This window comes from Myotis myotis, unplaced genomic scaffold (genome assembly GCF_014108235.1).
Source record: "Myotis myotis isolate mMyoMyo1 unplaced genomic scaffold, mMyoMyo1.p scaffold_m19_p_4, whole genome shotgun sequence".
Lineage (NCBI taxonomy): Eukaryota > Metazoa > Chordata > Mammalia > Chiroptera > Vespertilionidae > Myotis > Myotis myotis.
Genome location: NW_023416346.1, coordinates 55,181,127 through 55,253,215, shown reverse-complemented (window position 1 = coordinate 55,253,215; position 72,089 = coordinate 55,181,127). Strand labels below are relative to the sequence as shown.

Below are 72,089 nucleotides of genomic sequence, written 5' to 3'. Positions count from 1 at the left end.
GACCGAACAGCGGAACAACTGATCGCTATGATGCACACTGGCCACCAGGGAGCAGATGCTCAATGCAGGAGCTGCCGCCTGGTGGTCAGTGTGCTCCCACAGGGGGAGTGCTGTTCAGCCAGAAGCCCTGAGCCAGGCTCACGGCTGGTGAGTGCAGTGCTAATGATGTCCCACTGACATCCCCTAAGGCAGGAGTCCTCAAACTTTTTAAACAGGGGTCCAGTTCACTGTCCCTCAGACCGTTGGAGGGCCGGACTATAAAAGAAACTATGAACAAATTCCTATGCACACTGCACATATCTTATTTTGAAGTAAAAAAACAAAACGGGAACAAATACAATATTTGTATTTGCATGTGGCCTGTGGGCCGTAGTTTGAGGACCCCTGCCCTAAGGGCTCCCGGACTGTGAGAGGGTGTAGGCCAGGCTGAAGGACTTCCCCCTTGCCTGAGTGCATGGATTTCGTGCACTGGGTCTCTAGTATTTACATAAATGTTTTAAGAGTGTTGCTACACATACATACTGACTAAGGCCTGACTTGATAACTTTTTTGGAAGATTATGAAAAGATCCAAAACTCTGTTTTAAATGATCCTTATTATTCCAGAAATGCCTTTTACCATTTTCATGTATTTACCTTATTGAAAGCTAGAAAATAAGGACTAAGGAATTCATCTCCATTTGTTTGCAATACTTATTACTGTGCTACAATCCCACATTTCCATAGGTCCCCGCAAATTTGCATGGTTCCTGACCTGCCAGAAAAGAGATACTCTTTACTACCTGTGAGGCAAGAACTCTTTGCGCAACAGAGCAAGTACCAGACAGTTTCCTGGAAGGTCTTTATAGGCATTGCTATCAAGTATAATCCTTGTTTTTTGCTGGTAAACTTGTCAATTTTGATTAGCTAATTTTACCTTCAAATATGACATTTCTGGTGTGGTTACAGTTAAAAATTTGATTTTATTTGTGGTGAATTACAGTATTGTTTCAATTACTTTGTTCAACTCTAGAGATAGATATTAAGATAACATGTTATAGATGAAGAAATTGAGGCACACAAAAGTTAAGGAACTTAAGGTTGCACAGCTAATAAAAAGCAGAGTTGAAGAATAAATTCATTTTGCTTATCATATTGAAAATATCAAACATGTAACCATCTTGCCATATGCCTCCCTGGAAATATATAGAAGCTAAATAGTGGGCCTTTGAACAGCCTCCGGTACATCTAGAATCATCATCTTTAAGGTTTTTAATTCCCTTGAAAATTTATATCTATAATTTGTTTTTACATTAAAATCTCATAATATAAGCATGTAGGAAATTTTATGTGTTTCTGAATTCTGATGGGCTATATTTTATACTGTAATCTTCTGAAAAATTTAACCTGTTCTATCCTAAAATTTGATGACAGGTGCTAAAGCATAATATTTTTTCCATGGATTTTTTGGGGATCTCTTGACTTTCACACCACTTAAAGAGATATTTCTGTTACCCTATGATTTTTGAGAGTTATAATTTAAAAAGAAGAAAAAGAAAGATACAAAAAATTCCTTGTGGTATAAGACTTTCTGAGTAGAGAATACAAAACACAACACCTAAATCATCCCAATGCAAACTCACAAATAGATTTTTCTCATTAGTTTCAACCAGCCCTACCTTAATCACATGTAACGAATTCTTTTTCATTCTTCTTGGATCAGCAGCCTATCTTTTGAAGTCCTATGCTTCTGCAGTGAACAGTCCTCAAAATTTTGAATCGCCTGTCCTTTATACCATCCATTTCACTATGACTTTAAGGCTTTCTTGGACCTTTCTTCTATTATACCCAATAATTGACCTATAGTTTGTGACAGGTGGCCCTCAGCTCACACATGTGTGGAAGGAAGATATAAGACTGACAAGCTTGGGTCAACTTGTTAGAGTGATAGAATATATTAAGAAAGGAGCATGTATTCCCCTATTGTAGTGGTCAGCAAACTTGCGGCTCAGCAAACCGAAGCTCTCGAGCCACATGAGGCTCTTTGGCCCCTTGAGTGTGGCAGTATTTTGTGGAAGACCCACATTCAAGGGGCCAAAGAGCCTCATGTGGCTCACCAGCCGCAGTTCGCCGATCATGGCCCTATTGGGTAAAATACATAAATACATGGACCTAACCATGACCTTTTCTTAGGGTGTTAGGCAGTATTTGTCAAACATAAATGTAAGACGTTATGGATTGTGATTAACAAACCTCTAGGGCTTTACCATCTCACACCTTTCAGAATGGCTATCATTAACAAATCAACAAATGACAAGTGCTGGCGAGGATGTGGAGAAAAAAGGAACCCTTGTGCACTGCTGGTGGGAATGCAGACTGGTGCAGCCACTGTGGAGAACAGTATGGAGTTTCCTTAGAAAAATTAAAATGGAACTCCCAATTGACCCAGTGATCCCACTTCCAGGAATATATCCCAAGAAACTAAAAACACCAATCAGAAAGGATATATGCACCCCTATGTTCATAGCAGCACAATTTACAATAGCTAAGATTTGGAAACAGCCTAAGTGCCCATCAACAGATGACTGGATTAAAAGACAGTGGTACATCTACATAATGGGACACTACACTGCTGTAAAAAGGAAGGAACTCCTACCATTTGCCATAGTATAAATGGACCTGGAGAGCATTATGCTAAGCGAAATAAGTCAGTCAGAGAAAGATAAATATCACATAATCTCACTCATTTGTGGAATATAATGAACAAGATAAACTGATGAATGAAAACAGACCCAGTGAAGCATGGATCATATTGTCAAACCTCAGAGGGAAGGCAGGGGCGGGGGGATGGTAAGGAGGAGAGATCAACCAAAGGACTTGTATGCATGCATATAAGCATAACTAATGGACACAGACACTAGTGGGGTGGGGGCATGAGCAGGGGAGGTGGGGGACAATGGGAGGATAAGGACACATGTAATACTTAATCAATAAGGAAAAAAACACCCATAAAGTGTGGGCCACAATCATTACTAACAAGCAAGAAATAAAACCACCCATAAAGTGTGGACCACAATCATCTTATCTAATAAAGAGGAATATGCTAATTGACCCTCATTCCATCACAAAGATGGCTGCACCCACAGCCACAAGATGGCAGCGCCCATCCCCCTCAGCCCCGCTGGGGCAGCAGGTGTGCAGCAAGGCCGGACCTGCCCTTAGGCGGGCCTGGCTGCTCTGCATGCCTGCCTCTGGAGACCTCTAGTCTCCTCAGCCCTCCAGCTGCCCAGGGCCAGCCCAAGGCACAGGTAAGCCCAAGACTCAGGTAACCAAGGCCACCCAAGGCTTGCGCTGCTGGCAGTGGCAGCAGTGGAGGTGTGATGGGGCGTTGCCTTCCCTTGATCACCGGGTCATCTCCCACCCCTGAGGGCTCTTGGACTGTGAGGGGGGGCTGAGGGACCCCCCCTCCAAATGCATGAATTTTCAAGCACCAGGCCTCTAGTTACTAATAAGCAAGAAATAATAAACTAGGAATGAAAGCTGATACATCAGCTTGTGAAGTTATTGTGCCAATCTAGGTACATGACTAAGGCATGTTTCTATACACAGGGTGGAGCAAAAGTAGGTTAACAGTTGTGAGTCTGCAAAACATAGAGTTTATTCTTATATTATTACTAGAGGCCCATTGCATGAAGAGATTCGTGCAATAAGCCTTCCCTTCCCCTGGCTGCTGGCACCAGTTTTCCTCCAGCACCTGGGACCCAGGCCTTCACTCCGGCGGGAGCCTTCAGTCTTCACTCCTCCACTTCGTCCCTACATATGCAAATTAACCACCATCTTTGTTGGATTAATTTGCATACTCTCCTGATTGGCTGGTGAGTGTAATGGAGGGACGGTTAATTTACATGTTTGCCTATTATTAGGTAAGATTTATTAATTGTTGTCTTATTTTCCATAAGAGAAACTATAAACCTACTTTTGCTCTACTATTAATGCTAAAAAGATAGTTACTAAAACATATTTATATCAACAATAATTTATCATTTAATCTGAACTTTAAAAAAAGTAAATACTTCTATATGTAAAACTCTAAGTAAAAATTATTGCATTGCAAGTTGATATGCTTGATGCTCTGTGTTATGGATTCTGATTTTCTTAGGAATTTTCCAGGTATCCCCAAAATATGTACTCATTATTTTTAAGGTCTCAAAATCAATTAGAGAACTTAGAAATTAAATTTAGGTTGACATTAAAGAAAAACATAATCATTTTTGGCATTAAAATTGACTTTATAATATTACAGAGAAAACTTGTATTATAATATAGTCAAAATGGAATAACTGTAGGCCCACATATTTTATAGCATTGTCTGATGTTGGCAAGAACCAATCCTTTGGTTAAAAACTTGACTTACTACTAGTCAGTTTCTTCGTATTACCTTAAATATGCTATTTAGACCTCGTTGACCGGGCATCTTCTGGTCATCCGATCCTCCTTCTGGGCAAAGCCACAGTGGCAGGGGCTGAGGCAGAGGTGGTTAGAGGTGATCAGGCTGGCAAGGAAGGGCAGTTAGGGGCAATCAGGCAGGCAGGCAGGCAGGCAGAGGGGTTATGGGGGATCAAGCAGGCAGGCAGAGTGGTTAGGAGCCAGCAGTCCCGGATAGTGAGAGGGATGTAGACTGCTGGTTTAGGCCTGAACCGGCAGTCAGACATCCCCCGAGGGTCCTGAATTGGAGAGGGTGCAGACCGTGCACTGAACCTCTAGTATAGATTATAATCCTAAACTGTTGCCAAACTCAAGGGGTTTGCTGCTTGGGATGTTTTACTCAAGAAGGAGATGTGGTTGTTGCCAGCTAGTTTTATTTACTTGTAGTAATAAAGGAGAAAGTGAATTAACATCCAACGATATGTCTTCCTGAAGGAATGCTTACCCATTGTTAAGTAGAATATTTGGTCAATTATATGTTGATTTCTTCTTTGCAGTTGGCTATATTTTCCTGGTTGAGCTCCTGTCAAACTCATCTCTTTGCAGCTGCACCTGCAAAACACTGCGCTACATTTTAACATTTAGCAAGAACAGCATTTAGTAAGACCTCGAGAGCCTTCTCCTATCTAACAAAACTGCAAAAATCAAGAAGACAAGTAGAAAAGCTATGTGGGCTATGAGTCCCATAAAGCAGAGATTTCCACACATTTTTTATTATCACTACTATAAAAATTGTGGACACTACCTAAAGATCATATTTTTATAAAGTATATAATGTACAAATAATTTATTATGAGCATTTAAAATATTTATAAATAGAAGCTTATAAAATAAATAATAAAATAAATCAAGATTAAAATTGAATTTTAAATATTTACTTTCTACACCCCACTGGATAGTTTAAATGGGTGCTGGAGTATACATAGTTCTCTGAGGAGATAATTTCTCTACTACCAATTTAGATATGCCACTCTGCTACTGAAAGCCCTAGATGGTCTCTGTTAACCTCTACGGTGTTCTTCTTTAGAGGATAATGCCAAACATTTCCCAAACTATTTCAATAAGTACTCCAACGGTTTACAAACCTTTTAATTGTTCCTTATCCTCACCAACATTTGGTGTATTCATATTTTACATGTTAGTGTGTTTCTTTTCTATGTAACACTAGTTTCTTTTAAAATATTTTAATAGTAAAGAAAATTAAAGTAATATCAGCAATAATAAAAGAGAAACCCTCAGGGTAGACACTTTTTGTTTTGAATAGCAGTTTTTCAAGGTCTTAAATTTTTAAGTGCAAAGTTTGTCAGTTCTCTGTTCTCAATGTCACTGTTTTAATGAACAATGTTTCTTAATGTTCTGTCCTTGATAAGCAGTATAACTGACTCCACAGTTTTGTAGAGATTCTCATGAACAGAAACTTTTTGTAGAGTTGCAATATTGAGAAGCTTTCATTTTTGAAATTATTACAGAGACCTTGAGAGAATGTGATATTAAAACATCACATCAGACATTACAAGACCAAAATGAATAGACTTTAACAAAATGCTTTGTATGTTACAAGAACCTCAGGAAAAGCTGAACAACATTTTCTTTCACTTCTGTTACAGCAGAACAAAATGTTCTCTCTTGCCCAGTGATGTACATAAAAGTTTAAAATGGTTATATCTTGAAACTAATGAACAAATTGCAATAAAATAGAATAGCAGATAAAGCCAAAATGCCAGCTTCATTAAGAGGGAGAAGTGAGTTATAGGCTATTGCTCATAATTATAATAAAATAGGACTAATAGAACCCCAGATTTAAGCAATCTATCTATCCATCAGTCTAAAGGTGTGTGTAGTCTAGAAGAAGCAGAGAAAGAACTTTCAGGTGGCACAGCTTGACTTTTCTTCACAGGGAAGTAAATATCAAGAATGGGAAAGAAATTGTGAACTTTCTGCTTGTGTCCTTTGCCCATTTCTCTACTCCGTTGTTCACTGTTTGAAATATAAGAACCACTTTAGGGATATTTTTGTTTATATAATCATATGCACTAAAAATAATTTATAAGTTTGTTGTTGATTTTTTACTTTGATTTATTATGATGTGATTTTATATATGCATCCTTTCAGATTTTGTTTGATGGTTTTTCTTTATTTTTTTAAAAATGTTTTATTGATTTCAGAGAGGAAAGGAGAGAGAGAGGGATAGAAACATCAATGATGAGAGAGAATCATTGATTAGCTGCCTCCTACTGGGGATCGAGCCTGCAACTACAGCACATGCCCTTGACAGGAATCAAACCTTGGGACCCTTCAGTCCTCAAGTCTATACTCTATCCACTGAGCCAAACCAGCTAGGGCTGTTGGTTTTTCTTTAGAAATGACCTAAGAAAAGATGTATTAGAAGATCTGAGTGAAAAGAGAAGTATATTATGTCCCAAGTTCAGATTCACAATTATAAAAGATCAATTTTACCTAAAATACAGGATTAATTCACTACAATCCCGATCAAGACACTTGGCAGACTTTTTTAGAGGAGTTTGACTTGTACGTCTGAAATTTACCAGAGGATTTTACAAGAGAAGGACTGAAAAAATATGTAAGGAATATTTAAACTGCATCTTTATTATATTAAAAAGGGATTTGCTACACTTCTTTTTGTTTTTCAGGAAATCGCCCACCCTAGGGGTTTGAATGGAAATGGAACAAACATATGTTGCCATTACACTTTAAAGTTCTTTAAAAGGAACATTTTTTTTCCCCTTTAACTGTATTTCGGTTTAACTTGGTGATTCTCCTCCTGCTAAATGAAAGAAGGAGCTCCTGCTTTCTCCATCACAGGGAGCGGGCGGAGCATCCTCTAGAGAAGCTTGTAAGTGAGCGTCCTCTGGGCAGTCTTGGGGAGGAGCCCTGTTACATAGAGACTTCAGAGGCTTCTTCTGAAGAGCAGAAGCTTGGAGGTAATGACTGTCTTAAGATCTAGTTATTACTTGAGATTTCTGGAGATCTTGGAGTAAAGGTGAGAAAAGAAGGAACTGGTGTTTTTGGAGTAGTGGGAAAGGAGAGTTTTGTGAGAGTCATTGTTGCTGTGAGGGAATTAATATCTGGATTTTGTATTCCTCCAGATATTTCAAAAGTCCATATTTTTAAAATTGGGGGGGGGGTGTCAGATTACACCTGCGGGGGGAAAAAACTTCATGAGGTTGGAAAAGCTAACTTTTGAATAGAATGTTTTATGTTTCCATCAAAAAACAGTGGTAACAGAGATAAATGATGAAACAGAACTTGATAAATTTAGCTTCCTTATTTTTTTTAAAAAAAGATAGTGATAATCTCAATGAAAAAATGAAGTTGTTGGTTGGGGGTGTTGACTTTTTATATTACTTTGGTTGTTTTGATTGCATTTCTATCAAATCTGACTGCTTTGTTGGTTTGTGTGGTATAATCTGAAGTACTGTGTAATTGTGCAGATTTAAGTACTTCTGAGAATTAGAAGCTTGACTATTTGTCAAGGGATGCTTAATATCTTAACAGAATTGCTGGTTTATAGAGGTGCAAAGGACAATCTTTGTCTACATCTCTACCTATCAAAAGAATTATATATTCCTGTTTGTACTGTAATATAAAAATGTCTGAAAATCTTAACCCCAAAAATAATAGATACATATTAATATAATAAAACATAACAAACAATATATCTAGTAATAAAGTATATCTAAGGAAATTAAGAGAGGAAATTTTCCACTTTTTCTTCCACATTTCACTTAGTATGTAGTACCTATATCAGCATAAAATAACTGAGATGAGAATTTAAAAACATGGGGGAAACTACCTTGCCAAAAACATGTAAACATCTAAACATGGAAAGATGTCAAATATGATGGTGATTAATGTATTTTCAAATTATATATATATATATATATATATATATATATATATATATATATATAATTATATTGTATATAATGATGGGGGAAATCAAAGCTATTAGACTCAAATATAATCAGTGAAAAGCTCAGGTTTTGGAATATTTATGGTATGTTTTTTCTTCTTTAGATTTTATATACCAAACACACTGCATTGTCTTTAGCTGAAGGTGGATTTTTCTGTGTATTTGAGAATACTGGTTAATTGGTTGCTTGTGGTTTCCTTGCATTTCAAATATGTAGACTATATTCCAGACTTTGGTTCAAGCAGAAGATATTTATTTATATTTTTATATAGCTTTAAGAAAGAATTAAAAAATGTATTTAAACACTATGGGATAGTCACATAGAATGCTGCATCCATACTGTTGAATACTATGCAGCTGTAAAAAGAATAAGCTAATGCAGTGAGCTAAATGCAATGATAATAAAAAATTTACAAAGTATATTCTAAAAATAAGCAATTGGAGAATGACCTGTGTAATATTAGTACAACATATGGAAGAAAACCTGGACCTATACTTGCTGCTTTAATTAATTGAAGATATACATGTAGTTGGAGAGATGACAGAACATTTCAAACTTCTATATATTGAGTAGAAGAAATATTTTAATATCACTATTTGCCAAGTCCTGGGTGCGGGTATCCGGCTCCCTCCTCCCTCCTATCAGAGTCTGTGATGGCGCCCACAGTGACACAGCGTCAAAGCCGGTGCCCCGCAGGGCTGTAAAACTCCCCAGAGTCCTGGAGTCGCGCAGCCCCCACTGGGCCGGCACCTCAGGGGACATGGGGCTGGTGAGGGGGATGAGAGTGGTGGCCTGGCTCTAAGAAAACCGCACTGGGCCTCCCAGTGTTAACTCTGGGTTCCCCCATGAAAGGGGCCAGAGGCCATGGGAGCTGAGTGTGGAGCCAGCTGCAGCAGCAGTGGAAGAAGCTGTCATGGCTGGCACTTTGCCTATCACGGCGGTGGGACTGCAGCAAACAGCAGAACATGCCTTGGTGGGAATGTCTCTAGCAAGTGAGCTGGGTAGGGGCTGTTTTAGAACGTGGCTGCCTGGCTACCAGGGTTCCACGTTCTGTTGGGCCCCATTGTCAGGAAGTGAGGTCACTGTGCTTGTGTGGGGAAAAGCTCAGAGTAGAGGACCAGGCAGTGACCATGGAGGTGTTCTGTCATGTTCATACCCCAGGTCAAGGCTGGGAGGTAGACGTGGAGTGTGGGCAGCTCCCTCTAACCCAGAGGTGGGCAAACTTTTTGACTCGAGGGCCACAATGGGTTCTTAAACTGGACCGGAGGGCTGGAACAAAAGCATGGATGGAGTGTTTGTGTGAACTAATATAAATTCAAAGTAAACATCATTACATAAAAGGGTACGGTCTTTTTTTTTTTTTTTTTAGTTTTATTCATTTCAAATGGGCCAGATCCGGCCCACGGGTGTAGTTTGCCCATGGCTGCGTCTAACTCTAACCCAACACTGGAACTGACTCTCATTTCCCCCAGGTGGAGGTGGAGTGGGGGTGGTGCCCTTTGCCCTGATGTTTATAGCCTGCTGCCCCTGGGGCTGCGAGATTCCCCCCAGTCCTGGAGTCCCGCAGTCCTGCGGGAATCCCCCGATGCACCTCCTGGTCAACTTCCCTCCAGCACCCTCCTGCACACAGAGTCAAGCCCAGCCCTGACCACCTGCGCGCGCCCACTGTGCACGCAGCCATTTTGTGATGGCGTGAGCGCATCGCGGTGTGATGGCGTGAGGACCACCTAGGCTTTTATTAGTAAGATGTTTAATGTTGACATTATTGCAGGAGCCCTCCTTCCCCCCTTTTCCCCACCTCGACCGTCCCCCACCAACCTCTTACTTGTTTTGAAAAGAGTAAGTTTGAATAACTTCCATTATGATAAAATAAGATAAACTTTTAAAATATGGGAAAATCTTGTAAAAGTAATTCACAAAAAGATGAAGTTGAAAATATTTATTGATGTGGAAAGATGCTCAAATATATTGGGAGGAATAAAGGTCTGGTTTCCTTTTTTAACTATAGGAAAATTCTAGAAATATAGGGTGTCTCAAAAATGTGTACACATACATTTTTGATAGCTCAATTTATGTTTCTTTCTTTTCAGATTTAATCCATTGGGATTAATAATTATTCAAAGTGTGTATACATTTTTGGGACATATTTTGATCATTATTGTGAGGATTTGCTTTTTTCTTTGAAAAATCCAAAGATGAAATATATACACTATGAATGAGAGGTATTATCATAAATACTGAATTGGGGATTTATGATCCAATTTTTTCTAACATTCACACAACTCAAATTGAAAATGAAAATGTCTAGGAGCCTGAGAAGGCTATTTAGATGACTGTACTTCCCATCCTTCCCCTCTAAGGACTTAGGTGACTGCAATTCTGGTTCTAGTCACAAGATGGCCCTTGCCAGGTGTCCCCAATTTCTCCAGGCAACCATTTTTATGAAGTAGACAAAGTAATAAAATATATTTTATATTAGCAGATTATGAGACAGTCTCAGAGTGGGTTGGCATTTCTGTTGAAAAATTGCACATATATAATAGAAAAAAAAAATCCCACACAAGACTGATGTGAGAATTCAAACAGAAAACATTTTTTAAATGTAGCTGCACAGATTTAGCCTATAGAAGGAAGACATGAGGCAATCATTACAGTGGGGCCTTGACTTACTAGTGTCCCGACTAACGAGTTTTTTGAGATACGAGCTTTGAGTTGCGAGCTAAAATTCGGGTTACGAGCCAGCTTCAGATACCCCACCGCTAGTTGGCACAGCGAACATCACAGTGAATGCCACAACATCAGCCCAGCATCATGTGTCTCACTCGTTCACTTTAAGTTACGAGTTCTGTCACGGAACGAATTAAACTCTTAAGTCAAGGCCCCACTGTATTCCCTTCTTTCCTCTCCCCAAATCATACTTTTCATAAGAGGGATGATTTTATCATGAACCAAATAGCAACTGTGTCACAGAGAGCATTTCAAATAATAACAAAAAAAATTAAACATGGTATCCATATCACTGATGAGATTTCATCTCTTTTCTGTGTTTCAGAATGACATGCCTGCTGAAGTTTTTGTAGGGAAGTTTCTTCAAGTCATTTCCATTTAATTTGTTTGGTTCCCTGTCTCTTTTTGAACAGCTTAAATTTATATCAGAAATGTGCATGACTTGGTGAGTCTGCATGTTTAGCCAGTTGAGCTCCTGAAAGGCAATTTGACCATAGAAGTGTGGGCAGGGAGAAACAGCTAGACTCTAGCTCAGGGGTGGGCACACTTTTTGACTCGAGGGCCACAATGGGTTCTTAAACTGGACCGGAGGGCCGGAACAAAAGCATGGATGGAGTGTTTGTGTGAACTAATATAAATTCAAAGTAAACATCATTACATAAAAGGGTACGGTCTTTTTTTTCAATAGTTTTATTCATTTCAAACGGGCCGGATCCGGCCCACGGGCCGTAGTTTGCCCACTGCTGCTCTAGCTGCTAGAGTGATAATCAAAATAACCAGATCATGCCCTGGCTGGTTTGGCTCAATGGAGAGTCAGCCTGCGGGCTGAAGGGTCTCGGGTTCAAATCTGGTCAAGGGCACATGCCCAGGTTGTGGGTTCGATCTCTCACAGAGGGCGTGTAGGAGGCAGCTGATCAATGATTCTCTCTCATCATTGATGTTTCTATCTCTCTCTCCCTCTCTCTTCCTCTCTGAAATCAATAAAAAATATGTTTGTTTTAAAATAACCAAATCACAGGGCCAGACCGTGCACAATCCACATGACACTAGGTAAGGCTCTTCCCATTTCACAAAATATTTCATATTAGAAACATGTTGAGTACTTTGGGTATAATTCATTTTGCTTACTGCTCTATAGCCATAGCATTTAAAATTTCATATTAAAATCATTATAAGTTGAGAATTTGAGTTACATGTTATTTTGCTCCCTGTTCTGCCACCATAATGTTTTGTAAGTAAAAGTCATACCTTCTAGTTAGGGGGGAAAAAACCAACAACTTTGTGTTAAATCACAATGAAGAAATCATGCAAGAGGCTATTCAGGCATTTTGAGGTTCCAGCAAGTGGCCTGACTCTCCAATCCTTGACAGCTATGCTAGGTTATCACCACAAACTAGATTGCATAGTTATAAAGATTTCTTTAAGGTCTTATGATCTTCCTTAAGTCGACATCTGTATACCCTCTTGAATAATATTTTGTAGTGGTTTAACATTTAATTTTTCCTAACAGTCATCACAATTATCTGACTCTTCAAGTCAGGCTCTTAATGAGGTTGTTAGTGCTAAACCACACTATCTGTGTCCATGATATCTTTGGTTGCTTTGGACTGACAGTGCAGCAATAGCAAGTTATCATTTTCTCATGATACCCCAGTGGGGTCCTAAAGGCACAAATTATCCAGGAACACAAATAATTCCCCTGACACTGCCAAATATTCTTCCACACACATTTACTTCTTATAGTACAACGGAAATAGTAAAGATACTTGGTTTGTGTCATAATACTTCTTTTCTGTTTTTGTTCCCCTCCCCCTAAATATGTTCCATTTCTCTGACCTTCTCTATCTGATACCCATTATTTATTATGATTTGTATCTTGTCTCCATTCTAATTATCCACCCCTTTATGCTTAGCAAAGTAAAATTACCTGATCCCTTTTCTTTTTTGCCATTTTTTTACTTTATTTTTATTGTTGACACTGTTATAGATGTCCCCCATTTCCTCCCCCGCTTTGCCCACCTCCATCTGCCATGTTTTAAGCTAATCTAATCATTACCCTTTGAAAACACTTTCTTCAAGCTATTTTGTGAAGTTTCTGAAGAGGATACAACAGGTGAGAACCATTTACTGGCCCTAATGAGTTACGGGATCTTCAAAATACTGCTTTTCTAGAAAACCAGGCAGCTAAAAGCAGACCAGTGACCTAAGGATTTTTCCACCATGTTTTGTGTCTTGTTCGATGTCTTGTCTATATCCAGATGCATTAATTTAACATATGTAAATTTAATAACTTTACAGTTAAATTAGGACTTCTTATCGCATTTTCCCATTTTTCCTGTCTTATCTGTCTCTTACTATACACTTAGACAGATACTCAACTCTTTTTATTATTGTACCACTAAATATGGTTTAATATTTAGACAATCTAAGTTAATATCCTCTGATGCAAGTGACTCATGCATCTTTCTTAACTATGCTATATAGTGTGAGAAGAAGACAACTCAGCATCCTTGTCAGTGATTTGAAAGTTTTCTCTCCACTGAGATAATAAAGGTCTCAAACCCAGAACTGTCTTCCTGCCTGCTTATATGAACACTTCAGAAATGCAACTCTGTCATAATGCCTCCATAACAAACTCTTAAAGGCTGGGCATTGGATTCTGCTATCAGAAATCATTACCTACTCATCAAAGGTGTCCTTTATTCAGATTGGTCACTGGAATAATTTTTTAAGTACCCTGACCCTTCTGTTATATGTCTCTAAAAGAATGTCGGATTCTTTCTTTAAAGACCCCAGGGCAGACAGGTTTATTTGTCTTCATTTCTTAATTACAGGAAGAGTTGTGTCATACTGCAGATCTGTTTCTCTAACATGAATAGTCAGGTGACAGGAGATGGGAGTCATGTTTACTAGTTCATTCTAATAATGCATGGAGCTGTGAGGGCCTCATCAACTTTATTTACATTTTATATTGTTTTTAAACTCAACATTATCTTTTCTTACAATGATTTTGTTTTCTTTTTATTATTATTTTTCAATTACAGTTGGCATTCAATATTATTCTGTATTAGTTTCAGATGTACAGCAAAGTGGTTAGAAAGTCAGGTACTTTACAGAGTGGTCCCCTCTGGCTTTAAGTACCCACTACATAGTTATCTCGATATTGTTGACTGTATTCCATATGCTGTAATCTACATGTCTGTGGCTATTTTGCAACTACTAATTTGTATTGCTTAATCTCTTCGCCTTCGAGAACGAATGCTCAGAATGACCCATTGGCAGTTAAGGCAATAGAAATCTAAAACTTAATTTTAATTTCTTGAGCATTTTGTGAGCAAAAAGCTCAACAGAAGAGAATAGAAATATTTTCCCATATTGAATTAACAATTGCAAACAACAAATGCACAAGAACAAGGAGTTGCCATTTTTAAATGAGATGGAATGAAACTGGCATTTTTCTGCATAACGAATGTTTTTCAGCCCCTCTCCAGGGATAGCTATATCTGAAAGGGAACGTACTGCCGAGTCCTGTGAAACAAAGACACATGCCATAACTACCTTATAGCCAAGTGAATGCTGTCATGCAGATATTGTTGGTGCAAAAGAATAGTGCAGAAAAAATTTTTTTAACTTTGTGAGGGAATGTGAAAGATAGAGAGTTCATAGATAACTATGGCAGTTACTAATGAAGATGGTTGCAGTTCACCAATATGCTCACCATCAGGGACATGAGATTAAGCAATACTCACTCTGACGTTACATTCACCAATGTCCTCAAAATCTGAAGATGAATGATATATCATCCTTGACTTTACCAAAGAGACAGAATTCCAAGCCCAGGAATCAGCGAGTTCTGGTGGAAAGAGAATACTTCCTTTTGTTTGGGAGTCAGATAGAGACTTTGGCTTTGATTTTGTCTTTCCCTTTTCCCATCTTTGTGACCTTGCACATGAGAAGAAGTGCCCATTTCATCACTCCTTTGCTAACTCACCATTGTATCATTTCCTTGTTTCTTGGTAAGTCAAATTAGGTAGAAAAATAAAATCTCGTGTATATTTCCATATCTTTGATTATTAGGGAAGGTCATTACTGTGACCTTTTTATGTATTGCTTGGTTTTAATCTTTATTTGAATGTTTGGGTTTTGAAGAGCCCCTATGAATAACAACTCCCTTTCTCCACTGAGCAAATTCATATGAAACAAATAAGTTGCAGATAGAAGCCAAGATCTTAGCTTTTGCACAAGGGGATGCTCAGTTGGACAATGACTATCCTGAGATTCAAGTGATGCAAAAGATTCAAGTGGGTCTTATAACATCAAATTTAAACAAATCTACCAAATAGCCTAGAGACTTGTAAATGTACAAAAAGAACAGAGTTACCTGTAATTGTGCTACAAGAGTTTGCTCACAGAGAATATCCATAGCAGGGAAGAATTATGCCTTAAGAACATTGTGAATTGACTATGGATGTCCTTTACTCATTTTTAACTTTGCTATTTATTTCTTAATAAATTGTTAGGAGCTACTTTAGAGATTTTTTTTAATTAAAAGGTTTTGTCAAGTTCTTCTGTTTTTAACTTTGGTTAACTGTATTTTTACCACAGTTTTTTTCAATTTCAGTATATTTAGATATCCATTTTCTATAAAGATTTTGAGTGATGTTTTTTGTTTAGAAATTACTTTGCTTGAAAAAAACTATGAAAACTGAAATGTTCTGAAGGATGAGTGAGATTAACTGAGTAAAAAGAGAGGAATATCATGTCCTAGGGCCAGAAGAATTAAAATTGTAGCTACTTAATTCTCCACAAAATAATGCATCAATTTACTGCAATCACATACAAGAACCTAGTGAATCTTTTTTTTACATTTTTTATTTAAATTTTTTAAATTTAATGTTATTTTGTATTAGTTTCAGGTGTACAGAATAATGGTTACACAATAATATACTTTACAAAGTGTTCCTCCTGATTCTTGAGCAGCTGTGTCTTAACATCTGTTGTAAAATAGTGTCGAAAGGGCAAGAAAAATATCTAAGAGATATTTTTAACTAGGTCTTTATTGTATGATAAAGGGTTTTGCTACTTCTTTTCAGGAAATCACCTACCCCTGTGTTTTGAATGGAAATTAAAGAGATACATGTTGCGATTTCGCTTTGAAGTCCTTTAAAAATGACCGTTTTTCCCCTTTAAGTGAATTTCAGTTGACTTGGCGATTCTCCTCCCTCTAATTTAGGGAAAGGCCCCCTGCTTTCCCCATCACAGGGAGGGGGCGGAGCATTCTCTCCGAAGCTTGGAAGTGAGCTGTTCCTGGCCTGTCTTGGGGGAGGGGCTGCATTTCATGAGGCTGCAGCTGACAAGAAGCTTCAAGGTAATGGCTGTCTTAAAGCGAGTTATTTTCTGGGAATTTCTTCGGGCTTTGGTATTACGATGGGAAAAAAAAAAAAAGACTGTTGTCCGCAAGAGGTGGGAATGAAATAGAGTTTGGGGGGAATTGCTGTTATTGTGACAGACTTAACCCCCTGAAAAATTAGTTTCTCCCGATATTTTTTGAAGTCCACAGTGTGGGAATGGGCGATCAGATTACAGCTTCTAAATTAAGACTTTAGTGAGGCATGCTGTTCATGTTAATTTTTACACGACATCCCATGTTTCTATCTTCATTAGAGAGTTTATTATATTTTTATTTAAACATTTATTATTCTACACAAAGATAACTAATAGAAAAATGTAAACAAAAAGTGATTAGCACATACAAATAGAAATATAAATGTACACGAACGTGGAAGGGATCCAGATATGCTGTTGAGTGATAGCATTTGTAAAAAATATATGCATTTTCCTTAATCAGAGAACTAGAATGCCCTCTTAACAGTCAGCATCTCTAAAGCATTCATATTACTGGAGGTTTCAAAATACATTTTAACCAGTTTTAGCATTTTTCAAGTTGTTTTATTTCGTGATCATTTTTTTATCACTAGAAGTGCAAGATGAAGCTGAAACAGTGCACCTATTTGGTTTTAGACACATAAACATTCATAGACACACATACACACAGACTTGAAAACATACCCCCCTTGTCTTTTGCCAATAGTGGAAATTTTCCTGGACCTGATCAAGCGCATAACCTGGTTGCTGTGTTGGCTATAGCCCTGCGTGTGTACTCCTTGCAACTCATTCTTTCAGACTCACAGGTATGGTATAGCCATTGTGAGCAATAAAAAACAAACAAAACATCTTTCTATATCTTTTAAGAGTGAGACAGAGAAAGGATCTGGTTCATTTTTATTAGCAGTTTTAAAAAAATATTATGTGGCATGGTGCAATGCATACAATTGAATGTTATATAGCTGACAAATGGAAGTATGGACATGTAGTAATTTGAAAAGATGTCTGAGAAATTGTATTAGGTGAAAAATGAAAATTGTAGAATGGCAAGTACCACATATGTCATTTAAAGATAAAGTACTGTGTTAATGAAATTTGTGTAACAAAATAAGAAAAAATACAAGGATACCTATTAATGGGATTGTTTGTGTGGTTGGAGAGACAGGAAACTTTACTATTTATTTAAAAATAATTCTTAATATATATTTAGTCATTTCTAAAAGATTATCACAAAAAATTGGCATAAAATGTTTCAAATTAGGGGGAATTATATTTGAACTGATTTGTTGAAAATGACATTGAAAATATGTATTAATATGGAAAATACTTTCAAACCATGGGCTTGAACACAATAAAATGGTGGTCTGAAGTTATATGCATTCGTGTATATATGTAAAGAAAAAATGTGGAAAGGTACTCAGAAGACAATAATATTGATAATTTTTTCCAGAATTATACTTTTTTTAAAATAAATCTTTATCTTTTCAATTTTCACAAGCATGTCATTTTCTTTTTATCAGACCATTGGAAGTATAGACATTAGCATTCCATTTTTTGTGCAATGCATAACAAAACTATAAATTTGAGCATGGTATATTCTAGAAGCCTGAGAAAATTGCTGTCTTGGCAGGATGTAGTTCCCAATCTTCTCCCATAAGGAGCCAATAGTAACAGGGTGTAGTTCTGTTATTGGTCACAAGATGGCACCTGCCAGATTTTCCAAGTTTTCTCTAGGCAACTATTTTATGAATTGAGCCAACAAATTAAGGGGGGAATTATATTTGAAGTGATTCATGAAACATATTTTATATTAGCAGACTATGAAATGACATGTAGAGTGTGACTACAGTCCTGTTTACAAATTTATACATGTCTAGAATAAAAATCCCCACACTAGGACTGATGGAAGAACTAAAAGACAAATAAAAGCCTTAAAAATATATCTACATCAAATTGGGCCTACAGACTATACAAGGCAGTTATTATTTCCCTGCTTCCTATCCCCACCTCACACTTTTCCTGAGAGAAATGATTTCAGCATGAACCAATTAACCAAACATGTGACCAAACTGTGTCACAGAGAGCATTTCAAATAATAAAAACAAAAAGGAAAATAAAAATGACATCTACATCACAGATGAGATTTTTATCTCCTCCCTGTGTTTCAGAATGACATGCCTGCTGAAGTTTTCTTTTTTTGGTAAGGAAGTTTCTCCACACCATTTCCATTGAATTGTTTTGATTCCCTGCCTCTTTTTGGACAGCCTAGGTTAATATCAGAGATGCACCTTACCTGGTGAATCTGTATGTGAAGCTAGTTGAGCCCCAGAAAGGGAGTGCAACAACAGAAGCCTCGAGCAGAAAGAAGGCCCTGCTGGATAAGCAGCTGGAGTGAGAATCAAAACAACAGGATCACAGGGACAGACTCTCCACAATCCATGTGACATTGGTAAGACTTTTTCCATTCCATGTTAAAACATGGTTAAGTTGAGACTATAGAGTACAATTTATTTTGATTCTGGCTTAGTAGCCATAACATTAAAAAAACAAACAAACTTGGATTCTAAAGTTAGGAAAGAATTAAATATATTAAACTCCTATAAAGAAATAATATGAATGGGTATAATGATGTCTACTTATGGAAGACTTGTAGGCAACAGCCAACTGCCTGATTGAAGAAATCCTTGAAAAGTACCCTATTCAATAGGTAGCCATTGTGTCCAAATATCTGGCCACTAAGTTCATCCTCTTAATGAGGTCATTGTGGTGTTGTCTGAGTGGAGACACTAAGCCCAGTGTCTGTGGTTGCCTTGCGTAGATAGGGCAGTTTTAAGAAGTTAAAAGATTACTTGAGAATAAATCTTGAGAGGCTCCAATGTATTAAAGTATCCAATAACATAAATGATGTCCCCCTGACGTACTCACCAACATCTCCGCTCTTCCAATCTCCTACACACTCATTTCTTATACTTAATAGATATAATAAGGCCTGCATACTGGGGCATTACGTAACTACTTCTCATTCCTTTAATTTTTAAATATTTTCCCCCAACCACAATGTTTTTTTGGTGCTCAGTATTTATTAACCTTATTGTATATAGTCTCTGTTTTCATTGCTCATGTTTAACAGATGAAATTGCTTTACTAATTCTCTTTTCCCTTTACCTTTTCTTTAAGTGAGTATCCTCTAGTATCATCAATTCAAAATTATTTTAAAGCTTCCGTGCAAGTTTTAAGGAGAATATATATAAACACAAAAGGAGAAACTATTAGTAAGCCTAAGACCTCTAACATCACTGGTTTTTTTGTGGTTAACGAGGCAGTTAAACACAGAACAATGACCTAAAGAATTTTCTAGATGATTCAGATTTCACTGATTGATTTCTAGTCTATATCCAGATGTACCAATAAGATCTTCAGTGGTTCATTTTGAATTTCTTTTCTTCTTCCCCCCTTCCCTCTTATATTCATATATGTTTTTATTATACATTTAGACTATTGCTGATCTTTTAAAATTTATTTTAATCTTGTAATATATTTCAATATCAGTATACCAGTTGTCTCTCCAGTCAGCTAGTAAAGTTAGAACTTGGTCCCAAATCCATGTTTGTATGTCAATCTATTTGAGAAATTCTAACATATAACCTTGCCATAATGCTGTCTGAGAAACTCTCCAGTTTAGACTCTGTGTCTTTAACAGTTTAAGAATCTTGAAATATGAATTCAAAAGAATATATGCACCCCTATGTTCATTGCAGCATTATTTACAACAGCTAAAGTTTGGAAGCAGCCCAAGCGTCCATCAGTAGATGAGTGGATAACAAAAAAAACAAAACTGTGGTACATTTGCACCATGGAATACTACTCAGCTGGAAAAAGAAGGAAATCTTACCCTTTGTGACAGCATGGATGGACCTAGAGAGCATTATGCTATAAAATAAACCATTCATAAATTCATAGAAAGACAAGTATCATATGATTTCACTCATATATGGAATCTAATGAACTAACAAGCAAAGTAGAGACAGACTCATAGATAGAACAGGGTGATAGCTGTTGGTGGTAGGGATTAGGGGGCTGGGCTGGGTGAGCAAAAAAGAAAAAAGAGAGAAAAGTACATGGAGGGAGTGGGAAGGCTAGAAAGGGTCAATGGGGAAAGGGGGTACATCTGTATAACTTTCAATAATAAAGATAAATTTTTAAAAAACTCATGGACATGGACAACAGTATGTAATTACCAGGGGTTGGAGTGGAAGAGGATATAGGGGATACATGCTGATGGATGGAGATTTGACTTGGGGTGGTGAACACACATATAGTGTACAGGTGATGTGCTGTGGAATTGTGCACCTGAATTCTTTATAATTTTGTTAACCAGTGTTGCCCCAGTAAATTCAAGAAAAGGAAAAAGAAAAAAAGAGTAAAACAACTATAATCTCACATCTTATCCTGGTATATGGGCAATATGGTAATGAAGTAAAGTAATGGGGAAATTTCAATTAAAAGAAAAACAGTTTCTTATAACTCCTCACTAAAGAACTGATAAGTACCTTTATTCAGAGTGGTGAGGAGAAGAATTTTGGTCCAGCCTGGATCTTTTCTATGGGTATCTCAGAATGGCTGTGGGAAGGAGGGGAAGGAGGACAAGAAGGAAGTCCCTTTTTCTTTAAATTCCCCAAAACAGTTCCCATAGAGGTCAATCTCTTTATTTGTTAATCCAGGGAAGAACACTACAGTTTAATCTCTCTAATTTAATACTCATGGTGCAGTAAAGCTTTGTTTGCTATGTGCTGTGATGATGAAGTTGTAAGGTCCTCATCAGCCTTTCTTTTCTTTTATTTACTTTAATGTTTCCCATTCCATCATTCTGAATCTTAATTTTTAGAAGCTTCATCCATTGGCACTGTGTAGGTTTTAGAATTACTAGAACACAAAATCTCCAAACGTGGCAGGTTTATCTTCTTGTGACGTCTAGGTCACTGGTAGGTATTATTTTTCTTTTTCACCTCTCTTTCATGCCCATTCACATTTGAACAGAGATTATATGTCCCTCCTGCCCTGGCAGTGATTCACTGTCTGACTTGCCTTTTTCCTATGGTGGATGCTCATCCTTAGTAAGTTTTATTCTGAGGTTCTTCCTCTTCAGGTAGGCTGATTTTCAGCCAGTGAACATTAATAAGGTTTCAAGTTTGTTTATAGCCAGTTTTAGTTACTTGTGCCTATGCCTTAGGGGTCATGGACTATTTTTTAATAACCCTAAGATATAAGATTCCTTGCTTTACAATTATCATGGCTCCCTTATGATAAAAGTATTCTAACTGGACCATTTCTACTCTTTCATATGGATGTTACACACTAAAAAAATATATCATTAAAATAAATGGTTTATTCTATAACATTCTGTCTCTCATATGATATTTGGCTTCTGCTTTCTCACTGGGAACATATTCTTAACCTGAACTCTATCTCCAGATTACAGCACTTTGGCTTCAACTCCTTCCTATTCTTTTGCTCACATGGTTGAGTGGCATGTGAGAACTTCACTGTAGTTAAAGGTTCTGCTAATGAGGATAATTTTCACAAACTATAAGGTGCTGATGTCATTTAGATTTTTGACATGTGTCTTGTGTTAATGAACTTTCAATGAAAAAGATACTTACTGAAGATAATTTATAGAAAGAATTATATAACTGCATCAAAAGTCAGGTGTCTTAAGTACCCCCTTAACATTTTAAAGTGAATTCAGAAATAGATGTTAATAAAAATTAAAGAGATTAAAAATGAATTTCTAATATATTCTTTGTATACTCCAAAGAATATTTTTCACACATCCGTTATGGTACCCCTGACCTGCTTTGGCAATCATTGATCCAAACCACAAGTCAACATTTCTATATGTAACTCTATTACTCTCATAGTAAAATACAATTTTTTATATAGGTAATATTCTGATTCTGGGTGCTTTTTCTAACAGGATAATTGAGGTAAAATTGACAGAGTTAAATTCACCCTTTTAAGTGTATAGTTTGATGAGTTTTGACAAACGTATATAGTCATGTAACAACAAATACAGGCATACCTCAGATATATTGCAGGTTCGTTTCCAGACTACCACAATAAAGCAAATATAAAGAATCACACATTTTTTTTCCTACTGCATATAAAGTTATATTATGCTACATTGTAGTCTATTAGGCATGCAATAGCATTATTTCTTTAAAAGACTATGTACATACCTTAGTTTAAAAATCTTTATTAGTCCTAACCAGTTTGGCTCAGTGGACAGAGCGTCAGCCTGTGGACTATAAGGTCCCAGGTTCGATTCTGGTCAAGGGCATGTACCTTGGTTACAGGTACATCCCCAGTAGGAGGTGTGCAAGAGGCAGCTGATCAATGTTTCTCTTTCATCGATGCTTCTAACTCTCTATCCCTCTCCCTTCCTCTCTGTAAAATATCAATAAAATATATTAAATAAATAAATAAATAAAAATAAATCTTTATTATAAAAATTGCTGACCATTATCTGGCCTTTAGCTAGTCATAATATTTTCACTGGTGGAAGGTCTTGCCTAGATGTTGACAGCTGCTGACTGATTAGGGTGGTGATTATTACAGATTGGGGTGGGTATGGCAATTTCTTAAAATAAGACATACCTTCCTCACTAAGGTTAATCATTTCTAACTTATGATTAAAAGTGAGAGATGTGCAGCTCTTACTGTTGAAAACTTAGAGACCATTGTAGGATTATTAATTGGGCAAATTTCAATATTGTTGTGTTTCAAGGACTAAGGAATCTTGAAGAGATGGAGAGAGACAGGAGGATGGCAGGTCAGTGGAGCAGTCAGAATACATACATTTATCAACTAAGTTCCCTGTCTTAGATGTACGTGGTTTGTGGTGCCCCAAAACAAACACAATAGTAACATCAAAGATCACTGATCATAAATCAACATAAAAATATAATAAAAATGAAAAAGGTTGAAATATTGGAAGAATTACCAAAATGCGAAATAGACACAAAGTAAGAAAATGCTATTAGAAAAATGGTGCTAATTGACTTTCTAGCCACAATCCTTCAATGTTTAAAAAACATGATAAAAGAAGGTATGCCTATACAGTCAAATTATAGAATATTTCCATAACTCCAGAAGGTTCCCTCTGCTCCTTTGGAATGAATACTCTCTATATCCAGATTCTTGACCACCATTGATCTAAATTATGCCCCTTTAGTTTTTCATTTTCCAGAATGTCATAAATGGAACCATACAATATATAGACAATCTTCGGGTTACTTCAGACTCGACATACATTGTTTCACGGTTACATTGCCATCTCCCATTTATTTATAAAAAAAAAAGTTCCATCATTTTGACATCTGTACATATGTGCTTTATGTTTTTTTTGTTTTGTTTTGTTTTTACCACAAGTAAAGGTCAGGCACTGTTATCTTTCTTTTAATTTTTTTTTTTACTGCTTCACTACATTACTGCTGTGTATGTGCTCTATGTGAGTGACATAGGTGCTTATGTAGGTGGGTTTCAACTTATGGCGAAAATCACGCCATAGAATGGATCTCCGAAGTAACCCGAGAACCTACTGTATAGACTTTTGCATCTGGCTTATTTTTCTAGCATGTTTCTGCTATTTACTCATGTTGTTGTATGTATACAAAGTTTATTCCTTATTATAGCTTAGAGGTATTCTATTATTCTACAATTTGTGTATCAACTCACCAAGAGATTTATAGTTTTGATGATTACGATTAAAGTTGTTATAAACATTCCAGAACAGGACTTTTTCTATATATAAGTTTTTATTTCTCTTGGGTAAGTATGTAGGAGTAGGATCTTAGGGTTACATATGGTAATTGTATGCCTAACTATGTTAGAAACAGCCAAACTGTTTCCTAAAGCAGCTGTGATATTTTGTATTTCCATCAGGAATATGTAAGTTCCAATAGTTCTGCATCATTGTCAACTGCTGATACTGTCAGGGTTTTTTCTCTTTTTAACATTTTCTATTCTTATAAACATGTTAGTGGTGTCTCATTGTGGTTTTACTTGCATATCCTTAATTACTAATACCATTGGAACTTTTAAAAAAGTATTCATTTGATAGAGAACCAAGATGGCAGCATAGATAAACACCTGTACTTGCTGCCTCCCACAACCACATCAAAATTACAACTAAAAGACAGAACAACTATCATCCAGAACCACGGGAAAGCTGGCTGAGTGGAAATACTACAACTAGAGAGGTAAAGAAGAAAGTGCATTGAGACTGGTAGGAGGTGTGGAGGCACAGAACAGGCTGGCACGTAGGTATGCTGCTTTTTTAATTGCGAGGGAGATACAACCTCCTGCTTGCTCTGAGCTCTAGTGCTGGGAAAGACTCTGGGGGACCCAGATGCATATGGGGAGAAACTGGACTGTCTGGCATTAGGGCAGGAATGTGGGGGTGGCTTTGTGGGGGTGGCTTTCTTCCAGATGGAAGTGCTTTCAGTGGTCATTGTTCCTGTGCTGGGACCTCCCCGGTGCAAGGCTGACTGGCAGCCATTACTGTTTGCTCTGCCCTGGAGATTTCCTGAGGCCTTGCCTCACCCAATTTAAAACCCCACCCAAACTGTGCACAGCAGCTTTTGCATATGAATGGCCTGTCCTTTCTCAGCCTAAAACCTGTCAAACAAGCTGCAGCTGGGTCAGGGAGCCCCAAAGCTATCAAAAGAAGGCCCAAGGCCAGTACCAGCAGCAGCCTGCCTTGCTTCACAGCTGGGCCTCCCTTGGGAACTTCCAAACCTGATACAAAGAGGAGGAATCTGCAGATCTCTCTGTAGCTCCTGCTGGGTGGCCCCAAGCAGTGGTTGACTTTGCACCTCCTTGGAGATACAAGAGCCAGTGTACCCAGTGTTCAGTGTGATGCCATACCAGAGTACAACTCTTCACATCCATAAGTGACACACTCAAGGAGCAGACTCAGTGAGCACCAAAGCCCCACTGAAGCAAGTCCTGCCCCATAAGGGTGTCTCCTGCACAGGCAGCTCTTCCATTGTAGACACGGCTAGTCCTCACAGCCAATTGGCCCGGAGGTCAATTCCTCCCAGTGATACCAACAGCAATCAAGGCTCAATGACAGCAAGACTGTGCACACAGCCCACAAAGGGGTGCACCAAGAGCGTCCACCTCAGGTGATTGGGGAGGCTGAGCCACAGAGCCCTATGGGACACCTACTACACAAGGACACTCTTTCAACTCAAGGAGACTTAGCAGCTACTCAGTACATAGAAACAAACACAGGGAAGCATCCGAAATACAGAGACAAAGAAACATGTCACAAATGAATTAAATGGAAGAAAGCAAACTACTGCATATAGAGTTCAAAACCTCAGTTATAAGGTTACTCAAGAATCTTCTAGAAACCTCCAAGGAACTTAGTGAGACCTCAAGGATCTTAGTGAGAATGCAAAAAAAAAAAAAAAATGGAAAAGGACCAATCAGAAATTAAGCATACACTGACTGAAATAAAGAATAATATACAGAGATTCAACAGTAGACGAGAGGATCCCAAGAATCAAGTCAAAGATTTGAAATACGAGGAAGTAAAAAACACCCAACCAGAAGAGCAAAAAGAAAAAAGAATCCAAAAATATGAAGATAGTATAAGGAGCCTCTGGGACAACTTCAAGCATACCAACATCTGTATTATGGGGGTGCCAGAAGAAGAGAGAGAGCAAGATATTGAAAACCTATTTGAAGAAATAATGGCAGAAAACTTCCCCTAGCTGGTGAAAGAAATAGACTTACAAGTCCAGGAAGTGCAGAAAACCCCAAACAAGAGGAATCCAAAGAGGACCACACCAAGACACATCATAATTAAAATGCCAAGGGCAAAAGACAAAGAGAAAATCTTAAAAGCAACAAGAGAAAAGCAGTTAGTTACCTATAAGAGAGTACCCATATGACTGTCAGCTGATTTCTCAACAGAAACTATGCAGGCCAGAAGGGAGTAACAAGAAATATTCAAAATGATGAATAGCAAGAACCTACAACCAATATTACTCTACCCAGCAAAGCTATCATTTAGAATTGAAGGTCAGATAAAGAGCTTCACAAACAAGAAAAAGCTAAAGGAGTTCATCATCACCAAACCAGTATTATATGAAATGCTGAATGGTATTCTCTAAGAAGAGGAAGAAGAAGGAAAAGTTAAAAATAAAAAAAGTATGAACAACAAAGTGACAACAAATACATATCTATTAACAATTGAATCTAAAAATCAAATGAATAAAAAATCTGATGAACAGAATAAACTGGTGAATGTAATAGAATCAGGGGCATGGAAATGGAGCGAATTGACAATTCTTGGGGGGAAGTGTAGGAGGGGTGCGAGAAGAGATTGTTCAAAGATCTTATACCTATGCACGTGAACAGTGGGGTGGTGAGGGCCTGGGTTGGGGTGGGAACTGCGTAGAGGGGAGCTATTGGGGGGGGGAGAAGAACGTCTGTAATAATCTGAACAATAAAGATTTTTAAAGAAGTATTCATTTGATATTCATACACAGTTTTCCCCTGCTATCCAAAAGTATAGTGTTGCTATGAAAACTTTCATAAGCCAAACTGGCATAAAACAAAGAATTACTGTTAATTTGTATTTAAAAATTTTTAGCATTCCCAGACTCAAAAAGTAACCTACCAAAAATCATACCAAATAGCACATATTACCTAAAATAACAGTAACATATAGTAAATCAGGAATGATAGGATAAATCCGCAGCCTGTATAAAGTAGAATAATGTGTACAATGTAGTTTCACTTATTAAAAAGACTGACTTCTTAAGTATAAGATAACCAAACACCACAGTTTGCTCACCCATCAATCCACTCAAGCAATAGACTAACCACTTTATCCATTACTGGATGCCAACTGAAAGAAACCACTTTGCTGCTAGCAGAACAATTAGTGACTTCTACAGCTTTCAAGATTCTTTCTCTCTGCATGTAAATAGTATTAATGGTGGAAATAGGCAAGTTCAAAGCACGCAGTCTTTATTTCATTCACCATGATTGAAACCCTTAGTTACATCTAGTTTTATGCTAAACATAACACATTTATGAGCTCTCCTAGGCTTTCCTGATACCTTAGTACACATCTTCCTAATGGATGCACAAAGTAAAACTAGATTAAGCACAGATGCTAACAGACAAAATTCAAAATTCTAAGAAATTGAGGTTGAAATGTTAAGTGTAGTTCCCAGGGAAGGAACTGGGCAGTGCCACCCTCACTGCTTAGGGGGTAGGGGGAGCGGGTATGCTACTGTTATAACTGCTCACTTCAAAATCAAGGCTGACTGGCTATTTTTGCCTTTTCTTCATAAAAGTGAAAATCCTCTTAGGATTTATTTTCTTTAGCAAAAACAGATACTAATGTAGGTCTTTCATAAAATCAAAGTGGCATAATGTAAACTTTTGAAAAGTGGGGGATACTTGTATCTTTGCTCATGATGGTCTATTTAAATTTCTTGTTCATTTTTATTGGGTTGTTAATATTATCATTAAATTGTAAGAGTTCTTTATATATTCTGGAGAAAAAACTATTTATCAAATATGTGTTTTGCAAATATATTCTCCCACTTTGGATTCTCATTTATTTTTGAAGAGCAGAATTTTTAAGTCCAATTTTTCAAGTCCAATTTTTCATGGACCATTTTTCATGGTCCATGCTTTTTGTGTCTCAATAAATCTTTGCTTAAAACAAATGAAGGTAAAAGGTTTTCTACTTTTTCTTCTAGAAGTTTTATGATTTTTGTTTTTACATTTAGGTCAGTAATTCATTTTGAATTCATTTTTATATGATCTTAGCTAAGGCATCAAGATGAATATTTTTGCATATGCTGTCCAATTTTTCTAGCATCATTTGTTGAAAATTTCAGCATTCTTTGTTGAAATTTCTCCATTTAATTACCATTGTCAAAAATCTATTGGAACAGAGTGTGGAATCTCAGAGGGAAGGCAGGGGAAGGTGGGTGAGTGGGAAGTAATCAACCAAAACCTTGTATGCATATTTGCATAATCCATGGACACAGGCAGTGAGAGCCTGGGGCAGCGAGGGGATTGAAGGGGGAAAAGGGGAACATACGTATACTTTCAACAATAAATATTTTTTAAAAAATCTATTGAGTAAACCTGAGGAGCACCTTCTGCTGCAGCCCCCTCTTTTGCAGACCTCTCTTCTACAGACCCCTTGCCAGGGACCTAAGCACTTGCATAGACACTCTCATTTCCCCCACTAGCCCCTATCCCCCTGCCTGCTCTTTGTCAGCTCCACCAAGGTCTGTCCTGTAAAGACAGTGTATTATTGGCATAAGATAGACATATAAATACAATACAGACTAGCAAATATTAATGGTGGAAACAGGCAAGTTCAAAGCTTGGTGGGCTCAAGCCCAATCTGTTGCAGGTACTATCATAGTGGTGGGCATAAACCTGGGACTCCAGAGTTGTGGCCTGTGCTGGCAGCTTGGCGACTACCACTAATGAATACAGTGACCTCAGAACGCCATGAGTACTGGCCAGATTGGCTGTGTTTTCCTGGGGATTGTGTGTGTGTGTGGGGGGGAGCTAAAGTTTGCTCTGGTGCCCTACCTTTGCTTGGGGAATGCGAGCCCGGGAATCTCCGCGTTCTGATGCAAGGACCCAATGGGTAAGGGACCCTCACTGGATGCCATGTTATTAGTCGCCCTGACCCGCCAGTGCCTACACAGGCCTTTTCCTAGTGGACCATGGGTTCTCAGATCAGTGGAGGGCAAGGGTAGGCCTGGTATGTAGGATGGACCTGGATCCTCTTTCAGAGGGTAGAGAGACCAGGCCTTCTTGAGCCCAACACAGAATTCAAAGCTTTGCCCACAGTAAGCACTTAATAAAAGTTAGTTGAAGGGGTTTTGGCATCTTCCAGTGACAAGGCAATGGAGCTGCCAGAATTCTCACGTGACTGAGACTGGGGCTGTGCCAGTAAGAGAGTGAGCTGGAAGATGGGAGCCTGGAGCTCTGGATGGACCAGGGATCTTGAGATTGGGGTGGCACAGACAGATATCAGAAAAGGATTTTATAGAATTGTTACATTCTTTAAAGAAAATAGTGAATATTTGCTAGTCTGTTTGTATTTTATTTATATGTCTATCTTGTTTCAATAATACACTGTATTACTGCAGTTTTGAAATAGATAGTATGAGTCTTCCAACTTTGTATTTCCTTCTCAAAATTGATCTGGTTATTCTAGTTCCTTTGCTTTTCCATAAACATTTTAGATATATATTCTCAATTTATAGTAAAGCTTGCTGAGATTTTGATTGAGATTTTAATGATTATGTAGATATGTTTGGGCAGAAGTTACATCCTAAAAATAGTTAATCTTTCAATCAATGAACATGGTGTATTTCTCCATTTATTTAAGTCTTCCTTAGTTTCTCTCATCAGGGTTTTGAAGTCTTCAGTATAGAAATCATACACATATTTGTTCTGCCTTAGTAGTTCCTGTTTTAGATAGTATTTTAAACTAGAGACATGGTGCATGAAATTCGTGCATGGTGGGGGGGTTCTTCAGCCCAACCTGCATCCTCTCCATTCTGGGACCCCCTGGGGGATGTCCAACTGCTGGCAGTCAGACATCCATCTCCCAATCCAGGACCACTGGCTCCTAACCACTTACCTGCCTGCCTGCCTTATCACCCCTAACCACTCTGCCTGCCAGCCTGGACACCCCTAACTGCCCTCCCCTGCCAGCCTGGTTGCCCCTAACCACCTCTGCTTTGGTCTCCGCCACTGTGGCTTTGTCCAGAAGAATATCCAGAAGATGTCCAGTCTAATGAGCATATTTCCCTTTTATTAGTATATATGGCTCTTTTTTAAACTTCAACAGCCAAATTTTATTGTATAGAAATGAATTGTCTTATATTGACCTTGTATCTGGTGATAATATTAGGTCTAATTGTTTGTTTTTGTAAACTCATCAGGATTTTCTACATAGATCATCATGTTTTCTACAAATAAAGACAATTTTATTTCTTCTTTTTCCAATCTGTATGATTTTATTTTTCAGGCATTACTGAATTGGCTAGGATGTCTAATATAATTTTGAATAGAAGTGGTAAGAGCAGAAATCCTTGACATGTTCCTGATTTTAGGGGAAAAGCATTCTATGTTTTACCATTAAGTATGATGTTAGCTTTAGGATTTTTGTAGATGCTCATGATCAGATTAAGAAGATCCATTTAATTCTTAGTTTGCTGAGTGTTTTTTTTTTTTTATCATAAATGTCTCTGGAATTATGTCAAATGCTTTTTATGCATTAAGATGATATATATTTTTTTACTTTTAGTCTGTTGATGTTTATATTGATTTATTTGCAAATGTATAACCACTCCTACATTCCCACGATAAACTCCTTTTTGTCATGATGTATTATTCTTTTTTATAACTGGATTTTATTCTATATCATTTTCTGTATCATTTCTGCATCTATATCATTGGATCTGTATTTGTTTATGAGAGACGTTGATCTGTAGTTTACTTGTGTGTTTTTTTCTAGTTTTTGTATCAGGATAATGCTGGTATCATAAAATATACTGGAGACTGTGTCTTCCTTTTCTCACTTCATTGCTATCTGGCTTGCATAATGTACATTGCTTTGCTTAGAGTGGAACCTAGAGTGCCATAGAATTTTTCTCAATGATTTTTCTCAACCCTAAATTTTCAGAAGTCCCTTCAAACCTGTGTCTCTAGAGCGGTGTCTGTGCTCTTGCCTACTTCACAGCATTAGACTCCTGTTATTACTAGGTACATGACTCGTGATGATGCAGGGAGCACTCTCTATTATCCTGTTCAGCCTTAAAATTAGGAAAGTCATATACAACTGGACTTTGAAGGTTACACATTTTTCTTAGCATTCTTTCCTCCTAGCATGCCAGCTAAACTCTGGTTTGTATATGGGGTTGGTCTTTGGTGAGAGATATAGGCTTGCTCTTTCCTGTTCAGTAGCTGATTACTGCTTTTTATTCTTGTAGGATCTTGGGCCCAGTTTCTTGCTCCTCTCCAGAAACAGTGTTTATATGGGTTGTTGTTGTTTTTTAAACCTGGGTCCAAAAGGAGCAAGTTTTCTGTTTCTCCCCTAGAATAGTTTGGATAGTGTATGGGGCTGAATTTCTGACAGCCAGTAACACTTGATTGTTTCCTGCATACCTGAACCACTGAAATGGGCTCTTTTTGTACTCCTGCTTTGTCCCCAGTCATGTTTGTGTGCTTCTGGTTAAGGACTGTGAAAAAGAACTTGGCAGTGAGTGTATTAGAGCCGGAGATGCCAGATATTCCAAACTACTGACACCTTAGCCCATTAAGAATTTAAGAATTCATTAAAATTTCAGTTGATTTCTTTTCACCTGCTGTCAGGTACCTCTGTCTCCATACTTGACAAAGGTGAAATAGTACATATGTCCCACTCTAAGGGGTGGTCATTCTTTGGGATTCTGTTTATCACAGTTCTCTGATAGGCTCAAGAAATGGTATGTTTTTGCTGATTATCTATATTTTTATCATTGTTAAATTATGGGTGACATGCTTTTTATATCCTAAATGGAAATGGAACTAGTGCATACTAATAATGTATATATGGATATTACTTTTGTTTTCTTTGTTACTAAATATACTTTAGGAAGAAGCAAATGGTTTTTAAAACATGCTTGTCGAGAATTTATTTTTATATAATGATTTTTAAATTTTTCCATTAAATTTTTATTTTTCAAATTATTCTTTAATATCATATTTTATCATACATAAAATGACTTTTCCTGTATGCACTTCTTTGTATTTTATACATGTATAGATTCATATGATCTCTACGGCAGTCAGAATACAGAAGTGTTCCATCACCTCCAGGACTTCCTGTGCTATCCTTGTATAGTTACACCCTCCCCTTACCTGTAACCCTTGACAGACACCATGATCATGTCAACATCACTATACTTTTCTTTTCATCATACAGTATTGTGATAAACACACCCTAGGTGATGCACCCCCTTGTATAATTCCCTCTCCTTAAGTAATAGCAGGACCTATGACCTGTTTCTAATCATTAAAATTTGGCTAAAATAATGGGATGCCACTCACTAGCATAATTCATGTTATATAAGACTAATTTATGTGATATTAGATGCAGAACCAAGTAAGAATTTTCTACATTCCAGTGACTCCTAATACATAGCTATTACAAATTAATTCACTCATTCATCAGCACTCATTTATAGAGCATTTTTTTATTAAAATGAGGTAGTTGCAGTGTATCTTAATGATTAAGAACATGGACTCTAGAGTCAAATACCTGTAAAAGTTCATTAGCCTCTGTAATACCTCACCTATAAAATGGGAATATTCATAATACCCACTTAAAAAGATTTTATGAGTATCAAAGGAGATTATGTATACAGAGCACTTGGCACAATGCCTTCCACACAATACAGAGCACTTTTGGCTTCTGTTGTTGTCATTATTATTCATAATATTACTGTTATGCAGAATGAATCAGTTATGGGGGCTCTCCTCCATAAAATTACCACATGGTATTAAATGAGATAATATGTCAAGTACTTGGAATAGTGCCTGGCACATAAAAAACTTTTATATTTATTAGATATTATTATAACTATAATTATTACCCGTCTTCATTATAATAATAGTAGTGTATTAGCACTTATTCTTAGTTATTCTCCTCCTCCTTCTACAAAACAGTAAAATATAAAGTATTATATAAGTAATTAATGTTTTCCTTTGCATTTTGTTTTGGAAATAGTGAGGTAGTGTAGTATTTCCTGATTTATGTGCAACATAAAAAAATAAAATAAATAGAAGACTGTATTCTTAATATAATGACCATACTTTGTGTGCATTTATTTTTTTTCAAGCATGCCAAATGAAAAGACAGAATGAGAAATATTACATTATAAAATATATAATTGAATATGTCTCTATTTAACTAAAGCCGTATTTTCTACTGGCCTAATAATTCTCTTGAATGCATGTAGTAATAACCTGAAAGCTTTGAAAATATTCATAAGAATTATATTTTTGTTTATGATTGTACGATGAACTCTTTTGTTCTGCTAGAAGAGAGACTGGAAAACACAGTGACTCAAGTAAGATAGAAGTTTACTTTTTCACTAAGTTAAAGCTATTGAAATGAGGTAGTACCATTATTCAAGGGTTAAGGTACTTCCATACCTTCCTTTTTAAAAAATTCTCATCCAAGGATACTTTTTTTGTTGATTTTAGAGAGAGAGGAAAAACATTGATGTGAGAGGAGAACACCAATTGGTTGCCTCCTGTATGTGCCCCAATTGGAGATTGAACCCGCAACCTAGGTGTATGCCGTGATTGGGAATCGGACCTTCAACCTCTTGGTGTACTGGATAATGCTCCAACCAACTGAGTCACTTGGTCAGGGTGTAAATTATATTCTTTATCTAAGTCACTTAGTCCATAATGGCTGTCTGAATTATATCATGGTCAAGTTCTAGGGGAAAAGCAAAGGAAAGAGGGAAAGTGGAAAAAGCTACAAGGGGCTGTCCAACCCCTTCTTAGATACCTTCTCTAAATCTTCACACCTATTTTTCTTGCAATCTTTGGTAAGAAATTCCATTACATGGCCATAGCTTACAGTAGGGGAGTCTTGGAAAAATAACATTTTAAGAGTTTACATAATCAACCTGAGTGCAGCTGTGGTTCTTGTAATGAAGAAGAATGCAAAGAGTAGATTTAGGGTCAGCAACTAAAAGTTTCTACTCTCCTAGTCATTATAAATATGTACATGGTGATGAAAAGCATTAATCATGTAACAGAAGTCTATAAAAGATGGAAAGGGGAAAGTTCCTGTAGAGAGAATGCTATGTGTTCACAAAACCCTGCTTCATTCTCCTCGAGTCACAGGAAAACTACCTTCCCCAGCCTCTATGGCAGTTTTAGCTAGTTGACTGTGACCAGCAGTAAAATTTTCCATTCCTGGCCCCTAAATGGTTCCACAGGATTCTCCAACTCCCCTCTTTATAATATTGCTAGCCAGGTACAAAGAATGCAATGGAGGACTTCCAGGCCAAAGAAGATGGTAGAGCTGTAGAACTGAAGAAGTTTGAGTCTCTTAATGACTGTTTGGAACAGAGAACCTTTGCCTTCTCTGACCACTTGATGAAGTACATTGAACTTTGACATCAGCAAAACAATCTTTTAAGGCTGAACCTCTGAGGTTTATTCGTTATTTATTGCATAAAACATCGCATATAATTACTAGAGCCCTAACTAATACACCAGCCTAGAGATAATCTTCTTTATTTATTGGTATTTATTATTCCAATATTAATGCTTGTATAAAGACTAAAGGCCCAGTGCATAAAATTCATGCACAGGGGGAGGGGTGTGTGTCCCTTAGCCCAGCCTGCACCCTCTCAATCTGGGACCCTCAGGTCTAAACGGGCAGTCAGACATCCCTCTCACAATCCGGGACTGCTGGCTCCCAACCGCTCGCCTGCCTGCCTGCCTGATTGCCCCTAACTGCTTCTGCCTGCCAGGCTGATCACCCCCTAACCACTCCCCTGCCAGCCTGATAGAAGCCTAACTGTTCCCCTCCTGGCCCGATTGCCCCCAACTGCCCTACCCTGCTTGCCTGGTCACCCCTAACTACCCTCCCTTGCAGGCCTGGTCCCTCCCAACTGCCCTCCCCTGCTGGCCTGATGGCCCACAACTGCCCTCCCCTGCAGGCCTGGGCTCCTCCCAACTGCCCTCCCCTGCAGGCCTGGTCTCTCACAACTGCCCTCCCCTGCTGGCCTGATGGCCCACAACTGCTCTCCCCTGCAGGCCTGGGCTCCTCCCAACTGCCCTCCCCTGCAGGCCTGGTCCCTCACAACTGCCCTCCCCTGCTGGCCTGATGGCCTACAACTGCCCTCCCCTGCTGGCCATCTTGTGGTGGCCATCTTGTGTCCACATGGGGGTGGCCATCTTTGATCACATAGGGTGGCCATCTTGTGTGTTGGAGTGATGGTCAATTTGCATATTACTCTTTATTATATAGGTTATATTTTTTACTCTATATATGTATATATGTAATATATACATATATTATATATATTATATAACACACAGGTACTTCATCCCCAAATATTTTCATTACCAAAATTAGCACTAATGGTATTTAAAATTGGCTTTCTAAGTTAAATCAGAAATCTAAGTTTAAATTTAACATGGTAGAATTTTAATGAACAAAATTTGCAAAATTTATTTTAGACATACATATAAACAAAGGTGTGTAAATTTTTAAAAATTAATTTCCTACATTGAATTGCCTGAGTGGAAAATGACAACAAAACATAAGAAGAAGGAATTACTAATTTTTAAAAAAATATATTTTATTGATTTTTTACAGAGAGGAAGGGAGAGGGATAGAGACTCAGAAACATCGATGAGAGAGAAACATTGATCAGTTGCCTCCTGCACACCCCCTACTGGAGATGTGCCTGCAACCAAGGTACATGCCCTTGGCCAGAATCGAACCTGGGACCCTTCAGTCCGCAGGCCAACACTCTATCCACTGAGCCAAACCGGTTAGGGTGGAATTACTAATTATTGATGAGGGTATGTGAAATGTGTACTTTATTGCCAAACCAGTAATTTTCAGCCTTTAGTTGGAAACATCCAAGTTTGTGAAGAAATCTGTGAAACTTTCCTGAAGCATTTAAGAGAAGAAATGAATAAAAGGAGAGACTATCATGTACTGGGAACATAAAAAAAAATATTACAAATGAGTAGTTCTTCATAAAATAATGTACATTTTTAGTGCAATCCCAATCAGCAGTCTTAGTGAGCTATTTTAATGCAGCATGTGCAACTGGGTTTTAAATTTACCTGCAGAGGTAAAATGCCAGATAAGGCAAGGAAAAATATGGAAGGAATATTTTAAACTAGTTTTTTTATTTTTTAATAAAGGAATTTGCTACCACTTTTTACCAGGAAATTACACATTCTAAAGATCTGAATGGAAATTAAACAGACACTTGTTGCCATTTCACTTTTAACTTCCTTAAGGAACATTTTCTACCCTTTAACACTTCAGCAGTTTAACTTGGCTGTTGTCCCTCCTCCAATTCAGGGAGAGGCCTTCTGTCTTCCCCATCACAAGGAGGAGGCGGAGCATTCTCTCAGAAGCATTCTTGGTGGAGGGACTGCATTTCAGGAGGCTGCAGCTGACAAAAAGCTTCAAGGTAATGACTGTCTTAAATCTAGTTCTTTTTCAGGGGACTTCTCAGGGCCCAAGAGTAAAGATGAGAAAAATAGGAATGGTGGTCTTAAAGTGGTGAGAACAGTGTGTGGTTTTGAAAGAATTTCTGGCATTTTGAAGGAATTAATCCTTTAGCATTTCTGTATCTCCCAATGCATTAAAAATCTACAGTGGGAGAAGAAGTGATCAGATTACAGCCTCTATATTAAGATTTCAGTGCAGTATAGCCATTCATGCTAATTTATTGACTTGGCATTCCATGTTTATGTTGCTGGAATTTTGTTACTACTTGAATTTTTAAGCATTTTTACTTTACACAGAAAATGATGGATAAAATATGTGACAGCATGGGAGAGAATACTCTTATGAATTGATAGAAAGGCTATATGTCACCTGTATATGAACATGGAAAGGGTAACAGATATGTAGTTGACTGAAGACACTTGTACATACATATGCATATATATGTGTGATTAGAAAAAAACCTGGGAGAAAATAAACTCCCATGTTAGTCAGCATTTCTCAGTGGTCAGGTTAGCCCATTGCAGCATCTTTAGAGTATATTTCCCCATGATTATTTTTATAACCATGAAAGAAAAGTGAAGCTGAAACAACATATCCATTTTGTTTAAAACACATAAGCATTCATAGACATATGCAGCTGTGCAAACATCCTCCTTTTGTCTTTTTGCCAATAGTGGGCATTTTCCTGGACCTGATCAAGTGTGTAGCCTAATTGCTGTGTTGGCTACAGCCCTGAATGTGTCCTCGCAACTCATTCTTTCAAATCACAGGTATGGCTTTGGTCAGCAAGAACCATTTTTCTATATATTTTAAGAGTGAGATAGAGAAAGAACTTTATTTCTACAAGCAGTTTTTAAAACATTGTATGGAATGATATAACCATACAGTAGAATATTATATATCTGGAGAATAGAAATTTGTAGTGATTTGAAATGTCTGATAAGTAGTATAAAGTGAAAAAATGAAATTATAACATAGCATTTATTATATGATCTCACTTAAAAATAAATATGTATGTTAGTAAAACATAGGTATGTTACTACAGTATATGCAACCAAATCTGGGAGCACATATCTGCCACACTATTAATAGGATCATTTGTGTAGCTGGAAAAACAGAGCTAGCTTTATTACTATTTAAAATAGTATTAATATATACTTATTTATTTACTTGGTTTACATTATTAGGTAAAACACTGAGATAAAATATTGTAAATGTGGGAAAAATATAAAGTAATTCATAAAAATCATGTGGGAAATATTTACATAGGATGATGTTCAAAATATGTTCTTAATTGAGATCTGATGTTGGTTTGAAAATATTTATTTCTATATGCAAATAATTCTGATATTATAGAAAATATTCACAGTGATTATTTGTAGAGTTGTACTTTATTTTGTATATATCTCTCTGCACTTTTCAATTTTTAATAAGCTTCTGGATATTTTTTATAGTCACAAACATTGTAATTGAAGACATTATGACCCTGTTATAATCTGACAAAGCAAAAGCCTTGAACTTAGAATAGAAAATTCTAGAAGCCTGGGGAGGCATCTGACTGGCTAAATGTAGTTCATTTTCTTCTCATAAAAAGGATCTGATCATGATTGAAGCCCTGCGTATGCCTCCCATGGAGTCTGCAGTTCTGATTCTGGTCACAAGATGGGGCTTCCCAGGTTTACTACATTTTCTTCAGGCAACCATTTTTATGAAAGTGGGAAACAAAGCAATGAATCATATTTTTGTATTAGTGGACTATGAGACAGCATGTAGAGTATTATTAAAATTCCAATGAAAAAAATTATTTTGCAAAGAAGGAAAAATCCACATATTGATTGATGTTCAGATTCAAGCAAAATCTATAGTCTTGTTCATAATAGACACAAGGCAATTTGTTACTTCCCTTCTCTCTTATCCCCAGCTCACAGTTTTCTAGTCATAAAGATCATCTCACATTAACCAAATAAACTGTGTCACAAAGAGAATTTAAAACTAAAAAGGAGGAAAATAAATATGGCATCTATATCACAGATGAGATTTTATCTCATTCCTGTGTTTCAGAATGGCATGCCTTCTAAAGTTTGGGCAGGAAAGTTTCAATATGTTTTTTCCATTTGTTTGGTTTGAATTTCTATCTCCTTTTGTATAGCCTTTCTTCTTTTCAAGTGAGAATCAAGACAACTGGGCCACAAGACCAGATCCTCTATGACACATGTGACACTGGCTAAGGCTCTTCCCATTTCACAAAATATTTCACATTAAAAACTTGTTGAGAACTTGAGTTAGAATTTATTTTGCTTCCTTCTCTGCAGCATAATATTTTAACACTCACATGAAGATGTTTTTATTGACTTTTTTCAGAGAGAGAGAGAGAGAAATATCGAGAGAGAGAGAAATGTCTTACAGTATCAAACCTGCAACCTAGGTATGTACCCTGACTGGGAATCAGACCCACAATCTTTTAGTATACAGTTCAATACTCCAACCAACTGAGCCACCCAGCCAGGGCTGCAGCCATAGAATTTTTAATTAGAAGCTATATTTCATACTAAAACCATGTTAGATTGAAAATTTGAAGTATAATTTATTTTGTTCCCTTATAATTTATTTTGTTCTATAGCCATAATATTGTGTAATTGAAAATCATCACTTCTATCCCAGTAGGTGTGACTCAGTGATTATATGTTGACCTATGAACCAGGAGGTCACCGTTCTATTCCAGGTCAGAGCACTTGCTTGGGTTGTGGGTTCGATCTCCAGTAGGGGCCATACAGAAGGCAGCCTATCAATGATTCTCTCTTCATTGGCATTTCTATCTCTCTATCCTTCTCTGAAGTCAATAAAAATATTATTTTTAAAAATAAAAATGAAAGTTATCAATTCTAGTTTGTGAGAAGAATCTCATGTTGAACCACTATGAAGAAATTGTGCAAGAGGATATTCAGATTTCTACCTGAGTTTTACCCACCTTACTCTCAATAAATCTTTGCTAACTATCCTACCCAATTAGTAAACATAGCAACCATTCTGAATCTCTGCCTTCTAAGCTCATGCTTTTAACAAGGTCATGTGTTATTGTCTGGGCCAAGGAGATGCATACTTTGCTTGCTTTGGGTAAATAGGAAAGTATTTATACCTTGAAAATTATAAAACCATGTCTTTATCCAGAACAATGATTCTAAAGTTCTTGGACAAGTTGCAATAGAATCACTTGAGAACTGAGAAATACAAAATGTTGGATCCTATTTAGAATCTTCTGGATAAAACTATCAGGATAAGGCCTAGAAATACAGTTTTATGAAGACCTCTAGATGATTCTGATGCATGCAAATTTGGAGTCCTGCTGCCTTAGAAATAACAGTAGAGACATAAATGTCCCAAAGGAGTTAATAACATAGAGTCCCTGACTTACCACTACAACCTTTCCCACCTCTGCCAGCAAGTACACTGATTCAGTCCTTAATAATCAAGTGCAAAATTGTAAGGACAAGTTCTTGAATTTGAGGTATTATAAACCACTTCTTCAATTTTACCCTCACTTTACATTATGCTGCATTTTCCCCTCCATATTATGCCCCACTGAGGATTATTCTTTCTTTTATCTCTGTTTGTAATCGCTCACCTTCCACTTTGGCAAAATAACCTTGTTTGCTGATAATTTTCTTCTTTTCCTTTTCCCTATTGCAGTATCTCTCATATTGTCCCATTTAAGCAACGGGCTCAAGCATCTTTGGGAAATTCTGCTGGAAGAGAACAGACCAAAAAAGCTATAAACATTTGGTAATTCTAAGACAAAGGAGATTTTGGTGAGAGTGTTGTTTTGGGTAGGAACTGCCTTAATATTGACAAGAATAGTCATTCACCTCAGTCTCTGATAATTAACAAATCTAAGTCGTAATGGATGCTGAGTACGTCTTATGCAATTGGAAAGACCAGTTATGGCCAGCAAAAGTTTTGTCCAGATGTGAGACTTCATCAAACAGTAAGAGAAAAAAGACATTTTCCCTAGAAGTTCAAATACTCTCAGTAAATGAAAAAATTAAAGTGGAAAGCAAGGAAACAAAGATCCTAACTAAATCTCAAATTGAAGCCATTGCCTCCTCACTAGCAGCACAGTCAGAGGGCAGTTATCCACCTAGAGAGGAAACAGCTTATGCAAGGTCACTAAAAATGGCACTGGGTATTCTGAATAAGAGAACAAATTTGAATCAATCAAGCAGTTCAGATGAAGAAGAGACCACTACACTGTCTCAAAATGTACCACAAAAGCTTTCTAATTCACCCCCTCGTAAAAAGTATCGGAAGCCTAAAGGAAACTTATCGAAGTGTCTTGAAGAAAGTGAAATTCCAACATTTCTGTTAGTATCTTCAGAGAGTGATGATTCCTTGTATGATGATAAATCACAAGTGCATGCAACCATTGATACTATCCCAAGTGAGATGGAAACAAAATCATCACAAAACTCCAGCTGGTGCCAAATTTTCCCTCCACTTTCAGAAGAGGATGAAAAGGAGAGCAAGAAAAAGATTGACATCCCAACAATTACGCCTTTGGATTCTACAATCAAAGAGGAAGGTGCTTATGTTAAAGAAGAGAAGTTCACTCCAACTTCACCACCAGATATCTTCATTTTGCCAAAAAGTTTGAAAGAGGAGCCAGAAGACCTCTGCCCAAAGACACTGGTCATTTCCTCTGAATGCTCTGCCTTCTTAGAGAATATTGAGGATCCTGGAGAGGGTCCCTCGAATTCATGCTTAGATACAAGCCAGAATCAGCCTGTAGAATCAGAGACAGGTGCTCTGGCATCCCCCAGTTATTGTTCATGGGAATGTCAGGTTTCATTTAGTGCCTCTAACCGTGTCATGGATTGTTCACTCCGTGGGAATAATGAAAGAAGTGGCCAGAATCCGGATTTTGAGGAACATGGAGAAGAACTCCAAGCTTCTGATAAGTCGGTGCCTCTAAATCCTGTTGATACTTCTGCATTAGATGACGATGAGGAAGACGAAGTACTTCCACCAGTTGTTTTTCACTATGAGCCACGTTCATTTGAAGCAGGAATGATAGTCTGGTTTAAATATAAAAAATATCCATTTTGGCCAGCCATAGTAAAAAGCATCAGGAGAAAAGAGAAAAAAGCAAGTGTGATTTTTGTTGAGGCAAACATGAATCGTGAAAAGAGAGGCATTAGAGTGCTTTTGAGAAGATTAAAAAAATTTGATTGTAAAGAGAAACAAGCACTAGTGGATAAAGCCAGGGAGGATTACAGTGAAAGTATTGACTGGTGTATCTCACTGATTTGTGACTACAGAGTTAGACTAGGTTGTGGTTCTTTTACAGGCTCTTTCCTTGAGTATTATGCTGCTGACATTAGTTATCCAATCAGGAAAGTAATCAGACAAGATACCTTCAGGAACTTATTTCCAAAGCTGCATAATGAAGATTCTATGGAACCGATGGCCATGACTTCCCAGACCAAAAGAATGTCCTTCAAAAAAATTCTCCCTGACCGAATGAAGTCGGCTCGGGACCGAGCCAACAGGAATCTAGTGGACTTCATTGTGAATGCAAAAGGAGCAGAAAACCATCTTCTGTCCATTTTAAATGGCACAAAAGCATCCAAGTGGCTGAAATCATTTTTGAAAGCAAAGAGGTTCACTCCCTGTATTGAAACATACTTCGAAGATGAAGATCAGTTGGATGAGGTAGTGCAATATTTACAAGAAATCTACAAAAAAATAGACGAAAGAATGCTAGCTCGGATAAGAGATGATAAAATTAAATTTATCCTAGAAGTTCTTCTGCCAGAAGCAATCATCTGTTCAATTTCTGCTGTTGATGGATTGGATTACAAGGAAGCTGAAGCAAAGTATCTAAAAGGACCATCTCTAGGATACAGGGAAAGAGAGTTATTTGATTCAAAAATCCTATTTGAAAAGAGACGGAAGCCATCAACAAAACAAGCTCACTAAATCACCTGCATGTCCAAATCATAACAGGGAGCTTTCATAGATATTAGTTTAAAAAATCCCCCTAACATATTTTCCAGAAACAGGAGGCTTTAGGTAATATGTTCAGGTTTTGTTGTATGTGGTTTTTTGGCATCTCTATGATCTGTCAATATTACTACATCAACATTTTCTTTCTTACACTTCTTTAAAGTCAATTTTATTATATTTCAGCAGTTCTACTATCTCACACATTTTTAGAATTCATAATTCCTAAATAATTTTTAAGAGAAAGTACTATTTTGTTTTTTGACATCTTTGTGTCTATGCTGTATAGTTAAATACAGGGTACACAATCATTTGCATATGAAATTTGCACTAGTATTAGATAGTAAGCGAGATGATTAGAAAAAAAAGTCTAAGGAACATTGATTATATTATATATTTTTGCTTAGTTTTTATAAAATATTGGGTTTCTCCTAAGATAGTTGAATTATTTTTTCTGCCATGCCTATTTATTTTTGGAAAAAAATATCTGAGACATAGAACCAAAGATAGAGATGCTTTGCTATATATTATTACTAACTGTAATTGCTTTTGCAAGAAAATCTGGAATTCAAAAATAAAGTAAATGGATTACCTGCATGCAGTCTATATGTGTGAGAATAACATCTCAGCATGCAGAAAATAAGTTTGGCAGCCTGGAACAGGATTGTTCATTCTACACTTCCCTGAAATTCCATTTGTGGAGTGTCTATTATTCAGTAAGTCAGTGGTTTCTTAAACAGACAGGCTTTTGGCTGTCATCATAACTAACAGTATCTGTATCTAAATATGGCCATCTGACCACATGTGGATGACAGCTAGAGTCATTGTATTCATAGCCTGGCTACTCTAGAGCATGAGTCCAGGCTGATTACTTAAGAACCCATCTAGTTTGTTATAAACCGTAGAAAATGCAAACATTTTGTTCTGACTATAGTATCTCTAAATATATAGTCATTTGTTTCAAACCAAACACTCTGTATATTAGTAAAATAGTTCCAGTTGATTTCAACAATATAAATACCAACTGGTAAGTCATTCCAGGCTAAAACAAAGAGTAGATGGACCAGAATCTGTGAGTTTGGAAATGAGTCATAGAAAAGGCCTCCATTTGGCCAAATGTGACAATTATCCAAATATATTTAAAAGTACACAGCTGACAGTTGAAGTCTGAAACCAATGAAAAGCTTATTCTAACTTGAAATAAGACTTTAGTGAAAATAAATGTTATAAGGGCTACTTTATTTTAGAAACTTGACATAAAAATAAACACTAAAGGCTTAACATGAACTTGTCTGCATTTTTATTCTTAGAGTGAGACAACTGTTACTCTTAGGCTTTTGTTATATGTTTTCATGGCCACATATTTATGTAAAATTTTCAAAAGTTTGACGTTTCATTTGTAATAAAACCATTAAATCTTTCATTTTGAATGTTCACTTAATCATACTTCAGATCATGTAGTTACATAACTGGTGTTTCTCTGTTTGGAATTTTGCTTGTTGTAGTTGTCTTCATTTTAATGCTTGTTATACATTATCTTATCATTCTAAATAAATATTCACTTTCATGTTTGATTTTGTATTATTTTAAAATAAAGCCTTCCAAATTGCATAAGCTTTAGATTCCATAGAACCTTCTCTTGGTCTGCCTGATAAAGACCGAGACTGTTTTAACATAACTGTATCAATCCACATAACTTCCTTATGATCTTGAGGAGTATTTGACAACAGACCATCACCACACTATATGTGGGACTCATCTCATACACTGGGAAAACACACTATATGTACTCTATAGTATTCCCTTTGATTCCAATATATTGCCCACCTTTTGTTTTCTCAGTGGAGCCATTTCTATCTTTTGTTTCTGATATTATCTTTACTACCTCATTTGTGTATTCACTCATTCATACATTTGATAGGAGAGCAAGCAATGGTTTAAAGCTCTGCTCTGCTCTAAGTATTTAAGGTGACCCAAATGATAAGGCCAGATTTAAAGTGATCCAGGTGACAATCTAATTTATAAAAGCACTAGGATGCACTACTTTATCATAATAGTGAGTAATATTTATTAATCTCATTGCCTGTATTTGAAAACCAGAGTGCCAGGCTTCCCCACATTTGTGAGTTATTGGGTTTGGGGTAAAAGGTAAGTTGCCTGATTCCTCATGGTATGTCATTTATATTGTGGCATATATTGAAGTGAGGGAGATGTATCTCAGATATGCATCTATTTTCCTCTTTGCATGAGTTGGTGTTTGGGGTGTGGGAGTGGATGAGTTTGGCTTCCCACTCAGTATGGATTCTGAGATCCCTTTCAGCCTGAGTGGTTGAGGCCAGCTCTAAGAATGCTTTAATCTGAATCTTTAACCTACATTTGTATGTCTGATGAGCATGCCAACCTAATTCATTGGATTAAAGAGACCCCATCTCTTCCAATCATAAGGCAAATTGTCTAATATCAGGCCCATATTATAATTGAAAGTTTGGCAGAGAAGCATGGAAACTATTCACAACATTCACAGGTCTCTATATCAATATATGTGTCCTAATAAGGAAAGAGTACAATTCTGAGACCTATAATAGTGATGGGTGTGAAAATCTTGGATATATACAGTCCCAACTCCTCAGCCAGCCAAAAACAACCCCTAACCCTTGCTATTAGAAAACAGCTTTCTTCTTCATGGAGACAAGGCAATAACCTCATCTAAGGCAGCTACCTCAAAGGACATTATTGTCTTAACGTCCAGCACATATTTTTCATTGATCCCAATTCATGACAAGGGTAAGGTATCACGACACCAAAAGCAAAATGCAGTCTGTTTAGGTGGAATATCCTAACCTAGTTAAAATATACCAGCATGTTTTGGAATGGATTTTGAGGATGTCAAATTAGCAACGGATTATAAGCAGATATAGGGGAAAATTTACATGGGAGCACACATTTGTGACTGCTAGGTGGCATCTTTAAGTCTGGACAACAGCCTATAGTCAATAAAATGGAGATACTGGAACTTCTTTGCCAGAGTATTGAGGAATTGGTGAGAAGGTCAAATGAAATGAGGGTAGTAGAAATGAATCAAGAGGACCAATCTCTATTTTCCCCTGGAGGGCAGAGAAAGCACTACTATAATAGTGAGGGGGGAACATACATTTTTAGTAGCTCAGTGTTGGTACTCCTCTACAAATCATGATTAGAAGCAAACTATGTTACAATAGGAATTCTAGGATTCCAGAATGACAGGGTCCAGGTGGCGGAATAAAAGCTCAGGGACAAGTTGAGTGTCATTACCATAATGAGAAGTAAGGTCAGAGTGGAGTCAGGCTACTGTGACTGACAGAAATATGTGGCAATGCCTTACAAATGGAATTCCGAGGCTAAATGTATGGACAATTGGCTAGAGTATTAGCTATGTTCATAGTTTTGCTATTTACAATAGTTAAGATGGAGAAACAGTCCAAGGGCCCTTCAGTAGATGAGTGGATAAAAAAGCTGTGGTACATATACACAATGGAATACTATTCAGCTGTAAAAATGAAGGCTCTCTTACCTTTTGAGATAACATGGAAGGACCTGGAAAGTATTATGTTAAGCAAATTAAGCCAGTCAGAGAAAAATATCACATTATCTCACTTATATGTGGAATCTGATGAGCAAAATAAACTGACAAAATAGAGCCAGAGCCATGGATGCATGGAGCAGACTGACAGATATCAGCGGGAAGGGCAGTGGGGACAGGTGGGAGGAGATTAAGCAAAAAAACATATGCATATATGCAGAGCCCATGAACACAGACAATAATTCGGTGAAGGCCTGTGGCAGCAGCAGAGCTGGGTAAAGGGGTGCAAAATGGGAGGTATATGGGGGACATTTGTAATACTGTCAACAATAAAAAAAATAAATTTTAAAAAATTGGGGAGAAAAAGAAAAACAGCCTTGGCAAGTTAAAGTCTAAAGTCAGCAGTTTGGTGGAAAATCTTGGCCCCCAACTTAATTTTTTTTTTCAGATATGTGGTGCAAGTAGCCTTGCCACTCAGACCATATGACTCAGCACATTCTGATAGTGTCTTAAGGTATCTATGGTGAATAAGGATCCACTAACTAGTCATTCTAAGCCAGCCGTGGGCAAACTACGGGCAGCGGGCCGGATCCGGCCCGTTTGAAATGAATAAAACTATTGAAAAAAAAGACTGTACCCTTTTATATAATGATGTTTACTTTGAATTTATATCAGTTCACACAAACACTCCATCCATGCTTTTGTTCCGGCCCTCCAGTCCAGTTTAAGAACCCATTGTGGCCCTCGAGTCAAAAAGTTTGCCCACCCCTGTTCTAAGCCATAATATGGCATTGCAACACAGAATCTAAAGTTCTGAACAAAAGCCATACTTCCTGGGCCAGTAACCTACTTGTCATGTAAAAAAACAGCTCCTTGATACTATTTAGAATTAGTAGATATGGAGGGCCTAACCAAGGTACAGTAATTGACTATATGATAGGCATTGCCCATTATACACTGTACATTTTGACATTCACCGAGTGATAAGGTCTGGCAGCATTAGGAGCAGTCCAGTCTGTGATGGTAATACAACACTCAAGATCTAGCCTAAGAAGTCACAAATAATGATTGCACAAACTTCCATGCCATTGAACTTTGTTGCAATGATACCCTCATGGAGAAGGGGGTGATCTATGACCGACTATTTAAAGAGAAATTTATCAAGTCTGGTGCACAGATGTGTCAGCATTAAATGGATGATAGCTTTAAGTGTACTGCCACCCCACTTCAGCTTCAGTTGGAGTAGCCCTAAAGAATAATATTGAACATATAATTCCCAGTTGGCAGAGCTGTGATAATTACACCTGGTGTTTCAGTTTGATGGAGGGAGCTGTGACCTGAGATGGTCTCCTGGACTGTGGAGAACAATTTGGTTGGTATGCCATGGTATTGGAAAGAGAGTATTATAAATGAAAGATAAGAAAGTTTGGATAAGAGGCATGTGGATGTAACTATGGGAATGGAAACAAAGAATATATATCTCTATGCCTCATTGTAATGGCTATTCAAAGGATTGTAGAGAAGACATTTAAAAACCCAAGTGGATCTGATGGCTCATGCTGTGAATATCAAAGAGCTTCTCTTCTTAGTCATCTTAGTTCTGGCACAATAGATCCATGAATTGTCATGGGGCAGGCATGTATAAAGCCTAAGCTTGAGCTCAACAGCATTGGCTTTCTCTCACAAAGGTGATCAGGCTGCCGCCGCTAGATGTGTATCTCTCCAAGAGCAACAGCTGATGCTGGGCCCTTCATTCTGCACCTTCCTTCAAGGATATCATCCAGCTACCTCATTCCACATTGAATGCACTGAACCCATTCTATCTTAGCGGTGGCAGTTATTCATCCTCACAAGAATAGATACAAATTTTGGACCCATAGGATCAAGCACGCTTGCTTATAGTGGTGTGCATTTCATAACACAACCTTGTTTCACTTTTCCTCCTACATTGTTCCACCATTCATTTTCCTCACTAGAACCACTTGCCAAAAGAACTACTCACATGGAAACTCCTGTATCACATTCTTTTTTTGTAGACACTTCGGCTATTATCACCAGCAATAATTATGTGTATGTTTTATAAGACATAAGTTGGTATCACTATATCAAAAATGTATTAAAGATTTAAGAATTATTCATAAATGTTAAAAGTTAGTAAATTTTCCAGTTCTTGGTAAGATACATTTTCTGCTATTCCTCCTGACAAAATCAATAACCTGTTTTCACCTAGGAAACTAGACAAAGCACATTAGATGTAAAACAACAAGAAGAGAGGAAGTAAATAGCAAAGCAGAAATTAACAAAATTGAAAACAGAAAACAATAGAGTAAATCAATGAAACCTGCAGCTGCTTCTTTGAAAAGACCAATAAATTTATTAATACTTTAGCCACAGTAACCAAGAAAAATAGAAAAGGAAGACACAAATGACCAATATCCTAATATATAAAAAGCCAGGGGCCATAACGACCAAAATGACTGAAAGGACAACTGAACAGCAGGCTAGGCAGTTGAGGGAGCGGGACGAACAGTCACCATGAGGGGGACTCCCACCTAGATTGGGGGCATGGCTGGCCTTCAAACCACCAGCAGCCCCTAGCCCAGGCCGGCCAGCACCCCAGAAGGGACCCCCACCACAACTGGGGGCATGGCTAGCCTTCAAACCGTGAGCAGCCCCTAGCCCAGGCCAGCCAGTGCCCCAGAGGGGACCCCTGCCACAATCAGGGTCATGACTGTCTTTCAAACCACTGGGTTCCCCTAGTCCAGGGAGGCCTCTAGCCAAGGACGCCTGTGTCTGTTCTGGACCTAGGGCTGTGCTCTCCCTGCGAGCAACTCAGAAGCCACCTGTGTCTAACTGCCAGTCTCTGGGAGGTGGGAGTGTGTCCACCATCCACCAAAAGATAGGACCATCGAACCATTCACGGTCTCAGTGCAGGCACAGGTCCATGGCTGACGGGGTGGAGGCCAGACCAAAACAAAACAGCAGATACACCCTTCACACCTCGGCGAGTGCAGCTGCAGTCCACGTGGGCCTGGGCAGTGTGGAAAGCGCTACCTTCTGCTGGGTCCTGTGCTGGCACTGCCACCTCGCTCACCCTCAAGCCCCCCTGAGTCCTGACAGTGAAGTGTGCAGGGCATCCTGAAGGAGTTGTGCCGTTCTGGGTGCTTTTGCCCAAAGAAACCCTTTGGGATTAATTCAGAGCCACATCTCACTTCCCATGAGACTGGGAGAACCATTTAAAAGGAATTCGACAAAAGCTTTCCACATCTCTTTTTATTATTTTGAATCCGTAAAACGACCTTAAAAAAAGCATTCAGGCCACCTAAGAGAGAATGCACTTTATGGCCAGAGCATGCAGGATTCTTTTGCCCAACAGGTTAAAGGAAGCAGAGAGCTGGCACAGTGGAAATGGCCCTGGTGCCCTATGAGGAGACCACAGGAATGGGGTTGCAGAAATTCCACAAGCCTCTTGCCACCTTCTCCTTTGCAAACCATACCATCCAGATCCACCAGGACTGGAGGCAACTTGGAGTCGCAGCCGTGTTTTGGGACTTGGTAAGCAAATCCTGGGGGGGCTCTGAAAGCATCTGCAATTGATTATAAGATTGGTATCTATATAAAAAGAAATAAAAATACAGCTTTGTTGAGATACAATTTATATACTGTACATGTCACTTAAAGTGTATAATGAACTGGTTATTTAAAGTAAATTCAGAGTGGTACAACCATCACCATGTTCAATTTTTAAATATTTTCATGACCCCATCCACTCCAAAATAAACTTCTATTCACTAGAATCACTTTCCTGATCATCCTCCCTAAAATAGATTGCATTTTAAGGGTGGGTAAAGGAATGTTGAGAGAAGTTAAAATATTGCATAAAGGATATTGTAAAATGACAAAGCCCAAAGTGAAGATCATGTGTTTTCTTTTTTAAAAAAAATATTTTTTTATTGATTTCAGAGAGAAAGGGAGAGGGAGAGATAGAAACATCAATGGAGAAACTAAGATGGCGGCATAGGTAAACACCGGGAAATTGTCGCCTCACACAACAATTGAAAATTACCGCAAAGGACTGAGCAAACATCATCCAGAACAACAGAAAGGCTGGCTGAGTGTAAATTCTACAACTAGAAGGAAAGAAAAGCACGCTGAGAGCCAGAGGCGCTGCAGAGATGAAGTGCAGAGGTACGGCGGCTCACGCATGCGGAAAGGGGGTGGCACCTGAGGACGCGGCTGTCTTTTTGAATCACAAGCTCCCGACTGCTCTGAACTCCGGTTCCGGGAAGTCTCTGGGGACCCAGGACTCATACGGGCAGAAGCTGGTCTGTCCGGCAGCGGGCGAACTTGAAGGCGGCTTTCCCTCAGAGGTGCTTGCAGCAATTAGCGGGTCACTGAGACCCGTGACTCGGGGCGGAGAATCAGCCATAGCTCCTTGATCCGCCCTTGGATTCCCTGAGACCCCGCCCCACCCAGGCTGCGGCAGAGGCTTTTGCATGTGAATGTACCTAACTGCAGCCGAGCCAGGCAGACCCGGAACTTCCAAGAGAAGGCCCAAGGCCCCGCAGCGGCTTGCATTGCTTCACAGCTGAGCCTCTTCCTGGCTCCTGCTGTGTGGCCTCAGGCAGAGGCTGAATTAGCACCTCCTTAGATCCAGCAGCCACTGTACCCAGTGGTCAGAGGGGGACCATCCAGACTGCAACTCCTCAGATGCATAAGGGACACACTCAGGGAGCAGACTCAGTGAGCACCAAAGCCCCACTGAAGCAAGTCTTGCCCCAGAAGGGTGTCTTCAGCACAGAAGTTCTCCCACTTTAGACACAGCTGATTCTCACAGCCAATTGGCCTGGAGGTCAATTCCTCCCAGTGATTCTACAACAACCAAGGCACCAAGAGTGCACCAAGAGTGTCCACCCCAGGTAACTGGGGAGGCTGAGCTACTGGGCCCTACAGGACACCTGGCACTCAGGGCCACTCTATCAACACAGGGAAGCTGCCAAAATGCGGAGACAAAGAAACAGGTCACAAATGGCAGAAATGGAGGAAAGCAAACGATTGGATATAGAGTTCAAGGCCACGTTTATAAGGTTTTTCAAGAATTTTATGGAAACCGCCGATAAATTTAATGAATCCCTCAATAAGTATAGTGAGACCATGGAGGACATGAAAAAGGACCAACTAGAAATTAAGCATACACTGACTGAAATAAAGAATAATTTACAGAGATACAGCAGCAGACAAGAGGATCCCAAGAATCAAGTCAAAGATTTGAAATACAAAGAAACAAAAAATACCCAACCGAAAAAGAAAAAAGAAAAGAGATTCCAAAAATATGAAGATAGTGTAAGGAACCTCTGGGACAACTTCAAGCGTACCAACATCAGAATTATAGGGGTACCAGAAGGAGAGAGAGGGCAAGATATTGAAAACCTTTTTGAAGATATAATGACAGAAAACTTCCCCTACCTGGTGAAAGAAATGGACTTACAAGTCCAGGAAGCACAGAGAACCCCAAACAAAAGGAATCCAAAGAGGACCACACCAAGACACATCATAATTAAAATGCCAAGAGCAAAAGATAAAGAGAGAATCTTAAAAGCAGCAAGAGAAAGACAGTCAGTTACCTACAAGGGAGTACCCATACGACTGTCAGCTGATTTCTCAACAGAAACCATGCAGGCCAGAAGAGAGTGGCAAGAAATATTCAAAGTGATGAATAGCAAGAACCTGCAAACAAGATTACTTTATCCAGCAAAGCTATCATTCAGAATAGAAGGTCAGAGAAAGAGCTTCACGGATAAGAAAAAGCTAAAGGAGTTCATCACCACCAAACCAGCATTATATGAAATGCTGAAAGGTATTCTTTAAGAAGAGGAAGAAGAAAAAGGAACTCTTACCATTTTCCACAGCATGGATGGAACTGGAGAGCGGATAAATACCACATGATCTCACTCATTTGTGGAATATAATGAACAACATAAGCTGATGAACAAGGACTGATCCAGAGATGGAGAGGCATTGATTGGACTGTCGGGACTTGGAAGGAAGGTAGGGGAGGGTGGGGGTAAGGGGGAAAGATCAACCAAAGGACTTATATGCAAGCATATAGGCCTAATCAATGGACATGGACAACGGGGGGGTGAGGGCATGAGCGGGGGGTGGTGTGGGGGGTAGAGGGTAACGTGGGGACAAGGACACATATGTAATATCTTAATCAATAAAAATATATATATATATATATATAAAAGAAACATCAATGATAAGAATCACTGATCAGCTGTATCTCACAGGCACCCTACTGGGGATCAAGCCCACATCCCAGGCATGTGCCCCTGACCAGAATCAAACCTGGAACCCTTCAGTCCACAAGCCGATACTCTCTCCATTAAGCCAAACCGGCTAGGGCCATGTGTTTTCTTTAAGTTCTGTGTGGTTGAAATGGTCTGCAAATCTATACTAATAAAGGGGAATATACTAATTAGAGTGGACGTCCTCCAGACATCCTTACAGACAAAGCCACAGGGCTGCAAGGGCAGCGTGGGCAGCTACAAAGGTCTGAGGCTCAGGCCAGCAGTGGCAGCAGTAACGGGGTAATGGGGGGCGGTGCCTTCCCCTGATCCACCAGGTCACCTCCCACAGAAGGAGGCCAGACTAGGGGCCGAGGCAGAGGCAGTTAGGGTTGATAAGGCCGGCAGTGGGCAAGGTAGGGGCAACCAGGCTGGCAGAGGGGGGCAGTTGGGGAAACCAGGCCAGCGGGGGGGGGGGGCAGTGAGGGGTGACCAGGCCAGCGGGGGAAGGTGGGCTGTTAGGGCAGCAGGAGGGCAGTAAAGGGAAACCAGGCCAGTGAAGGGGGCAGTTGGGGGCAAACAGGCTGGCAGCGGGGCAGTGAGGGGTGACCAGGCTGGTAGGGGGGCAGTTAGGGGCAACCAGGCAGGCAGGCAGATGAGCAGTTAGGAGCCAGCGGTCCCCAAACCAGCAGTCAGATAGCCCCCGAGGGGTCCCAGATTGGAGAGGGTGCAGGCCAGGCTGAGGAACAACCCCCCCCCCCTCTGTGCATGAATTTCATGCACCAGGCCTGTAGTTTTCAATAAAAGAAGGGACATAGTACTGATCCCATGGAAAGTAAAAAAAAAATAAAACACTATCAGTAACATTATACACACAAATTAAATAACTTAGATGAAATGGACCAATTCCTCAAATAATTTCAAAGGAAAATGTTTCATTTCATAACATTTCTTTTGATTCCACCTGATATTTTAAAATAGGATTCACATTCTTTTATTTTATATAAAAAGACACTGGTGTCAAATATTAAGAGATCATAATTTTAAAAATTAATGCTTATTCCTTCCAGAAATATAAATCTATTTTTTCTCTTTTTTTTCATTATTTTCTTCACTGATATAAATCATTGGATGTCTTTAAAAAATAATTCCTAAATTTCCCCTATTAAGCCTATTTATTTTTGGAAAACTTACTTTGAGATAGCAAACCAGTGACAAATGTTTTCTTATATATTATCACTAACTTCAATTGCTTTTGAAAAAAAAAGTATTCTGTAATTTAAAATAAAAGTAATGCATTATCTTTATACAGTCTATATGTCTGTGAATGAAATGTAAATTATTTTGGCAGCCTTGTGAAAAGTTATTCATTCTACACTTCCCCGAAATTTCATTTATGGGAATATTAATATTTTAATGACTAGATGGCTTCTTAAAATATACAAGTTTTGGATTTTGTGTCTTAACTGACTGGATTCTCTTTTATATATATATATTTTTTATTGATTTTTTACAGAGAGGAAGGGAGAGATAGAGAGTTAGAAACATCGATCAGCCGCCTCCTGCACACTCCTACTGGGGATGTGCCCGCAACCCAGGTACATGCCCTTGACCGGAATCGAACCCGGGACCTTTCAGTCGGCAGGCCGACGCTCTATCCACTGAGCCAAACCGGTTTCGGTCTGACTGAATTCTCTTAATATAACTATATGATCACTTGTAGAAGGCATATAGACTTATTGTATTCATGATCTAGTCTAGAGTATGAATCCAAGCTGACTGCTTAAGAGCCCATCTAGTTCGGTGTAAAAAAAACAAAAACTGTAGGAAATGTAAGCACTTTGCTCTAATTCTTGCATCTTCAAAAACATAGTCATTTTTCATGAACCAAGCAAGATTTATCACTTGCTTCATTCATATATTACCTCCAATAATATAAATGCTGACTGGTAAGCCATTCTAGTCCACTAGAAGGAATAAATTGACCAGGTCTTGGAATTTGGAAATGTATTGCAGAATAAGCCTCCATTTGGCTAAATATGACAATTATCTGAATATGGATAAATATACACAATTAAAAGTTAAAGTCTGAAGCCAATTGTCTTAAATTGAATCAATTTTTATAAAAATAAATGTTGAAAAAACTACTTTATTTTAAAAACTTGATCTGAAAAAAATATCAAAGGCTTAACTTAGACCCAACTGCATTTTTATTTCTTAGGGTATATCAACTGTACCTTACATGCGATATCATTCATATATATTTTTTTCATAGTAATGATTATAGTAGCTGAATTTATGGGGAGAATGTAAGCACTTTTCTAATATCCCCTTACTTTACAGTAGAAGTTCCTTTTACAAAAATTATATTGAATTTTCTATTAGATGGGTGAGTATCCATTTTCCCTTTATTTAGTAAGTTAATATTTTAAGAGGAAGACAGATGTTCAGCCAAATAAAAATTGTAATATTATACACATTTTCAATGTTGATTTCCATGTGTGATATAGTTTTAAAATATTTTTTGCATGGTGTGGCTGAATACAGCTATAAAACTTGAATTGGATGCACGGAGAAGCTCCATGAGGACACTTAAATGTAAAAGGCAAACTTGGAAAGAACAATCAAATTCAAAGTATCATGGAATTGACAGTAAGTTTCATGTACATTTTTCTTCTTGTATCCTCTGACTTAAATGCAGTGAATTTTGAGACTCAAAAGTGAGAACTGTCATATAGAAAGTGAGCATACCAGAGAGCTCAAAGACTTGGAATAGAAATGCCTAGCATTCATAGAGATCACAGATATATCCCTTTTCCTTTCCAACTTTGATATACACCTCCCATAATAAACATTTTTTTCTAAATGCATTCTCAAATTAAATGTAAAACCTAAAACTATAAAACATCTGGAAAGAAACATAGTTGTGACAATAAAACCATGATTGATTATAAAACTAATAAACTGCACATTATCAAAATTAAAACTACTCCTCTTGAAAGATATTAAGAGCATGAAAAGGCAAGATACACAGAGAACATATGTCCAAATCGTACAGCTCATAAAGGACACAGATCAAGAATATACAAAAATCTCAGAACTCAATAAGAAAATAAACAACCTAACATGAAATAAAATCACAAAAATCAATAATAAAATTAAAAAAACCACACAAGATGAGAAAAAGATTTCAGCAGGCATTTTGTTAAAGAAGATATACAGATGGCAAATTAGTGCATAAAAATTAACATCATTAATTAGGAAAATATAAATTAAAACCACTATAACTTATTACCAGATACCTGTCAGAATAGCTAAAGTTAAAATTGTTAACCATACCAAGTACTGGTAAGGATATGGAGAAACTAGAACTGCCATACTTAGCTGATAGAAATATAATATGGTACAGACATGTTGAATAGTTTGACAGTTTATTTAGAAATTAAACACATACCTACTACATGATCTAGACATTCCACTCCTAGATATTTACCCAGAGAAATGAAAGATAGGTCCATAGAAACATTTCTACACAAACGTTTGTAGAAATTTGTATTACAATTAGCCCAAAACTGTAAATGTGAGCAATCCAAATGTTCATTAAAAAGTAAATAGATATATGACAAACTGTGATATATCTATACCAATACCTATACATATATCTGCACCTTTACCTACATCTCTATCTATAACTATCTATAGATATATTTCATTAATAAAAATAAATTTTATATATGCTACAACATAGATGAATCTCAAAATAATTATAGTATGGAAAGAAGCCAAGCAAAAAAAGTACATACTGAATTATTATGTTAATACTAGAGGCCTACTGCACAAATTCGTGCATGGGTTGGGTTTGGCTGACCTGGCTCTAATTGGGGCAAATCGGGGCTGGGCTGGCTGGGGGGAGAGGCTGCAGGTGATTGGCTAGCAGGCCCTGCCCCCGAATGGGGTGGGGGACTGATGGAGGACAGTGGCCTGGGGGAGGGGCCATGGGTGGTTGACTGGCTGGCCCTGCCCCTGATCAAAGTGGGAGGGGGGCGATTGGGGGCAGAGCTGGCTGGGGGGAAGGGCTGTGGGCTGATCGGAGTGGTGAGGGCCCATTGGGGGCATGGCAGGCTGGGGTAAGGGGCTGTAGGCAGTTGGCTGGCTGGTCCTGCCCCTGATTGGGGTGGGGGCCTGATCTGGGGTGGGGCCTATTTAAGGGAGGGGCTGCAGGAGGTTGGCTGGCTGGCCCCACCCTTTATTGGGATGGGGGGCAATCAAGGGCAGGACTATCCAGGGGGAGGGGCTGAGGGCCGATGGGGAGGTGAGGGCTGATTGGGAGCGGGCCGGCTGGGGTGAGGGGCTGCAGGAGGTTGGCTGGCCAGCGCACTCCCTATTGCGGGGGGGTGATCAGGGGCAGGGCTAGCAGGGGGAGAAAGTTCCATGTGGGGGTCAGCCAGGCAGGAGAGGCCAATCAGGGGTGGGGCTAGGGCAGAGGGGTGGGCAAACTTTTTGACTCGAGGGCCACAATGGGTTCTTAAAATGGACCAGAGGGCCCGAACAAAAGCATGGATGGAGTGTTTGTGTGAACTAATATAAATTCAAAGTAAACATCATTACATAAAAGGGTACGGTCTTTTTTTTTTATTTTTATTCATTTCAAAGGGCCAGATCTGGCCGGCGGACCGTAGTTTGCCCATGGCTGGGCTAGGGGAAAGGGCTGTGAGAGGTTTGCCAGGTGGCCCCATCCCCCAATTGGGCTGGTTCGCTGGCTATAGTGGGTGTCATAGTGACCGGTTGTTCTAGTCATTACAGTGTTTTGGTCGCTGGCTTTTTATATATAGATTAAAACACAGGAAATACAAAGCCTCTGGGTGCCCTTGGATTAGGAGGGGGATTGCAGAGAGTGAACATAAAGAGGGAATACAAGGGAAATAATAAAGCTTCTAGGAACAATTGAAATTTTACTATCTTGAGAGTGGTTATAGTTTCATGGGCATATTCATATGTCAAAAACTATGTTGTATAATTTAAGTAAATGCAGTCTATTTTATGCCAATTATATCCATGTACAAACATTTAATAAAATGAAATGATAAAAAATGTCATACCATGTAAACAATAACCAGAAGAATGGTGAAGTGGATATATTAATATCAGAAAAATTAAATTTCAAAATAAGGAATAGTAAAGGGATAAAGATGAGCATAACAATGATAAAGACATCAATGAATGAAGAAGAAATGGCCATATGCCTAACAACTGAGCTTCAAAATAACTGAAGCAAAAAAAGATTGAAAATAAAGGAGAAATAAAAAATATACATTTATAGTTGAAGTTCTTAACACTACTCTCTCAAGAATTTATAGAGTAAATAAGTTTGAATAAGATTTAGACAGACTATCAACTATCTGACTTAATTAGTATTTATTGAGCACGCTAGACAAAAACTAATGTAATAAACATTCTTTACAAGGGCACATGCTTCTTTACCAAGGTAGACTATATTTTGGACCAATAAAAACCTCAAGAAGGCCTTAGCTGTTTTGGCTCAGTGGATAAAGCACTGGCCATGGACTGAAGGGACCCAGGTTTAATTTCAGTCAAGTGCATGTACCTAGGTTGCAAGCAGGCTTTATCCCCAGCCCTGATTGGGGCACATGTGGAAGGCAACCAATCAATGCATCTCTCTCACATCAAAGTTTCTCTCTCTGTGTCTCTTCCCCTCCATTCTACTTCTCTCTAAAAAATCCATGCAAAAATATATTCTCAAGGGGGGAGAACAACAACATAAAAAACCTCAAGAAGATTAAAATGTTGAAATTATATAAAGCATCTTCTCTGACCATAATGGAATTAAACTAGAAATAAATTATAGAAAAAATTTTAATTCTCATTTTAAAATTAAAAAAAAAAATCTATATATATATAAGACTAAGCGACCAGATGATCAGCCAGTAGGTCTGATGAAAACTGACCACCAGGGGCAGACCACCGGGCAACAGCAACTTTGCAGAGTGCCCTCTCACACTCCGGGACCCCTCAGGGGATGTAGGACTGCCAGTTTTGGCCTGATCCCCGCAGGCCAGGCCAAGTGATCCCACTTGCCAGAGGGCCCCACTCACTCCACAGATGCCCTTCAAGCCCCAGCACCACCCCAGGTGCGGCCAGCCAGGGAGGGACCACAGGAGGTTGGCTCCAGGGTGTGTCTGGCCACCTTCTAATTAATTTCCTTTCAATGGGCACGAATCCATGCCCCAGGCCTCTAGTTAATAAATAACTCAATGTCAAAAGGGAAACCATAAGAAAATTAATTTTTTTATTGATTAAGGTATTACATATGTGTCCTTATCAATGGAATAAAAACAAAACACAACATAACCAAATTTTTGTGATGCTTCTAAACCAATACTTAAAGGAAAATCAATAGCATGAAATGTTTGGAATAGGCAAGAAGAAATATAGTTATACCCACAGAAAGCAGGAAAATGAAGTAATAAAAATGAGAGTAGATGTCAATGAACTTGAAAACAAGCAATCAGTAAAGATGGATCAAAACACAAGCTGATTCTTTTAAAAGTTCAAGGAAATTGATACACTCTATTCTGACCAAGCAAAAAAAGGAGAGAGACGAAATAAATTACCAATTACCAGAAATTAAAGGTGGGACATCAATACAGGTACAGAAAACATCCTTTATATTAAAAGCCTAATATGCAAGTTGACCAAACAGCTGAACTACTGATGGAATGACCAGTTGCTATGATGCGCATTGACCAACAGGGAGCAGATACTCAACTCAGGAGCTGCCCCCAGCCTGCAGGCCCCAGGCCAGCCAAGATGGGTGCCAGCGGGGCTCCCCAATTGCCCCACCAGTTGCTCCACATTTTAGCCCTGATCACCAGCCAGGCCTAGGCACCCTACCCATGCACGAATTTTGTGCATTGGGCCTCTTGTAAATATATAAGAGAATATTATAAACATGTTTATACCAATAAATTCAACAATTTCAATTATATAAACTAGCTGCATGAAAAAGAACCTAACAGTGGTCAGAAAATGGGAGACATCTGGAGTACCCTCAATAATAAAAATAAATGTTTGAAAAAAGGAATCTATAGCCTTAATAGCCCTATATCTATTGAAGAAATTGTATTCATAGGTAAAATTGTAGTAATAAGGAAAATTCCAGATCCAGAGGTCTCCACTGGAGAATCTTATAAAATATTCAAGGTATAAATATTTGTCATTCTGGACAAATGATTCTATACAATAGAAAATGACAGATCACTTCTCATTCAATTTATTAGGACAGAATTTTACTGAAGCATAAATAGAAATTCATTATAAAAATAAAAACTACAAACCAATAATATAGATGCAAGCATCCTTAACAGAATATAAGCAAATTGATTCCAACAATATGTAAAAAGTATAATAATTATCAATAACTTGGAATTACCCAGGAACACAAAGTTGTTTAAACATCCAAAAATCAAGTAATGCAATTTGCCATATCAATACACAAAAGAAAAAAGTACATTTTCAATCAATGCAAGAGAAGCATTTGACAACATTCAGCATCCAATTGTGATAACATAATCCAACAACTTGTAATTTAAAAAAACTTCCTAAAACTGGTATAGGATACTGATAAAAAATTATACTCAGTTTCATATTTAGTAATGAATGACTAAATGTTTTTTTTCCTAAGGTTGAGAGTTAGATAAAGAAGTATGCTTCTCACTCATACTTAACATCATACTGATGTTCATTGGTATTGCAATAAGGTCAGGAAAAGAGATAAAAGACATATATATTTGAAAAGAAGAATTAAAATGTTTTTATTTTCAGATGTCATTATTTCCTACATAGAAAATCTCCCAAACTTAAAAAAAAGATATTTGATCTAATAATTGCATTTGCAAGGTCTCAGGGTAAAAGACTACATCAAATCAATCATGTTTCCATATACAAGCAATGAAAAATTGGAAATTCAACTAAGCAAAGAGTACTTTTCCAAGTAAATATACCAGAAAATAAAATACATAAATCTAACAAAATATTTGTAAGACTTCTATGCTGAAAACTATAAAACATTGCTGAGATAAGTCAAATAATTAAATAAAAGGATAGTTATATAGTGTTCACAGATTGGATGCCTTCAAATTAAGATGTCAATTGTCCTCAAACTGATCTAATTGATTCAATGCAACATTAATCAAAATATCAGCAGGATTTTACTTCCCTAAAAATGATAATGCTGATTCTAAAATGTATATGATAAACAAAGGACTTAGATTAGCCAACATAATTTTTTTAATGAACACACTTGGGGGACTAAGTATACATGATTGCACTGCTATATAAGGCTGCAGTAATAAAGACAAGAGTATAGACAAGTAGAACAATAGGATCGAAAGGAAAAAGAATAGACATGTAGAACAATGTGACAGAAGAATGAGACCAGAAATAGAAACATGCACATATTGACAACTGATTTTCAACAAAGCAATTCAAAGGATAAAAGAACATCATTTTAACAAAAGATGATGGAATAATTGGATTTTTCATATGTGGAATAAAAGTGATCCTTGACCCAAATTGCAGACCTTTTATTAAAAAAAATAATAATAACTCCAGGAGAATTTAAGATGTGGGTGAGTAGGTAGAAGGTAGACTCACGTCATCCCAGGACCAAACTGGAATTATAACTAAAATATAGAAAAATCAACCTGAATAACCAATTGAAGACTAGCTGAGCAGAAGTCTTGTAATTTACAATAATTTACACAAGGATATAAATTGAGAATGGTAGGAAAGGTGATCTGAAAAGGGCTGGCCCCACTCCCATAGACAGTGGTTGAGATACTGGAGGGATATTTCAACTGCAAAGTTTCCCTCTGAGGAGAGAGGAATCTTACACTGGACTCCCCAGCCCAGAGCACCAGAGCTGGGAAGAGGTGCCCACATAACACCTGGTTGTAAAAACCATAGGGAATTTTCTCTGTCAGGAAAAGACAAGAGTCTGCTACAGACACAGGCACACTCCTAAAGGGCCAACACACAAAGTATCTTTCACAGACATTCACCCTAGTCTCCAGCTGATGGGGGACAAATTGGACTAAAGTCATGTAAGGAGAGACTTGCATTTGTGACATTGGGGAGAGAGCTGAAAGGACAGCCAGGATCTTTGTACGGAGTCTCTCTCCCACAACATAAAGGCCATCTTTCTTGGGTGGAATACATCCCTTCTTACAACATCAGCCTGGAGGAATGCAATAGTCCAAATATCTGGACTCGCTGTTACCCCACCCTGGGAAGCTCATGCCCTGCTGAGGAGACAGCTGCCTAGGTTCTGGTGTAGAGAACCTGGCAGACTCAGAGGTTGTTAATAATTGAGTTTTGTGGCTTTGGAGCATGGGTCATTCCCCCCACTTTCCTGTGAAACTAACCAACACCTCCCCTTATGCGAGATTTGTTAGCCCGAACTTAGGTGCTCCTGGTGGCCCCACATTCCCAAATCTTGGTGGCTCCACCCTACTGAAGAGGTCTGGGCAGAATCTGAGACAAGGTGAGTTGTGTGGCTTCAGTTCAGAAAGCAATACTTAAATGCATAAGTAAAACAGAAAAATGAATACTACTAGTTAAATTTTACAATATTAGTCTAATACTAGAGTTAGTTATAATCACCGTCTTCCTCTACTTTCAGATCAAATCAATTTTATCAGTTTTGTATATATCATTTACAATCTTTTCCTATAGATACGGATATGTCTTTATATACTAAGAAAAAATATAGAGTATTGTTTTCCCTTTTTGTGGGATTTTTACATGAATGATACCATTTTTTCTCTTTAGCGTGTAATATGATTTTTAATTTTATTGAACTTTAGAGAGAGGGAGAGAGAGAGAAAGAGAGAGAGAAATGTGAGAGAGAAATATCAATTGGGTGCTTCCTGCATGTGCCCCGACCAGGATCAAAAACACAACCTGGGTATGTGCCCTGACTAGGAATGAAACCCACCATCTTCTGGTGTACAGGACAGTGCTCCAACCAACTGGGCCACACAGGGTAGGGCTGTAGTATGATATTTATACCTGATTATTTTTTCCTTTCTCTGTTAATATATTTAGATTCATCTCATTCTTTTGTTGGATGCATAATTTTCTATTTTGATCTAGACCTTATATTACTTATTATATCCCCTGTAATGGCACTTTGTTTCCAGTTTTTTTGTTTATTATTTTTTAAAAATGCAATGAATAAGCTTATGACAGTGACCAAAACTGTCCTGGAGCACAACAGAGAGATATCAATAGAAACTGAAAGAATCACATGTACAAAATGCCTGCTAGGCTGACATTTTTCAACTCCTCTGAACAAAATGAGTAGGCTCTTCTTGTTTGCTTTTGTTTTTCTTCTAAGCCTGTGGGAGTTTCCAGGCTACGGTTCCTCTTTGTGCCCAGTAAGGATTATATGAGATACCAAGAAAAGTCAAAAGACTTGCAGTGGTGTCTTTTCTCAATTCTTCAGTTCCCTGGCCTGTCAACTTCTTCCTTCCACATTTAGAGTCATTTTACAACTATCTGTTGAATCATTCCCATGGTATTTAGAGAGGTGGAGAAAGGAAAGTTAATCTATGCAATTTTGTCCTGAAACTAGGAAGCAGTTTATTCTGGAATTATTTTCTTCATACTATTATTTTCATAAACATTTGTCCAAAATTTTACCAGTGACCTAGCCCAAGCAGGTCCTCAGTGGCTGGATTCCCCAATACTATACCTGGAAGGTTAATATTCACTAAATTTTTTTCTCTCCATGTTGTTCCAAAAGTACCAACAATTCTTGGAGGGCCTCAGAACACTCCTGGGACTGTTGTAATAAAGTATCTGCATTATCAACAAGGATCTTGGTGGAGGGAAAATCTAATTCTGACATATTACTCGGGTTCTACTTCCTCATTAGTCATCTTGATGTCCAGATTCTAATATTTCCTGTTCTGCCTCATCCATTCATCCATTTATATAGTTTTATTATTGAAAGTAGTAAGTGAACCACTGAACTATGTTACAAGGCTATGATTTTGATGATACATTTATGGTGCAGTAGAAATAATGTGGTGTTCTTTTTAAATAAACCAGGTCATTTAAGCTATTAAATGTTTGCACTGGGTTTGAGGCTATATGAATTTTGAAATCCCTTTCAATACAATGAGCTGTTATTTCAGGTTCTAAATGGCCTTAAACAGACACTGAAACCATATTTGGTGTGTCTGACAGAAAAGGTAGGATAATTAGCCATTCTTGTCTTCCACATTAGCTCATTGTCTCAAAATCCTTTTGTTTTATTCCAATGATAAATATTTGGGGAATTACTGAATCTCTTGTAATATTTCATTCATTTGTTCATTTTTTGCATTGATTCTGCAGACGAATTTGTACTTTGTAGTTTCTTTGGATAGCTGAAGCAAAACTGATTGTTATGCTGATATTCTGGTTTCTATGACAACTGGAATATGCTGTAAAATGGTCAAATGTAGAGACAGTTAGCAAGGATATTCACAGGCCAAGAGAATGGCACACATGCATCTATGACAGACCTAGTGGGGGCTGCCATCACTGTGACTGTGATTATGTGCTTTTTATGTGTAGATCTGAGAGAGTTAGTTTGTTTGTTTGTTTTTAATTGGAGAACCTGGGTCTGATTCCCCTTGAAATTTCAGAGAGACTGTTAGCTCTTCATGAAGAGAGTGGTAAATAGCTTATATATGAGATATTTACTCAATTCCCTATCTCTGTGTCCTAAAATAGCCTTGCACCTGTGCAAGGAGAGCCTGTTAGCTTTTGATCTTTCAATTGGATTTTGTTGGTGAACTTAGAATAACATTTGGAAGACCCATAGGAGGGTTAAATTGATTTTTATAATTTACAAAAATGTATATAGTAATTTTAACATCATGTATTAAATTTTCCCCTGACAAAATGGGTATAACATCAGAAAAAAATGAATTTCAATGATAATATAAATTCTTTTTAAATAGTCCTATACATTTAATACTAAAATAACTATCAATAGTTCCTTTTAATTACACAAGGCAATTATAAAAGCAATCCAGTGTCAGTAAGGTGCCATAAAAGCAAAATATTTATATTACATAGAGCCATTACAAACTGCTCCTATAGTATAATAAAGTGCTTAGTAAATAGTTCATTCAGGTGCCTTTAAATTTACACAGGCTACATGGTACAAGAAGCTCTAAAGTAATAGCTTAGAATTTTGGTAATATGGCTTTGAGATAAAAGTAAAAAGAATAAATTTCAGTCTATGGGTGTTGGTGTTCATGAGAGTAATTTTAAGAAATGTGCATTTATCTACTTATATAAAAACCATGGGTGGTGTTCATCATGACCACAACCACCACAACCAAGTGGAAGGCAGTCCTGCAGGGGTTGTCTTGGCAACGGTTGCACCCTCCCCAGAGCTGTTTCCCAGAGCTGTTTCCTGTAAGGGCAGGGTTTGAGGCAGGAACCCGCCCTGGGAGCCTAGAGGCATTATCTTTCTAAAGTGTGCTGCAACAGCACAGCCAAAGGTGAACCTGAGTGGGGGCGGCTGAAAGGCTTAGAAAAGATAGACAAGAGAATGAAAGCCAGGTCTTGGTGGGAAGCTGCTTCTCTGAGAGACAGCGACCACACCCACAGCCATGCCTTTATTGTATAGTATTGTAGTTTCTTTGGATAGCTGAAGCAAAACTGATTGTTATGCTGATATTCTGGTTTCTATGACAACTGGAATATGCTGTAAAATGGTCAAATGTAGAGACAGTTAGCAAGGATATTCACAGGCCAAGAGAATGGCACACATGCATCTATGACAGACCTAGTGGGTCTGTCAGTAGTAGATGTATAGTAGATTGTATAGTAGATGTCCCAAGGCAAAGTAAGGGCATGACCAAGATGTTTACAACATTCCCTGGGTTTCAATACTACTCAACTACATGCACCTGAACGCTATCAAGCCTACATCACTCAGGTACTGGGGCCATGTGTTCGGACCATAGGTTCAAGCTTACAACTACAGCTGTTGGCTATAATTGTGCTGGGAGGGCCCTGCCCTCCAAGCTGGGACTTGCACGTGGCAATGAGAGGACTGTGCCCTCTCATCAGTCCAAGGTTTGAACCTGTCCAAAACACTGTAGTGGCTCCCCACAATAAAGTTTTAATTCTGTTTTTTTGTTAATAATGTTGTGGCCCCACCCCATAACAAAGAAACAATTTCTGGAGGATGGGGCCCAGGAATCAGGATTTTTAAAAGATTCCCAGGTGATTCTAATGTGCAGCCAAGGTTGAGAACCACTGCTATAGATAATATTAAAAATATATCTAAATGTCCAATTCTTTGTCCAAAAAATGAGAATGTTCAAAAATTAAATGAAGAAAATTTGGATACACTCGATGAGGATTTTCACACATATTTGAGTGATGATTCCATTGATTCCACATATGATGCTGAAAAGGAAAATTTTCCCATCGAATTTCTTAATAGTATTACTCCTTCGGGAATGCTGTGTCATAAATTAAAATTGAAAGTGGGTTCAATCATCATGCTATTGAGAAATCTCAATAGTAAATGGGGTCTTTGTAATGGTACCAGATTTATTATCAAAATATTATGACCTAACATTATCAAAGCTGAAGTATTAATAGGACCTGCAGAGGGAGAGGCTGTTCTGATTCCAAGAATTAATTTGTTCCCATCTGACACTGGCCTCCCATTTAAATTGATTTGACGACGGTTTCCCATGATGCCAGTATTTGTGATGATTATTAATAAATCACAAGGACAGCCGAAACCGGTTTGGCTCAGTGGATAGAGCATCGGCCTGTGGACTGAAAGGTCCCAGGTTCGATTCTGGTCAAGGGCATGTACCTGGGTTGCGGGCACATCCCCAGTGGGGGATGTGCAGGAGGTGGCTGATCGATGTTTCTCTCTCATCGATGTTTCTGACTCTCTATTTCTCTCCCTTCCTCTCTGTAAAAAATCAATAAAATATATTTTAAAAAAATAAAAAAAATAAATCACAAGGACAAACTCTAGACAAAGTAGGCATATTCCTACCTGAACCAGTTTTTGTACATGCTCAGTTATATGTTGCTTTCTCTCGAGTTTGAAGAGCATGTGATGTTACAGTTAAAGTTCTAAGTACTTCATCACAAGGGAAATTAGTCAAGCACTCTGAAAGTGTTTTCACTCTTAATGTGGTATACTGGGAGATATTAGAATAAGTTTAGTCACTTTATCAGTCATTGTTTGCATCACTGTTGTTTTTATATCATGTTTTTGTTGTTTTCACATCATGTTTTTGTTGTTTTCATATCATGTTTTTGTCGTTTTTATATCATGCCTCTGTTGTTGTTATATCCTTTTGTTACTGTTTATTTATTAATAAATTTATATATTATTTTTCATATACATTTTACTAATTTCCTTTCATCTCTCACACTTCTATTATAGAGGAGGGCAAATAGCAATATTAAAATATCTCTGCTAATTAATTCCCTTTTTTTAATAGTGGCAACTCATTTATTACAATTATGTACAGTCAGATCTCTAATTCCCTTTTTTTAAAAAATATATTTTATTGATTTTTTTTACAGAGAGGAAGGGAGAGGGATAGAATAGAGAGTTAGAAACATCAATGAGAGAGAAACATCGATCAGCTGCCTCCTGCACACTCCCCACTGGGGATGTGCCCACAACCAAGGTACATGCCCTTGACCGGAATCGAACCTGGGGCCCTTGAGTCCGCAGGCTGATGCTCTATCCACTGAGCAAAACCGGCTAGGGCAATTAATTCCCTTTTAATGTGCACGAATTTCGTGCACCTGGCTACTAGTTGTGAAATAACTCCATACTAGGATTTCTTTTCTTTGAGGTCTGTGCTAATCAATCACTTGGGTGAGTGGTTATCAGAATGTAGCTTTCCAAACACTGTTTCAATAAGCATGACTATCAGTTGGATAACTGAAAAGTAATTTTTTATTAGCAATTTTAGATCAACCTAAGAGCAATTGTGGAAAATAAATCATTTTCATTAACAGAGGGATTTAAAACTCATAATTTTGACATTGTATTACTTGTAAAAATATTTATTGTATTGTGGTAAAAACACTTAACATGAGCTCTATCCTCTTAACAAATTTTTAAGTCTATAATATATTAGTTGACTATAAATATAATGCTATGTTGCAGATATCTAGAATTTATTTATCTTACTTAAATGAAACTCTATGCCTGCCTGTTAACTAAGTAACTTGCCATTTTCTCCTCCTCCCAGACACTGGAAACCACTATTCCACTCTTAGTTCTATGAATTTGACTATTTCAGATATCTCATGTAAGTGAAACCATGCAGTAATTGTTTTCCTGTGACTGGTTTTGTTCACTTATAATATCCCCATGTCCTAGCATATGTCAGATTTCATTTTTTTTTAAAGCAAAATAACATTTCATTGCGTGAATTTACCACATTTGTTCTATTCATCCATATGTTGATGGACACTTAGGTTGTTTCCACATCTCATCTATTGTGAATAGTGCTAAAATTAACATGGAAGTGCAAATATCTCTTCAAGAGACTGATTCAATTATTGTGGATAAATATCCAGAATAAGATTACTGGGTCATAGGGTATTTCAATACTTAATTTCTTGAGGAACTAAGTGTCTTCCATAATAGCTGAACAATTTTGCATACCCACCAACAGTGTGGAAGGGTTCCAATTTCTTCACATCCTCACCAATATTTGGTATCTTATTTTTTTAAATGATAGCCAATGTGACAGTTGTGAAGTGGTATGTCATTGTGGGGTTTTGATTTATATTTCATTAATGATTAATAAAGTTGAGCATCTTTTTCATATAACTAGTCATTTATGTCTTCCTTGGAGAAAATTACTTAGGTCATTTTTTTTTAGAACAGGTTTTTGTTTTTGTTTTTTTTAATATATTTTATAGATTTTTTAATGAGAGGAAGGGAGAAGGATCGAGAGTTAGAAACATCGATGAGAGAGAAACATCGATCAGCTGCTTCCTGCACCCCCCGCACCAGGGATGTGCCCACAACCAACGTACATGTCCTTGACCAGAATCAAACCTGGGATCCTTCAGTCCTCAGGCCGATGCTCTATCCACTGAGCAAAACTGGTCAGGGCTACTTATGTCATTTTTAAAGTGAGTTATTAGGCTTTGATTGCTAGTTTTCTATTGAGTTATAAGATGTCCTTTTCATATTTTCAAGGTTAATTTCATATAAGATATATGATTTGCACAGTTTGCTTTTCCCCTTTGTGTATTACTTCCTTTGTGGTGCAGAAGCTTTTTTAATTTTTAAGTCTCCTTCCATCACCTTTTATTCCCCCGTTACCCTCTCCTACCTCCCCCCGCAACTCCCTTTTCTCTCTGATAATCACCATAGTGTGGTCTGTCTATGAGGTTTAGTGTGTGTTTGTTATTTTGCTTAATCCCATCACCTTTTCCACCCAGCCCCCCAACTCATCGCTTCTGACAGTTGTCAGTCTGCTCTCTGTATCTATGAGTCTGTTTCTATTTTGTTAGTTAATTTGGTCATTAGATTCCACATATAAGTAAGATTATATGCTATTTGTCCTTCTCTGGCTGCCTTATTTCATTCAATATAATACTCTCCAGGTCCATCCATGATGTTGTAAAGGGTAAGATTTCCTTCTTTTTCATGGCTGAATAGCATTCCATTGTGTAAATGTACCACAACTTTTTTATCCACTAGTGGACACAGGCTGCTTCCAAATTTTGGATATTGTAAATAACACTGCAATGAACATAGGGGCGCATATATTTCTTCAAATTAATGTTTCAGGCTTCTTTGGATATATGCTCAGAAGTAAAATGGCAGTTCCATATTTAATTTTTGTAGGTAACTCCATACTACTTTCCACAGTGACTACACCAATCTGCATTCCTACCAATAGTGCATGAGGGCTCCCTTTTCTCCACATCCTTGCCAGCACTTGGTATTTGTTGATTTATTGACAGCCATTCTGACATGTTGGAGGTGATGCCTCATTGTAGTTTTAATTTGCATTTCTCTGATAATTAGTGACATTGAGCATCTTTACATTTGTCTATTGCACATCTGTATGTCCTCTTTGGAGAAGTGTCTATTCAGGTCACTTTAATTAGATTATTTTTGGTGTTGAGTTGTATAAGTTTCTTATAAATTTGGGATATTAAGTGCCAGAAGCCGGTCCACCCTTGCTGCTTGACACAGTCACTGCAGGGAAGAAACATCTGCACAGCTTAAGTTTCAAGGGACCTGGCGTATATGGCATATGTTTGCTCCCCCTCTTAACACTATGTATTTTAAACAGGACCACCTCCCTGAGAAATGTTGTTTTTCTGCAGAAGCTTTTTAAATTTTATTTTATTGCTATGAGAGAGAGAAAGAGGAGAGAGAGAGAAAGAGGAGAGAGAGAGAGCAAGAGAAACATCAATGTGAGAGAGAAATATTGATCAGGTGCCTCCTGCATGCTCCCTGACCAGAGAATCAAACCCTCAACCTGTGTATGTGCCCTGACTTGGAATCCAACTCACCACTCTTTGGTGTTTGGGATGATGCTCCAACCAACTGAACCATACCAGCCAGGGCAGTGCAGAAGCTTTTTAATTTGATGTAGTCCCACTTGTTTGTTTGGGGTTTTTTTGGTTCTTTGTTGGTTTTGTTTTGTTTTGTTTTGTTTTTTGCCTATGCTTTTGGTGTCAAGTCAGTGAAGTCATTCCAAGATGAATATCATTAAGCTCTTCCAAGCTGTTTTCTTCTAGGATTTTAACAGTTTCAGGTCTTATGTTTAAGTATTTTATCAATTTTGAGTTGATTTTTGTGTGTATGGTGTAAGATAAGGGTCCACTTTATTCTTTGTCATATGGGTATTCAGTTTTCCCATTGCCATTTGTTAAAGAGACTATACTTTTTCCATTGTGTATTCTTGCTAATCCTGTCAGTTTATTTTTTAAGAGTTTATTTTAAGCTGATAGCAACTTAACTTCAATCACATACCAAACCCTTTACTTTAAATGCTCCCACACTTTATATTATTGCTATCATAATTTAAATCCATTTATGTTGTGTATCATTTAACATATTTTAAAAGTATAGTTATTTAATACTTTGTCCTATAGCAGTGATGGTGAACCTTTTGAGCTCGGAGTGTCAGCATTTTGAAAAACCCTAACTTAACTCTGTTGCCGTGTCACATATAGAAATTTTTTGATATTTGCAACCATAGTAAAACAAAGACTTATATTTTTGATATTTATTTTATATCTTTAAATGCCATTTAACAAAGAAAAACCAACAAAAAAAAATGAGTGTCATAGGTTCGCCATCACTGTCCTATAGCCTTAATATTAGAATTTAAATTGTATTATCCAAAAACATTACAATAATACAGCATTATCTATTTGTCTATATATTTATCTTTCCCTACAAGTTTTATACTTTACCTGAGGCCCAGCATGTGATTGAAATCGCACGAGGAGGCTCCCCACTTCCTGCCGTGCAAGGAGGCACCCTGTGGGCCGCCATGGGAGTCAGGCCGGACCAGCGCCATGGGGGCTGAGACCCAAGCATGATTTCCACCCCAGACCCCCTCAGCCCCCTTGCCTGTGTCTGCTCCAGAGCTGCCCAAGCTGTAGCAGTAGCTCGGCCAGCCTCAGGCATCCCTGGCCTTCCTGCCTGTGTCTGCTCCGGGCCCCTGGAGATGCCACACCGTCTCAGGCAGAGCCCCCCTGTGTCTGTCTCCGTCTCCACTCTGGGCCTCACCTGCATGCACAACCTCCCCCTGTCTGGTCGTGACCTGTTATGGCATCCTGGACTAATTTGCATATTACCTCTCTCGCTCTCTCTCTCTCTCTCTCTCTCTATATATATATATATATATATATAGATATAGATATAGATATAGATAGATATAGATATAGATATAGATATAGATATAGATATAGATATAGATATAATGCTATTGTGTTCTGGTTTAGGGTCCTTTTGCTTCAACTTGAGCATCTCTCCAGCATTTCTTGTGAGGCAGGACAAGTAGGGATGGACTCCCTCAATTACTGGCTTTGTTTGAAGGGAGTCTTTACCTCCCTTTAATTTTTAAAGAAGTATCATTGCCAGGTATAACATTCTTAGTTGGCATTTTTTTTTCTTTTCAGCACTCTTAATATACCAACTCATTCCCTAATAGTCTTCAAGGTTTCTACTGAAAAAGATCTGCTTCTAATCTTACTAGAGCCCGGTGCACAAAAATTTGTGCACTTGGGGGGTGCTCTCTCACAGTCTGGGACCACGTGGGGGATGACCACCTGCTGGCTTAGGCCCGC

The 72,089-nt window shown here is 38.0% G+C and overlaps 1 protein-coding gene across 2 annotated transcripts; it reads left to right on the top strand.

Annotated features, from left to right (window-relative positions):
• The first annotated feature begins 37,511 nt into the window (after positions 1–37,511).
• Positions 37,512–49,900, top strand: PWWP3B (PWWP domain containing 3B). Of its 2 annotated transcripts, none has more exons than XM_036305241.1 (2): positions 37,512–37,609; positions 40,527–44,239. In XM_036305241.1, exon 2 carries the CDS (start codon positions 40,737–40,739, stop codon positions 42,810–42,812), a length of 2,076 nt encoding a protein of 691 aa, XP_036161134.1. In that variant the 5' UTR covers positions 37,512–37,609; positions 40,527–40,736; the 3' UTR covers positions 42,813–44,239. The 2 variants fall into 2 exon arrangements, 1 of the variants encoding a protein (XP_036161134.1); XR_004966964.1 differs by lacking the exon at positions 40,527–44,239 and adding an exon at positions 49,772–49,900 and having other exon boundaries at positions 37,586–37,609.
• The last annotated feature ends 22,189 nt before the right edge of the window (positions 49,901–72,089 follow it).

What these genes read in the sequence shown, in the direction of transcription:
- PWWP3B (XM_036305241.1), top strand. Translation starts at nt 40,737, where the DNA reads ATGGATGCTGAGTACGTCTTATGCAATTGGAAAGACCAGTTATGGCCA.